Here is a 72,089-nt window from a genome sequence, read left to right as displayed (position 1 = left end):
TACTGAGGCTGGCATTCAGTACTGCATGTTGGTGCAGAACCAGTGTTTTGGGGCTCTAATAGGTCAGGATAAATAAGTTAGTACCTTGTGCATATCCTGCAAACCTTTCAGATTGTGTTAATGATCAGACAGTAATGAAAGACACTGTCAGTGCTCTGGTTGAGTATTTGCTGAGAAGAAAATTGAAAAATTCCACAGCTTTAGACCAAGGACATAGGAATTATTTGTACATAGGATGTCTGCTAAGAAAGAAACTTTGTAAATATGATACTGAGGTAATAAGCTAGCTGATATTGCAATAACTTCATTTTACAGAACTTTTTGTGCATATTCTATTGCCTCTCTGCTCATATTGCCTCATTCAAAATAGCCAGTTAGATTATGAAATATGAACTCTGAAACCCTGGTGTTAAAACTGCATCCCATTGCCAAACAAAGCAAAAATCTTTCCATTTTGGATTGAGCAACTTTCTGTGATCAACTAAATCTGTTTTCTGATGAGAATTAGTATAGAATTCAGATCAATGAAGCATATGTGTGAAAGGGAAAGTAGGTGACTGAAAATAAGAATGGGTAACCTTCAGTTTCCATCATAGTTAATAATTAAAAAAAATATAGCTTGTAGTATTTACAGCAGAAATGGAAAACTGTGACTGTACAGTCTACAGTGAGCTTGAATCATAAAAACCAAATGGAATATCCAGTTGATTTTCTACAGATCTGTTCTATGCAGACTTTCAAATTACCTTTAACAAAGGCAATGAATCGCTGCTGCTGTTGTAAAAGTCTCTATGTGCTGTACTAAAGTGATGCTAATGAAAAGTATCATAAAAAGCAGAAGTTCAGATTAAATGAACTTCAGTACAGAGATCTGGTTGTTCACCTCTATCATTTTACTGGGAAATTTTTTCTCATTGATTTTTAAAGAGAAGCAGGTGTGGGGTGGTAGTGAATTATTTACGTTGCAAAAACAAGAAGTTGTGTGGATTGCTGTTTCTGTGATCTCTCTTCCCCACCCCCTGAGCTCTGCCATAGTTTGGCAGAGATTCAGCTCCTATATGAGATAGCTAACATAGGTCTTATAGTAAAGAGATGATTAAGTAAGGTGAGAAAAAAGAGCAGGGGACACTAAAAGACAAAAAAGCAGGGACACCAACTTCCTGTGGAGCTCCATTACTGAACTGCTCCCAGGAACTCCATTAGCCTGGGAAGAAAAGAGCAAAAGAGTAATGACAGGCTGCTAAATGCCCAGTAAGTATTACCCACAAGGATGTCCAGGTAACTCATTGCTACATTATGTTCTGCCCATGAGGTACATCTTTTCCTCCTAATTCTCAGGTACATTAGGAGAAAAATGTTCTTGGAGTAGTTAAGGGAATGATTGATTTTGTTTCAGATTGTGGCATGCTTCCTCCAGCTTCTCCCAGCTGAGATGCATGTTGGCACCCTTTTAGGGAAATGTTAGAAGCTTGAGTAAGAACAAATGCAGATTATGCTTATCATGTTCTTGTCATGAGCTGATGTGTCCAAGCAAATGTGTATCAGAAGTACAGAATGCAGAACTTCCTTTAATAGCCTGTACATAAAAAGAAATGGCTCTTTTCTGACATTTTTTTTCTTGTCCTGGGGCAGAGGGGAGATTGGCATCCCATTAACCTGAGATTATGAAAACATGACCTGCAATCCCAATGGAGTCCTTTATTCATCAATTTTTTTTATGCAGCCATTGGTTTCCAGAACGTCTGAGGAAGGGTGAGGAAAAGCTATGATACAGAGGCTATGATGCTCGTAGTAGACAGGTCAGACATTTCTTTTCATGATCATACTTGGAGCTTGTGGCTTAGGCTTTCCAGACTGTTTGCTCTGGACTTTGTCCTGCAAATTTCCCAGAGAGTTTGCAAGGTCAATAGCAATGGCTGTTTCAAAACTCATATTTTTCTTACCTATGAGTGGGAAAGATGGCTGCAACCCCACTCCACAGCTGGTCTTTCTCTTTACAAAGCCAGCTACAATGCTGTCACTATGAGTGCCTATATAATATACCTGTCCTTTCTGTTGTCCAACATTTTCTTTTTCTTGAGAACATATTTCATCTTCCCACACCCATGCTGGCAATGCTAGTAAATCTGAAAGGGACATTGCCTTTCATATTTCAGAAGCTTTCCCTTTGTACAGACATTTAAAAGTCCTGAAAGTATTAAAGTTATATAAGGGAAATTCTAGTAACATTATTAATGCCTGTCATTTTAAAGATAAAAGCATTTCCTCAGTCTCCTTGTGATCTGATGGATTAACTGGCATATAAAATTAGTACCTTTCAGTCTTTGAAACCAAGTAACATCTTACTGACCTGATTCTTCCCAGATCAACATACAGCCCCATGAGGGTGTGAATATTTTACAGGGGCCTGATTCTGCCTCAGTAGGTCTTGGGACCTCTTGCATATATGGAGAAAAAAGAAAAAAAAGACTCTTGAGGATAATGTCTACGCTTTCAGTGTGATATAGAGAAAATGCTAATTGTCACTCTCTAACCTTAAGTGTTCACATAACTTGTATTACAAATGATATGGTATCTTTCCAGTGCTTTTCATTCTGAGATGTTTATTGTAATCATCAAGTGTATTTGAATGTCCTTGTCTAACTATGGGTGAGATACCCAGTATCACTAAAAGTATTACCACGAGGAAACCATTATTAATACACAATATCACTGTGCTACTATTGTTAGATTCTAAAATTTTTCAACCCCTATTTTCAGTGGCTTTCATAATAAAATTACCTTTAACAGTAAAAATCTGATGTTTATTCTTCTTAAACCAGCACATATAAACTGCTGAATAAAATCCACACACTCATTTCAGAACAATGAAATGAAATAAACATGATGCCTTTTCACCAAGTAAATGCATCTTTCTTCCTTTCTATTTTTTCTTTTTTTTTTTTTTTTTTTTTTCCATTACAGACTTTCAAACAGAGTTTGAATGTAAAGCTCTAAATTTGGCATCTGCAGTTTTCAATGAAGATCACATGCTTTTGGATTCTTGGAAAAAATGGTTAAGCAGCTCATTACATACACAGCATATATTATTTTTCCATGCTGCTTCATCCAGCTCAGTCCTATGGGACACAGAGACTGCCTGAGAAATGGGCAATGCCATTGATTCCCAATGAAACCATTATGAGCAGAGAAATACTAAGCCCCCAGGGATGTAGAAACTCAAACTTTACATCCCTCCCACCTTTACAATGGCTGCACAGCTTTAAACCTTTCTTCCATGTGAAAGCTTGGGCTTCTCTTCAGCTAAAGATACAGAAAACTGCTTAGACTGCCTTTAATAACACAGAGTAGGGTCTTAACTCAGCACTTCCCAAGATTTTTCTCTAGCTCTTTCTTCCCTCATGAACTCTGTCCCTCACTTTAATTAGGTCAGTCCAAACCCACAATATGTTGGTTATCCTACTTCCATACTTGGAGCCAGCTCATGTCCTCCCCTCACTGCTGTCCTGAGCTGGTTTTGCACCCCCCGCCCTGCACTCCTACAGCGTGGGAATAGCTGCCATAATTAAACTGTTTAAAACTGACAAGCCTGAGAAGTTTGATTTATTTGAAACTAAATATAGATTCTCTAAACAATGAATAAGTTAGGATTAATAGTTTTGCAGGAACAAATGGCATGCATGTTCACCAGAACAAAGAAAATTATTAAACAAGAATCTGGAGTAAGAAGTGAGTAGGAGAAACTAAGCTGGGGAAAAGCCTTGGCTGTAGCCCATGATCTTCTTTTTAAGCTGACCCTGGGCAAGAATTACTCACCCATTCCTTTTCTTGCACAAAGATCCCTACCTTCCTTTTTCCATATTTTTATGCATTTCTTAATGCCTCCAGCTCCTTTCCATCTCACTCCATTGTCCCTCCCCCTCCTCTGCACATTGCCTTTGGCTCAGCCAAGGTGACGGTGCTCCAACTGGATGATAGAGGCAAGGGTTGTGGAGCCACCTGTGCCTGCCTCCTCCACATGAGGAGTGTCATTCTCCAGAGAGACATTGGAGTGACTCTTCGGGCTCTCTCATGAGCTGGCAGCTGTCCTGGTGCTGGCTTCTCGATGGTCATTATAGGATGACAAATAAATAGTGTTCTGTTGAAAGATCTGGAAGGCTGGTGATTTCTTGAGGTAGGTGATGTGAGACCTAGTTTTACGAGTATTAAATGCCAGGGGGTTTTTTGTTTCCCTTGGTTTTGTTTTTTTTTTTCTTTATGGCCAATAAATTGCATTGTTTTAAAACAAGAAGTCTATGTTAAAAAGCTGTGTAAAACCAATATATTGTAGCCAATACTCCAGGCTTTTCTAATTAGGTCATTTGGAAAAAGATGACCTTTTACTTTCTGTGCTGCTTTTCTAGGGTCACATGTTTCTAATTATCATTTGTATTTTACTTTGCTAAAGCTGTTGACAAGCTGTTACTCTGTGTGCGTGTGTGCTCTTGTGTGTGTGTGTATGTCTCTGCCTGTCTGTGTTTTGGTTTATGTGAGAGAGAAAAAGAGGACAAAAAAGAGAAATGGTGCACATGCTATGTACGGTCCCTGTCTGCAAGAGTCCAGCAGTATAGAAGGATACATGCACTAATTTTAAATTGAGAGCAGCTGGATTTATGGGATGAAAAAACCCCAAATGAGTTTTCTAGTGTTTATGTCCTTTTCAGCCAGCTTCCCGTCAACTTGTCCAAAGACCCTTCATAAATATTTGTGCTTTCTCAGGCTGAACATTGTGTAAAAAAGACCATGAGCAAACAGTGAATGGTTCTTTGCCTTCCTAACAAATGCAAGTTGGAAAGTGACTCTTTGACTGGGGTCAATACTGAAAGAAAAATGTTTAAAAAACTCGCCAAAAATTTTTCTCTATATGTGATTTGAATATAGAAAATCTGCCATCAAAGCAGAGAGAAATTATAACTACTCTAAGAACTGCATAGCTGTTCTTACACTTAGTCCTGATAATGAGCACAAGTGTAGACCAACTTCTTGCACAACCATGTGAAAATTAATAACAGGTCTTGACTTCTGAGTGCTTTGGTCATTTTATGTCTAACAGCACAGAGAGATTGAGCAGCTGTGTGGTTATGGGCAATATGTGGTAAGGACAGAATACAAGGTCCTGAGAGCTGCTCCTGAATGGACATGAAATTCCAGGCAGGCATTTCTGGGTGCAAATGGCAGTGGGAGAAGATGAATGCTCTGCTTGGAGAATATGTGAGAGCCTGTCTGTAGGAACAGAGCTATGGCCACAACTTTCTGCTTCAGACACAAAGGTATCCCCATGCAGGGTTGGGTGTACTGGCTACTCTGTAAAGGAGTGTGTGCCCGCTGTCCAGAGTCACAGCAGTTCTGGGATGAAAAAGAGGGAAAAGGACATTTTCAAGATTTTGTTGAAGTAGATAATATGTACAATGAATACCTTAAGCAACAATACTGCAATCTCCTTGCACTAGAACTGTACTTGTGATTTCATCAATTGGTTCCACTTGAAGAAAAAAGGTGTTGATGCTTTGGGCAACAGACTCATACATGATCTTAGGAACTGGGCCACTATCTTGTGTAAAAGGGAATGTTTTCACTGTATCTGCTTCAGCTGAATGTTTAGTTCTTAATTAGCAGCTGATCTATTGTGCTTCCCTATGTAAATTCTGGTAGGTAGTCGTAAATTTAGTGGCGCAATGAACTGTTTAAAATTTAAAAAGTCCTTCTGACTTAGTGTGATTCATTGGGCATTCATAATTATTTCATTTGTACAGTAACAGGAAAATGAAAACAAGATCCTTGATATCTGACACAGCGTTTTACTCATTATTCCAGGAATGAATTTCATGTTATGATTTCTTACAGGAAAAATCTGTTTACAAAGAAGACAGGAAAGGGGAAAGAGAGAAAGAGCTGTCACCTGTTAGCACTGCTTAATAACAATAATGTTATGTGAAAGGGTGAGAGTGTATATTACTTTAGGAAGGTTCATGAGGCAATTCATAATGAAAATGCAATCTTACAAATTTTTATTGAGAGTGCATTTCATGGGTTAAAAATAGGCCGTGCAGCAACAGCACAGGCAACGGACAGTTATAATGAATGGCCCTGATTCAGAAAAGTACTGAATTTACTTACAGGTCCTGGATGTAAAACTTGATTTTTTGGATGTCAGCTTTGAAACAAGGTACCAATATTGCACAGCAGTCTGAAATGTTGCTATGACAGTTTTCCAGGATTCTTTACTTGTTGGCTATCTGTAGGTGGATTACAGAATGAGGCGCATACCAGCATTTGTAGAAAACCAAGTTACCTAAAAATTGGTGCTAAAATGGAGCTGGCATTAATTTTTTTATATGCACAAGTATCTCTCTGTACACACACATAGAGGCACAGACACAAGTAAGCATGAATCATTAACTTTCACTAGAATTTGGTGTCTCCTGGTGCAAGACCCACCATCAGCACAGTGTGGGTCTACGAAGGTATTTCATGCATGGCATGAACGTCTAGCACAGATGTGCAAATGCTGTGGCACTTACCTTGTGGTCATCATTTACAGCCCTTACCCTGCTGCATTCAGGTTCAGAGTGATCTAACATCTTGTGCTTGGCCGTTTGGGCAAATACCTTGTTTTCAAAATGGAAAAGAACAGACAGACCCTTATTTTCCTGAAAAGGCTGTACTTAATATAGCAGAATGGCAGAACCAAGCTGAAATCCAATCAATCATATCACAAATGCACACAAAAAAATTCTTGGTCTGAAAAACACTTTTCAAAATTGCTTCATAAGTAAGCCTCATTATAGATCTCCAGCCTGGAGGAATTAGTTCCATTTTGCTAAGTAAAACAAAATCTTTAGATAAATCACACATCATTCACTTGTTTGTCTTTGAGATTAACAGAAAAATTTTGTTGGTGATCAAGGGGATCAATCAGTGTTTTGGGGAACTTCTGTTACGAGCAAATTAACACACTGGTAATATGGTTCACCTGTGCTGTGTGTCAGACTGCAGAACTGTCATGTGCAATCCATTCAGAGAAATTTTCATCGGGATATTTGGAGGTAACTGAAATTCACCAGGGCCACCTGTATGCTTAAGGGGAATCACACCTTCAAACACTTCACTCAGTGTTGTGGTAACTCACATAAGGTCCCATTCAGACCCAAATCATATGTCTACCAAGCAAAGTAAGAGCAAGCCATCACCCTGCAAGTATAAGAGCACACCCTTGGTGCCTATATAAGCTGACCAGCTTTGAACCTGAGTTTCCTTCCAACCCAAGTTATTCTGTAATTATCTAGGTTTGTACCTTCATGCCCAAGCCAGATATGTGTGCTCCTGCACCCTTCCCCCTCTCCACACCAGCCCAGCAGCAGCTTATTATCACTCCTGTCATCTCAAGATGTACGTGAGTTACAATTAAACAAATATTTTTATAACCTGAAAGCAGTATGATCAATACTTCTGGTCCCTACTTTAATTCTTGGGTCAGAGCCTTTCTGTCAGTGTTACTTATATAATGCATTGCCATGCTGAAATATAGTAAGTAATAAGATGTTCCTGAATTTGTAGCAAGGTTTTCTGAATATCTTCCAAGTCTTCTCTGCTCTGTTTCCTAGAGGAAAGGAGCAACACATACCGTAACAGAAACCATAAGATTAAAAAAGCACTGGAAAATCTGGAAAGAAATTATTAAATTGCCCTACGTACTAGCAATTTTGCTGACCAGATTATTTAAAAAGCTAAAAGGCTGCAGATGTCAAATCCATATATTTATCAGTAAAAATGATCATGATAATCACAGCTTATGAGGTAGAGCTGAAATGCTTCATTAGGTACCGACAGCTTCTAAACCATGTTGTCACTTTCTGAAAATGTGTCACAGTGGCATTTATTATTATTTTCCTAGATATAGAGAGAAAGAAATAGAGAATTGCACTGTGAAGCATGGGTGAGCTGAAAGCAAGTCAAAAAGGTCTCTTTTTGTGCCAGTTGTGAGATCATCACTCCCTTTCAGCAAAGCAGGACAACGAATTAAATAAAACTGCTCTTAACCTGTTGGACACTTGAATCCCATGGGTTTCTTGTGCTTATTCTATTGAAAAGAAGGCTTAAGAAGTACAGATTTCAACAGCTTTTCAAATGCCTGTGTCTCCAAGTAATGAAAAGTAAAATTTAAAGGTAAAGTGAATTCACTACTACATTCGTATAACAGTAACTTCTCTTAGAAATTGTTTCTTTTAAAAATTGTTGGTTTGGCTTTTAAAATGTTTTTTAAAATTAGTTTTCTGAAGAGTTTTTTCTCCAATATGGTTTACCTTTTAAAGATACAGGATAATCTGTATTTCTTCCATGCAAAGACTCATTCCAACTTTACAGGGGTAATTCTTAGAAAGAGAGGAATATTTCACTCAGAAAAAAAGGCATGTGCTTGTGGGAAAAATATGGTTTTGTGTAGTCAAAAGAAATTATATGCACCTAAGAACCCTATTCAGAAAATATTTAAAGTGATATTTTGGTAATGAATGGGCCCACTTCTGTATAGCTTAATAATGCTGTCTTTCCTGGTAGCGCCTTAAAATTATTTATTATTCCCAGGCTGACTGTACAGATATGCAGTACACAAAGAAAATCCACCAAACTGACTTCTGAAGTCCCTTCAGCAGGGCATTTTCCAGCATGATCAACTTTTCAAGTAAGTGTAAAAGCCTGATGAAAGTGGTCTATGTAACAATAGAACCAGGAGGCAAGCAAAGAGTAAGATATAGAGGTTCCATACTGGGGTCTATATAATACTCCTTATTCAGATAAAGATGGTGGCAGGGAGATTTCAGTTATGTTTACACCAGAAATAATTAGACTGAGACCAATGCTAGCAGTGAGGATGAGAATAAAATTAATTGCCTGTGATGTGGCCAGAGGTCATGTAAGAGCCAGATGAGATCATCTTATATTTTAAGCTATTAAATGAAAAAGAATTTAAGTTTTACTTATTAAGTTAATTTTCTAATCATTCTTATAAGTTTTTAATGAGTGACAAACTGACTCTGGATACAAATTTATGATTTCCAAAAATAACAATTTGATTGGTGTGAGTGATGTCTTGCATCAAGTAATCAGCATTAATTTTTCTTTTGAAGCAATTTGACTTTGCCAGTCTATCACATCTTCCATGTGCACGGCTGTATTTCCATGGCTGTGTCCCTGTTCTTTGTCTAGTGTAACTCCCAGAGCCCAGAAAGAGTTTCTTCTCCAATTTTTCTTTCTGTCCTCTGTATGGACCACCTTACCTGTCTGTCCATTTGGCTATTTTCTTCTCTTTATCTGAGCTTCCTTGTGCTATAGCCAGTGACTTCCAGCCACATTGAAGCCTCAGTTTCTTCGCAGAAATGGAAAGTGGAGATAATTAAATTGAGAGCAGCTACAGGTGATGAGTGTGGGATGACTTTTGTCCTTACCACCATACCTATTAAATACCTAAACAGATCAGGACACTGTCCCTAGTCACTTTCTTGATGGCATGGATGATAGAGAAGAGAGAAAGAACAGATGGGCTGCTCCTGGCTGAGTGAGGCTAATCCAAAAAAGGGAGATAATCTACTTTTCTGCACTTCCATGTACAACCACATCTTTAGCAAAAAAATGGCTTCAACATCCATCTTGTTTTGTACGTGGAAGTACTGAAGTCACAGTTTTCCCCATTGATGCCAAACCCAGGCCTGCAAATCACTGTTACACACCTTAATAAATATGGTTGGCTTTGTCAAAAACAACCTTAAGAGGGGAAGCTGTCTAACATTTCAGACCAGGTACTTGCATCAAATTCTCCTATGCAAACCATTTCCTCTTAGTCACCCTGAGCCTGACTCTATGGATGCACGTGTGGATGAAGGCTACAGGGAGGCAAAGATGAAAGAGTGACAACAGTACTGTTGGAAAGAGGAATGAACCTATTACAAAGGAAAAGTGAAGTCATAAACCACTCTGTAACAATGGCAGAGGGCTGGCTTGGAAATGTGGATGTTGTTGGCTGGCTCACAGCACAAAACCAGGCAACTGCTGACCAGATGTGTTCAGCTGCATGCGTGATACCCCTGCTCTGTGCACAGCCTGTCGCATATCCCAACTGCATTGCTTGGAATGGCCTGTGAGAAGCAGAAGGGAAAGCCAGAGCACAGATGACTTTTTTTCCATTTTACTGTTTGTTTTATATCCTCATACTCCTCGTTTTCCTCACCCTACACCACTGTGCTGCATACTGATGAGAAAATTCTTGCTTCAGACCCAGGCAATTATTTTTGGTTATTAAGGTTGGTGCTGGCTGCCCAACCTACACTTTCTAACTCGCCAAAGTTGCAAAGGGCTGTTGGTTTTGCATTGTTAGCATTTAGGGGTACATTACAAAAAATATTCTAAAAATATGCACACATGGATACATATATGCATGCGTCTAGGTACAGACAAATGCACGTACAGAGCCTTCCATCCTGTGCATTGAATTAAGTAAAAGAATCTGCCTTTTGCCAGGTTTCACAGATCTTCTCTCCTTTACAAGTCTCATGAGCAATATGTGTAAAAAGAAAGGAAAATAGCAAAGGAAGGTACAAGATAATGAATTAAGAGACCATGCTGTTAGGAGAAGAGTGCGCAGCAGGAGGGACATGGAGATAAATTGTATTACAGGAGGATATATGTGTTTTGTTTCACTTGGAAAGTGAATCACAGAATAAATTAGGTTGGAAGAGAACTCTGTGATCAAGCCCAACCTATGACCAATCACCACAGTATCACACCATGGCCATAAGTGCCATGCCCATCTTTTCTCAAACACTTCCATCAATGGTGACTTCACTGCCTCCCTGAGTAGTCCATTCGAATGTCTATTCACCCTTTCTGTGAAGAATTTCTTGCTAATATACAACCTAAACCTCCTCACACTTTCTGAGAGGTCTTCTGTAAATTAATACAAAAAAAAAAATAGGGAAATAACCTGGGATAAAATTATCTGAACATGAGCTTTCTCCTAATTGTTTCTAGATAACAAAATTTCAAGAAAACTCCAGTCAGTAAATGGGGTTCTCAACTTCTGTGCTAGACAACATGCTCAACTTCCTTTCCTATAACCAAAAGCAAACCACTTTCTGGGCATAAATCTTCTCAACATCTTTGCATTCCTTAGGTGAGCTCTGACCAAGACACTCTCCCTACTGCCATCACAACAGGACTCATGCTCCACTGAGGGCTGGGTTTTAGGCTAATGCTTGTTGCTGTTCCTCCCTGATGGGTGGAGAAGGATGAAAAGCAGGTACATGATATTGACACACCATTTGACCATGGTAGTTTGGTCTTTCTTCCTCTCCAGATTTTTGCCGTAGGGGTTGGGTGGTTGTGACCAATGATGCAAGAAGCACAGCAAAGAGAGCTATGACCTCTTGTGACATTTTGCAGTAATTCCATTTACCAGTCTTCTGAACCTTGAGATGATATCCAAATAATTTTCCTGAAAAAAAAAAAAACTGGTCTAAAACCTACCAGATTGTTAGGTCCTTTCTTTTTATCGGACATAGTTGCTGCACCCACCCTGGGCTTGGAGGCAGAGCATGCAGCTGTGTTAGGAAGTTAACAAAGCTAGCTGGTAGTGAGCTTAAGCAAAAATATGTGCTAACCTCTTGCTTTAACTTGTGCAGTGGTTTGTTTTAGGTAAACTGTGTTAGGAAAACCTGGTTGAGAGCTCATCACTATTGCCAGCTGCCTTCTACAGTCAAGGAACAAATATAGGTTACTTCTAAAATTCCAGACTACCTTGCAAGCCTGGATGATGACAGGAATACTGTCTTTTAGATATCTTGCTTTAGGAAGCCCTGTGGTGACCAAGATGCTGATGCTGGTGTTTTCTGTGCCCCCAGATAAGAAGCGTGACAGGGATGCCTGTGTTGGCAGCTGAGCTTTAAGATTGCTGTGGTTTAGGCGTCTTGCTGGTCTCCTTTCAAAATTTTCCATGCTGCATACCCAAGAATCCTCTGCACTGGGGTGTGTCAGTCACTTCATATCACAGTACATGAAGCAAAAGGAATCTCCATTTGCCCAGGAGCTATAATGTGTGACAGCTGTGACAGCAGCTGAGATTCTGTCCTCTTGGCTGTAGGAAAAGGGCCTGAAAAAAGATCAGCAGATTTATATGGAGATGTCGTTGTGATACTCATCCCTTCATGTAGCAAATGAGGGATTTTTTTGGTCAGAATTTTGCTCCTCACTCTGAAGAAAGTCTGCTCTGGTGGTCAGTGTACCACAAGAGATACGTGAAGGTGAACAATTAGCCATTTGGAAATGACCACAACAATCCAGAAAGGCTGGGTCTGAGCTGGGAGCACACATGTGGATGATGGGGCCAGTGCAATTGGTTGGATGCCTAGAGTCCACAAAGTAGCAAAATACCAGACTCTAGAGTGGATGTCTCTGCCTGCAAAGGAATTCAATCCTTTCCCCATTTGTCTCCAACTGTAACAGCCTCTGACTGCCCAGAGCCATCCTGAAGACACCTTCATGCCTGTAAACACCAGCAAGTACACTAAATTCATGGCTATTTTTTGTAAGCTAAAGAAAAGCAGCTTGCGCTGGGAAAGCCTAGGAGTCTGCCAAGGCCACGATGTAAAGCTTTCCAAGTGAATGCTATGGCTGAATCAGTGAAAGCATATCTGAGTCAGGATCTGCTGTAAGACTTTACCTTCTGAAATTCAATCCCTCTTCCCTCACAGAGAGGTAATATTTCACACTGCCAAACCCTTTGTTCTTAGCAGAGGAGTGAGCATTATAGCTGCATCATTCAAAAACTTCATTTAATTTGGGAAGAAATGTTTTGTGTATTGTTCGACATTTGTCTGCTAACAGTGAAGCCAGAATCTACTAATGAAGCCAGAAATTCCCAAAGGAGAAACAATGAAAACCACTATTATTTTGCTGGGCTTTTTATTTTTAAATCATATCAGTGTATTCTTATACAACAGTCATATTAAAATAGATGCTAGCTCAGAAAACTCAACAGCTTTGAAAATTAGGTTTCCAGATTTCCCCTTCAAGTTTTCCTTTGTATCTATCCCCTTTCAACTAGGCTTGTGGTTAATTTTCTTCTTCTGTAAGGTGTAGATAGGGTTGTTAACAGGGCTACACCTAAAAAAAATGGGATTCAGCAACTTTTCCACATAACTGGAACAGAAATTATTTCCCTGGGCTTCTCCCTAATATCTCTGCAAAGAAGATGATATCAGGAACCTACCTGATTTTGGAACTTTTGGAAATTTTAGGGAACAAAAACAATATGAAAAATACAAAATCTCTTTCCTTAGTGAAAGTGATTTGCAGATTCCTAGTATCTCTCTGAGAGAAACTTTGTTAATGAAGGAATGGCTACTCTTAATAAACTGTTGGTCTGTTTAAGGAACATCAGGCTCTCATAATATTGAGAAAAATGCACAAGAGTATCATCTTCTCTACAAATAAAGAGAGATTTGGAGTTAATGCTAAAAAACCTCATCTCGTAAGTTTTATGTATCAGAACAACTCATCTGACCACATGCAATGTGTTTCATCAAATAAATGGTAACAAAAAATTTTTTGTAACAGTGATCTAGATAGGCTTCTTGATGCCAGTCCTGGTTGCTGATGACCTAAGAGCAAATTTATAATGTATTCAAAAAATATGAAATGCAAATATTAATTGTTGCAGAAAATTAGGAAGCTGATCAAAGTTTTTTCAGTCTTGCAGCAGAAAACTCATCTCTAAGCTGTCCACAGCTGTCCTCCAACTTCTGAGATGTTGTTGAAATGCACTTGCCTCAAAACTTCTGTGTACTCCTGTGGTTCCTGCATTGCAGGTAAGAATGAAATTGACTGTCCTATTTGCCCAGATAGAGACATGGACATGAACATGTATGAAAAACTTTTCCAGTCTTTGTGGAATGACATTTTTAGAGCAAGCTGATTAAAGATTGCAGGTTCCATTGATTTACCTCTTCAAATTACTGCTGTTGTTTCAGAACAGCTGTGATTATTTTGTCAGCAATATATGTGAGATTTTCTAGGCTAATTGAAAACCCTTTGGAACTCGGTCTTTTCAGGTACATCATGCCAGCTATCTGGGAGATCTCAGTGCTTCAAGCACTGGTTCTAGTTTGGAAGAAACTAGATAATGACAATAATTTAAAATACCATGAAACACAAAGGTACTGTAGGTGCTTGGACTTTTGGCGCTTCCAAAATTGTCGCCTGAAGTGCCTGTGTTCCTGTCCTTTCTGCACCCCTGCTTGCTGTAGAGGTAGATGGGACAGGAATGCCGTGCCTGCTCCCCGTCCATTTTCTCCTGCGATTTTCTGCTTATTTTTCCGACTGTCTTGCAGTACTTAAGCCAGGGAAGCGGTGTGGGTGTTGGTTTGCATTAAAGATGTACAGTGAAATAGAGTTGTGCTATAATGAGTTACTGCCTCCCATGACAACTGTTTGTTCTCTTCAGTGGTCTTTCTGACACTTCTGCAGAGGCCGCTTTAATCTTTGAGGTATTTTAACCATCTTTTACTTTCCTCAGCCACTGGAGAGTTCTCCTGTTGCTGCTAACCCTCCCGACTATTTTTGCATTTGAGGCCACACTTTTGAACCAAGCAGTTCATTGTTTGTTGCTCCTCCATGAATCTGCCTTATGGCTTTTCACTGGGGGACTGGCACTGACACATATTTCCTTCCAGCAGCATCCTGTTCAATTAGTGCTCTATGACAGGTTGCAGTCCCTACTCAGCAGCAGCTGGAGAGTCGAAACATAAGCCTGTTTTTTGTATGGTAGCCCTACAGAGGCTTCTCCATCAAGATCTGAACCTCTGGTGAATAACTGAATCCCATTCCCTGCTCATTTGCATTTTGTGTGTAGCATCTTTGCATTCATCTATATTTATGATACATCAGAGTGTACAGGCAATTCCTTTCAGAGCAATTTTCTTGATGTCATTAGCCTCACTGGCAACTTGCTAAATGAACAGCAAAAGGCTTTAGGAGGATTAAAATAACAATTAGACAATTATGTCTACAAGAATAACATGACATTTTGTAGCTAGACAAGGGAACAGAAAGTGGGGATAGTGATAATAGCAGAAGCATGTTTTAGGAGGATATGCAGAAGTTTAAGATATTCTCTAAACCAGCTGAAGTTCCATGAGGCCTCATAGACCCTTAATCTGCCCACAGGGTCTCATAATAAATTTTGTATTCCTTGCTCTCAATGTTTCTCAGTTTTCCAACAGTTCAAGGCCCTCCAGGACATGTCTACTACTACTCTGTCCTGAAGCTGCTTTCCTTTCCCAGCTAAACCCTCTGGGACACTTGGCTGTTTTTTCGAGAGATGTCAGAGGAGAGCTTGGCAGGATACCCAGCTCTGTGCCAAAAGCTCAAAGTGATCTTGAACATGTTGCCTTGTGCTTGTTACACACTGTGTGTGATAGTCATAACCAGATTGCCTAAAGAAAATTCAGTGGGAAACAGGACAAGAAATCAGAGCTAGGCACTCCTTTTCAGACTGAGTTTAAGTGACTTTACAAGAAGGGCAGAGCTGCTTGTAATGAAGAGTTAGTAGTCTCCAGTGGATTTGCACCTAAAAGACTGTTTGTGAAAAACTCCTTAGCAAAGCCATAGAATCATAGAACAATTTAGATTGGAAAAGACCTCTAATACCATCAAATCCAAACATTAACCCGGCACTTTCAAGCCCACCACTGAAGCATGTCCTTAAGCACTACATCTACACATAGTTTTGAAGACTTTCTGGGGATGGTGCCTCCACCATTGCCCTGTGCAGCCCATGCCAAGACTTGCCCACTGTTTTGGTGAGGAATTTTTTTCCTAATATCCAAACTAAACCTCCCTGGCTCAACTTGAGATTGTTTCTTTTTGTTCTATCACTTGCAACCTGGGAACAGAGACCGATCCCACCTGGCTACAGCCTCTTTTCGGGTGGTTGTAGAGAGTGAGAAGGCTTCCCCTGAACTTCTTTTGCTCCAGGCTGAGCACCAGCACCCCCAACTTCTTCAGCAGCTCCTCGTGGTACCTGTGCTCCAGACTCTTCTCCAGTTCCATGTCAGTCCTTGCCCATCTGCAGAATTTAGTCACTGGAGCTACTGATGGTTTTATTCAGAAGGAAACAGTTCATTCCTCAAGTGGATGGCTACTGCAAACCGTAGTTGTTTTTTAGAAACAGATAGATAAAAGATATGTGAATTCACAATAGAGACGTTCAGTCTTCATTACGTGAATATCTGATGTAAAATCCTGAGTGCACATCATATTTTGGTTAAAAAAATCCATGAAAATGTTTAATCTTAAGATGGTAAAATAGCTGGAAGATATTTTTAGATGGATAAACCTGCTCCCAAGCTCATGCGGACCCCTCAAGGAGACCCCCCTTTGCATCACCAACCTTGGAATTTAATTTGCATTAAATAATTGGGGCAATGATGGTACATACACTGTAATATATATGTATGCAATTGTGCAAGTAACATCACCAGGGTCACCATGAAAGGTCCATAATGCAGCTTTGTGGACAGGGACAACAGAATGAGGATCCAAACAGGATAAAGCATTCACCTTTGGCACTTTCCACTAGTGGAGATTAGGGACTGGATTTTTTTGTAAAAATATTTAATTAGCCAAGATAAGAATGATTTCACAGGCAGAATTTCAGAAACATTTGACAAAGAGCTCTTCAGTATCTCCTGAGATCTATGAATTAATATAAATACACATAAATATTTAAAAATATGGTATATACGATTTAAGAAGATGTCTCCCATTACAACAGTTTGTCTGGTTGGACCAGAATAATCAACAGGAGATGGTTCTTTAAAGGTGGTTGCTGGTTGCCCATCTGCTATAATCCATGCAACAGAAAAACTTGCCAAGTCAGCTTCTTCCCCATTTAAGGGTAATTTAGAAGCAAAGCTCTAAACTGTTTATATATGCTCAGGAAGGAAAAGGGGATGAAAATAACACCTCCTGAAATAATGTCTCCTCTATTGCTTTTCAGGAAAACACAAGTAGGGATCAGATCCTTCTCCAGCAGGTGGAATGAACCCAAATAAAATACATCTCTACTTATAATATGGAGCCATGGTCCTAAAGAGAGCTAGAAATATACCAGAAAAAAAATGCATAATTGATACAGGCTGGTCCTTCTGACCATCATATCACACTGCACTGATTACTGAAATAATGAAATAAAACTGGGGTTTTTTTCCTTTTGGAAGCTGTTAAAAATCTAATCAAATTTTCCGATAGTTTAATCTGACTGCTGCCATACTCACCTGGTTATAGAATTTCCTCTAGCAACAGGTGAGGACAGGTTTGTGACACAATAACTATGTCCTAACGATGTTCAGAGAAACAGCTCTTTTTGGGGTTATAGAGCAGAATCTCTTGCAGTTATTATGATACTTAGTAAGACTGACGGCATTCTGGAGGCTTTTCCAAAATAAAACTGATTAACAGGGATGATAAAACATTGTTTTACTTAATTTTTGGGCAGAGAAAAGGAAAGAAAATGAGAATAAAGGTGTTTGTAGCAGTATTGAGAATAAAATTATTTTTCTCATTCATGTTCTTTAATCATTCAAGTTTAATTTATTTTATGATCCTCTGTATAGATGTATAAAATTGTGCCAATGTATGTATGACTTCTCCACTGACTCTGAAATCTTATTGTGGTTCCTTGGCATAAAGTTCATATCTTCCACTACAATTTTGTGAAAAAGAGTGTCTTCCATCTTACTGTCCTGTACTGCTAAAGTCACAAATCAAGCAATATGCAAGGTGCTTCAAGGTTATTAAATAGTAACTACTGTAAGATGGAGAGAAAATATCTAGGCTGAGTTTCTTAAATGATTGATTTTAGCTTTGCCTGTTTATTTGGGACATTTTCTTGATTTCTTTGTTCTATGATGCGTGCTAAAAAAAACATTTGTACTTAAAAAGCTTAACCATAAATTCTGACATATTTTAAAAACTCCTGAAACTGCAGCCTTAAACAACACAGCAAACAGTTCACTATGAACATCTTGAAAGCTGCCAATGTTGCTAGTGATACCCAAACCTTAATAAAATATAACAGCATAGTTTGAAATTCAGAAAGTTTTTTGCATCTGAGCAATGTTATTTAAAGGTTAGACAGCTGTAAGTGTGATAAATGTATCTTTGTTATAGGCAGTTGCATCAAAGGAATCTAACACAAGACTGAACATCTGCAAGTGCTGTAGCAAATATCATTCATCTGACAGACCAACTAATTTGCTGCAGTTATTCCAGGAAGATTTTACATCCAGATAGCTGAAATTTCTGTATAAAATGTAATTTACTGCTGAAATACCCTAGGAGGAAACTTCACAATTCAGTTGCGCCTGTTGAGCCTTTGCCAAACATCTCAGGTCCTTAAATAATCGGGCCAAATCTCCATCTGGTGTAAATTAGCACACCTCCACTGGTGTCAGTGGAACGATTACGATTTACACCAGCAGAGACTATAAGCATCTGTGTTTATTCATGCAAAATAAATGATTTCATGAAATGATTATGAAACAATTAAGCCTGGCATTTACTGGCATCATGTAACTGCATGTCATCCTGTGTGCCTGCAAATACAGACAGTTACATACAAAGAGTACTCAAGCTGAATATTGGATTGCATTCACAGCCGATAACTAAAGCACCAGTGACACAATTCCCTGCTGAAATGAAATTTAATGAGGATGATGGAGAGAAATGATTCTGCAGTCTATCTTTCTCTTCTCTTAATTTAATACTTGGTGCAAAGTTACAGCAAATTAGTAGATTGTGTCTCTTTCCACCTTTTTTTTCCATTAATGATGAACATAGAACGAGTTAATTCTTACAGATAGGGCACTGTAGAACTGCTTTTAGACAATGGAGGCAGATGGACTATCTCTTCCCTGATGCCTTATTAAACTAATAATCTATAACATTAATGTTTTTAACTTTAAATAGCATTATATCAGCTACAGTCTCCTACTTTACACTTCAATTGTAAAGTATAGAATTATATGAAATTTGTGTACAGGACTCCTCCTTTGAAAATCTCAGTGGGCTTTGATTCTTCATCTGTGTGACTGTGATTCAGCATGGCAGGGGTTAGTTCTTAGATGCTGCTGCTCTCCAGGGAATTGGTAGTGATGATTAAGTTGAGAATCCCATCCCTGATAATTAGCTCAGAGATTCTGTATCTGGATATGTGCTCTGAAAAGAAAAAAAAAAAAAGGAGGAAAAAAAAAAAAAGAGAGAGAGGAAAGGAAAATAAGTGATTTTTAGAGCAGTTAGGCCTAAGGGGCTGGCTAACTAGCTGTCTCAGATTTTATACCTGACAGCAGCTGGTTGGACAAAATAATTATTTACTGTTTGGAATGGGCATGTTTATTGTCTCTCATTGATTTACTGGTTTAATAGGTTGCTTTTTGAAAGACAGAAAAAGAAGAAAGAGAGAGGGAGACAAATGGTGGGGGGAGAGAAAGAAAGGTAAGAAGAAAGAAAAGAAGAAAGAAAGGAAAGAATGAAAAAAGAAGAGAAGGAATGAAGGCAGAAAGAACAATAATTTTCAACTCTGTTAATAATTTCAGAATATGTTCCCCCCAAAATGATGAATAAAGCTCCTCTGAAAGAAAAGAGTCAATACCTTTTGTGCGATGTTTTTCTTCTATGTCTGAATCTGAAGGATAATTTTCTCAATGCAGGTCATTTTTCCACCTGTTTTTTTCATATACCACTACTCTTGTTGAATGGGGTAAGAAATTCAATTTATTATACTTATAGCATACTAGATTTGTACTGGAGCATTTTACATTTATTATAAACATAGAAAAAGTAACAATAATATCTTTCATTTTAGCAAGGCTAGAATTTTTTTACTACAAGTGAATAGGATTTACAGATGGGTTCTTTTATTTGGATACGGACTGCAGATTAAAGGTAATGAGTAAGGTTAACACCCTTTTAGCCGTGACAGGCATTCATTTTAAATGATCAGTGGAACCTTTTCTTAAACAACAGATATTGTGTTTCCATGCCAGCACAAGATGTACTCAAACGTATTATCTAATTTTTGAGATTTTTCAGTCTAGAAGGTATTATGAAAATCCAGTTAATGAATGTTGTTTTTAAAGAGGGCAACAGAACACTTTTGTCCTGTAATGTATTCCTCCAACATAATTATATATTTTCCCATTAAATCTGTTTGTGGATTCCTTCAAATCCCAAGGTTTATTCAAAGGTTTATTCAAAATTTGAATTTTATGGCTCAGGAGTCAATAGATTTGGGTCAATTATTCAGAAGAGCCTACAGAGGAAAAGTTTGGCTAATACATGGACCTTAACAAATCCTGACTGCCAATATCTGGATGTGCAATTATTTAAGTTTTGGTGGCCGAGACAAAGTATCAGGGAAAAAATGAGAATCTAACCTTTGGCCTTGCCTAGAAAAAAATTCTGTTTCAAATATCCACTATGAAATAGGATTCTGAAGTGTCCTCTTAAGATATGGCATCTTAAAGGTATCTTTTGGCCTCTTTTGTAGGTACTACAGAGGTCAAAGATGTAGAAGGGCTCTAGTACTTTAAAAACTGTTTGGGGCTTTTTACTGAATATTTTCTACAAATATGCTAGGGGCCCAGTTAAAGTGTATGCTTTTTTCTCTCTCTTCCAGACTTATTCCAAAACAATACAAGTGCTGATATACAACGACATTGTGACACCTGATTACAACATAAACTCTGATAGTGCTGATTGTAGAATTAGTGTGGGTATTTTTGTGTGTAGGACATCTGGCATAATTCTTAAAGAACCAGGTCAGTCTGACATTCATATTGCATAGCGTGTAAATAGTCAGGAGCTGCTGTTAATTTGCAAAAAACACACAAAACCCCACGCATAATAACCCCTAAACAAAAAGCCATATAGTGCAAGTAGACCACAAACTTCTTAGAAGCAAGACATATCATGCAGGTTGGAGGCACTCTGGGGTAAAATTTCAGATATGCCCCACCCCAAAACAAACCATGCTCAAGTCCCAAACATCATTGTAGTGGACTAAACTGGTCATGGGTCTATTTTTTACTTTGGTAGCTTTAAAGTCACAAAAGCACATTCACTTAAGCTAGCTATGGAAAAATCTGTTTATTCAGCAAGACACATGAAAAATGTGACTATTTCAACAAAATTCTAATAGTGGTGAATTATACGACTTGCAGAACAAAATCATGGAGGTTCATCTCGTTGTAAAAGTATGGAAGATCTAATAAAGTCCTGTTAAAGCCGCAAGTCAGAACAATCAGATTTAGTGTGTTGTACATTCTAAGAACCAAAGAATGACAGTGCCTTGTAATGCTCAGTTAGGTTCTGAGTCTTCTCCTTTACCCTGCCTGAATTGTGCAAGCAGAAAAACAATTGGTTCTGATTATGAAAACAGCATATATGTGGGACTTATATTCATTTCAGCAAGAATTAGTTTCATACAATGGAGACTATAATATGGTCTGTGATGTTTTAAAGGCAACAAGCCTTTAACTTTCCTTGCTAAAATCTGTGTTCTTTTAATATCAAATATATATCCATAGATTTTAATGAGGAAAGGCACCATATAAATTCTGAGAAATCATTTCAATACATTTAAATTAATTTCTGGAACAAAAGAGAGTTTTTCTGGATCAAGCTTCCACAATAATATGGATAATTAATCTTTCATTCCAAAATTTCTCTGAGGAGAGTGGCAAATGGTTTTCATTTGTTACTAAACATCAATCTTAAATGACTCTAAAGACTGCATTGTTTATGTCATGTAACATGTTGTATATTCTTAATCTGTTGAATGAGGACATATCTTAAAAGATCATACAAACATCTCCTTTCAAAACAAATAAATAAGTGAATTTTTTCTCAATTCTGATTCATCTTCTTAATACTAGATTCTTTATATTAATTTTAAATCAGTGCTGTATTACAAGAAAATTGTAACTCCAAATTCTTTCCGTCTAACTGTATTATCATACAGTTGTCTTTGTCCAGAGGGAAAGTTCTGAACCCTAATTTGATTTCTTTCTCCTATTTTCATTCAGCGGTGTAATTCAGATTTTATTCTGAATCCAATCACATTTGATTTGAAGAAAAGAGAGCTAATCTGCTACTGTTTATTTGGCTAATAACTGGTAAAATTAAAATTGAGTATCACCCAACATGCAGAAAAGATAAATAAGAAATACTTAAAATTGCAGCTTATTTTTTAATCTGTAGTCAGCACAAGTGAAACAGACAACGATGATTTTTTTTCTCTGTCCTGGGCTTGGTCTGGCTAGAAAAGTCTGGTTCTTTGAGTTTCAACAGAAACATGAAAATAACAGAAGAGATCTCAGATGGATTGTTCTGTTTAGACAAAAAGGTAAGTTACTTTTATGTTGTGGGAAATTTATCCAAACATGGACTGATCAATAGCACTAGTAGTTTTACATTAATAGAGATATGGAAGAGTTTGTAGGTATTTCCAAAAAGTATGCAGTAACTCTTCCATCTCTTTTATCTTTAAGTAAGTTAACTCAAAGTATAATTATTTTATGACATTTTTTACAGCTGTCACTGCTTTTCAGTGTTGGTACAGCTTTTTTTTTCTTTTTTCAGTTAATAGGTAGGGAAGTGATAATTCTCAGTCTCAGCCTTGGGAGTACTATGGTCCTTCACAGAGGACTCCACAGAGCACTGTCAGTGATCCAGAGACAAAAGATACCCCTTGTGTTCTCTAGTCTAATCTCAAAGTCCGAGGCTGTAATTCTCAGAAGTGTCAGGCTTGCATAAATTCTTGTCAAAATCAATATAAAGTGAATTGCAGAGAATTATGGTAGTTAAAATATTCTAGAAGTGATTAAGTAATCTTGACTTGTTCAGTCCTACACCTGACTGCACTCACGTTTCTTACAGAGGCTCAGTGTTACTGTCATAGGGCAGCATCCCTGATGATGCACACAGACTGACCTCTGCTCAGAGCTGCTGTTCCAACCTGCCAGTGTAATCAATGAAGGTAAGAGTATGATACTTAAACTGGGGATTAGAAGTGGAAGCTGTATATAGCCCATAAAGATTGTCCAATTTACTGACTATTTTGGAGACTACATCTGTGGGTTAGTTGCCAGTGTTGTGCTGCTGAATCTGAACATCCACCAAATACAGATCACGTACCCATGAAATAAAAAGACACGATGATGGCATTGGTTAGGTGGACATTATTGGAGAAATTTGAGGGGGAAAAACGGGAAAGAGGGACTGGAAAAAAAAGTGCTCCAAAACACCAACCTGTTTTTCTCTGCAGCTTCAGAATGTTGTGATATTTTGAACTCAATTGCAATCCTGAGGAAAAAAAACCTACAGAGCAGAGAAAGAAAGAAAAAGAAAAAGAAAAAGAAAAAGAAAAAGAAAAAGAAAAAGAAAAAGAAAAAATATATGTAATCTATTTAAAATGCAGGTAGAAAATAAAATAAAAGACGTGTTTGACATATGTGGAGGTACCATCAACAATGTGGATAGTTTCAAAATGAAACACCACCCCCTTTCCCCCCTGCTTCAAAACGTAGAGTACCTGAGATTTTGGAAATCCTGTCATACTAAAAGGCTAGGCAACCAAACTTTCCTGAGAAACAGTAATTTTCTGTGCAAGACTTTCCTGCATTCTTTTAAATTAAACATTGTGATACAGTAAAAAGGTCTGTTAGAAACTAGAGTACAGAAATATATTTCTGCATGTCAGTTAAGGCTGACAGATCAACAACTGATAGTGTCTCTGCTGGAAGGAGCATTGTTGCTGGAAGGAGTATTGTTGCTGCATCACGAGTGCTTCTCTCAGAGTCACAGACAATGGAGCATGAAGGTGATGAAGGTAAAGGAGAAGAGAAACAGTAAGCAGAAAAAGGTTTAGCAGAACATTTCCTGCAGAGGATTGGAGCTCATACATAAGTAGAAATGCTTCTGCATATTACTACAAAACCTCCCTTATTTTTCTTGACAGGTTTGTGCCCTAGCTGGCCCCTTTTTCCACCCCCCTCAAGTCTCAGTAACATGGGAGAGATGCTTTCTGACAGACAAAAGATAATCTTACACTTGACTTCCAATATCAAGGCATTTTAACTGGCACACTTTATACTGAATAATTCATGGCTATTCAAGCTTTACTTCACTTCACAAAGAAAGTGCTTTCTCTTTGCAGTGACTAGATATGAGCAGCTAATTCATTATTTAAAGAGATTAAGTATTAGCAACTGGTATGGGCTCTTCAGAGCTTTTTTATTCCCATTTTTCCCTTTGTTCATGTTATCCCTTGCCACTTCCCTGCCTGGTATAGATTTTAGATTGATTTTACCATATTCAAACCGTTTTCAAACAGATCTCTACCTTAAACCCTCACTATTTCCAGTACTGCACTGTCCCACTTTAAAATGTAAAATAATAGGTAAAAATTGCAATATACTAGTGAAATGTTTTAAATCACTGTGAACTCATGAGAACATGCACAAATAAAATGCTTTTACACTTTTTTAAAAAGCAGCAGGTAAAATTTGGGAAATGGTAATATGTATTTAGGACAGTCTCACATCTTGGACTGGGCAAAGAAGAATGGATGTTTGATTGAAACAACACAAATTCCTCATTGCTAAATTTTGAGGAGCTGTGGTTGCGTAGATCAGCTGCAGGCACTTGGGGACTTCTCTCCTCTAGGAGGCAGACCCTTAAATGCTGAAATGAGGTGGAATGATTTAAACACCAGAAGCTCTGCCATTAGATGTTACTTCACAAATTCATTCCTTCAGACCAGAGAGAATTAAGATTGTTCTGTTCTAACAAAGTTCTTATGAGCAAAATTTCTTGTAGCTTGAAATTAGAGACCTGTTTCATGGGACTCGATCAGACTTCAAAGCAGCTTTTAGTCTCTCATGCATTACTTTTGATGCAGATTTATTGGCACATAGTGATCTATTTTGGTAACAAAAAGTGCAAATTCAAGCAGAGTATAGCTGGGGAAGATTTTTCTTAGGATAGTCCCACCAAATGTGCCCATATCTGTGGCATAAGTGTCAACAATTTACGGTACTGCTGTTGGGTCCAATATTATGCTAGAGTCCCTTGCCCACAGCACGAGCATTGCAACTAGATGGTCTTTAAGGTCCCTTCCAACCCAAACCACTCTATAAGTTTGTGATTCTGTGATTCCATGCATGGCCAACTGTGCACGAGCACCTTTTATGAGAAAGAGATCCTCATTTGGTTTCTTTACATGATGCACCCGCATGCCAGAGGCAAAGGCGTGCACCGACAAGACAGCACATGCCTTCAATGCCTGCCGTCCCATGAAGCTCCTTTGCAGCTACACAATTAGTGCAATTTACAGAAAACAGACTTTTTAATGTCTTTCTTCTGCCACTGTTTTAAAAGTAACAGCCTTAGCAGTGGTATAACCTTACTCTGCAGAGGAAGAATACCTGTGTATACCTAAAAAGAAGAGTAAACCTAGAAGCCTCATACAGCAAAGCATTTGAATCCATTATCATGTCCACATGAGTAGCCAAAGTGAAATGCTGAGCTCTCCAGATCTAAAATGTAAAATTTTGCAGGTTTGTGTGCATCACTGCATAAAATCCGTGTCTCAACAGCATTTAAGATGTCTTTAGCTCACAGAGGTGAACTAAGACGACCTAGGTTTCTTTTGGTGAATGGGAAGGGTTTCTTCATCTGCTATTAGAGGCAGAACAAAGTTGATGTAATTGAAAAAACGTTAGAATGTAACTGTTCTATCAAAATGTAAGTTTCTTGCAATTTGGTAATATTGCTGTGAATACCCTGAATCCAGGCTTCAGGTACAAGGCACATTGTATTTATGTATACAAATAATAAAACAAAGTGAAACAATTTTCTTTCATTTCCGGCATGGGGACCTGGGGAAAGGCAGCCTGTGCTTTCTTCTGTGCAGCTGAGGAAGAGACAATGAAATCCCAGCACTTAACCTAGTGTTTGAACCCAGATTAGCTTTAGATACCCCACTTCTGCACAATGTTGATAGTGTTTGGGATATGTCCTGATGCTTTCTCTTTCATCAGTACAAGAGTCATAGGAAAATGAATTAAACCTATGTCATATGAACATAGTGCTTTAGCATGCAATTTCTTTACCTTATATATGAGTGTGCTCTCATTTGTGTGAAATAACTTGAAGAGAAAGAGCTGCTTCTCCTCATACCTCTCTTTGCTACTGCCTTTTACCTGGTTTCACTGTTTTGCCTGACTTCACACAACTAATTTTTTTATCTTGTACAAAAATATGAATTAGAGAATATGGTTAGTTCAAGCTTTGACTGATTTTTTAGCCAAATAGCTTGCAGCTCCCAGGATTTACAAGAAAAAACAGCAGTACCTGAGGTCACTACTCAAATTTAATTCGGAACGCTTGTTTTAAGTTCTATTTTAAACGCTTATAATTTTTTTATTAAAGGAAAAGGTATGTTTTTATTCCACTGTTTGGACTGAATTTAAAGAATTTTTATATGATTCTCACAACTTCAGCCAAGCTTAATCACTGTTTTCAACTCAAGCTTGTTGCTCACTGAATCAAAGCACTGTTACTGGAGAAAGTGCAGAGAGCACAGAATTCTTTTAACTTAAGGAAAATCACAGGTTGGACAAGCAAAAACATTTTCCAGAATAACTTCAGATACAGGATTGGAACTTTACCTTGGAAATGTTTTTTTTACTGTTGATACTGCTTACAACAGGAGAAATCAGGGTCAAGGAAGGAGATCACTGCTTTCCTTAACCCTAGGAGCTTCCTGCCCTGAGGAGCAATAAGGAGGAAACAGTTAATATGCAGAAATAAAACTGTAGGGTTTGCAATCTGGATATGCATGAAATTGTTGACTGCTTCTTCCCCTGGTGGTTCTGGTGAAGCCAGTGGAACTTCGAGCAGATGAACATATTACATCTGATTCTGACCCTAGAGAAGGTTTTATTCTGAGCTTTTTGGATAGGTGCAAATATTTGTCAACCATATTTTGTGCCCATTTTTGAAAAAGTCATAGAATCAGAAAACATCCTGAGTTTGAAGGGGCCCACAAAATCCAGTTCTGGTCTGACATAGGGTACCTCCAAGAATCACCATGAACAATCTTCAAATTATTAAGAAAATTTCTTCACTGAAAGAGTGGTCAAGTACCAGAACAGGCTACCCAGGGCAGTGTTAGAATTGCCTCATTACTGTAGGTGGTCAAAAAGCCTGTAGACTTAGTGCTACGGGACATGATTTAGTGGTGAGCTTGGCAGTGTTAGGTTAGTGGTTGGACTTGAGGATCTTAGAGGATTTTTCCATACTTTATGATTGTATGATTCACGAATAAAGTTTGTTAATGCTCTCTCCTTACCATCTAGGAAAAGAATCAAAGTCTCATTTGAATTCTGGCAAACTCTTCCCAGTGCCTTCAGGGGTTTTGGTTGAGAAACATTCTTGTCTGAGGAAAACTGGCCTTAAATTCAACTCCCAAGTTTCTATGTCCTTTCCCTGGGCACATGAATGGGGGTGGATGGTAGTTACCTTACACAGAACATGCCCTTTTTACCTCTCAACCATAAATTACATCCTGTGCAGTGCTGTGAGATTTTTCTTGCAGCAGTAATCTCTAAAATCTGTGATAAGTATGGTGAGGACAAGGTGCACAGTAATTCTCAATTTTAGGTAAAGAAAAAAAGACAGTTTCTAATAAGAAGCATTAAACATCCTTTTCTTTCATCCTTTACATCAAAGTGGATTTTTACTTGATATCAGGTAGTAAGATATACAGTCCTAAAAATAGATGACAATTTTTGCCTTCTAAATTGGAGGCCAGTTTTCAGAATATACTGGATTGTATATTTGTACTGAAAATTGATTTTATATTTGGAAAAATAATTACTATATCATATCCGGCTTCTTATAGCCCAGATGAATGAGCTCAAAAATTCTAAATCGTTCACAACCAGCTCAGTTTTTTTATTAGACAAAACAAGACATGTAGAAGGGCAAAAGCTTTTTTTTAGTGATTTAAACATATTTTGGCTTAAGAATATTGATTCCCCTAGCTTGCTGTGTGGGTGGTCTAAAGCTATGTCAAAAGATATTGCATTTCCCTCAGAATTTATGCACTCTTCTCTTCTATAAAAGATAATTATCTCTTCTAGACAAAGGTAACCTTGCCTAATTTTGTACAGAAATAAAGCACAGGGTATTAAAATATGTGTTTGGGGAGATAAAACATACATTCTGCAGTCCTTAGAATCTCTCTGATCCTGTCTCTGTCACCAGCAATCTATCATCCTAATTTATCTATCCAATATCAGGAATTTCTCAATTGCATTAAACAAAGGTGATTATCTATATGATGAAATAATGCTTTCCTTTGAGAATATCGCTCTTTTCCCTGTTCTGTCCTCTAATCATTGTAAAGAAGAAGTAAATTGCCTTTTCTTTTTAATGTGTAGAATGCAGCATTTCCTTCTGTAGGAAGACTTTTCATTTTTCAGGTGTTTTCCAATGAACCTTCTTTCAGATCTGATCTGTGATAGGCATTGAAGGCTATTCTAAACTCTGAATCTGGTGACAGAAGGGGTTTTCTACTATGCTGAGAAAGCAGCACAGTGATGCAAGTGTGCGAGTAAACTGAGAATTCCCTGAAAGATTTTTGAAGTAGAGCATTCATCCTCCCTTGATCATCCAGGTGCAATACACTAATTACGTTAAGGACCCTGAAAAACCATCTCCATGATTCAACCCATCTGCCAGGCAAACCAGCAAGTTGTCCATGATGCTGTCCAACTCAGTGATTTTGCAGATTGTTTTTCACTCACAAGTAAGAGCATTTCTCATGTTGCAGATTCTCCTGCTTTCCTTTCCTCAGCACTCAGCAGCGAGCCCAGCAGTGGTCAGTGGGAAACCTCCCCCCACCAGTGTGCAAACCAGCAGGGATTTGAAAATATCTAAGTGGGCCTTATCCCTGAAGGAGGGCAATTTCAATATTCTTGTGATATTTCAGTTCAAGTCCTTGCTGCTGTGGAAGTAGGATGCTACCTACAATTTTCCTGGTCAAAGTAGATTTCAGGGATTTTTTCTTTCCTTCTGAAACAAGTGCACAGTCATCAGCCACTTCTTAAAACCCATTATTCCATCTAACATCTGGAACAAAGTGCTGTTAGGGGAAAGCAGGCTTGAGACAATAACAGCATGAATGCTTCTTTATTCTCAAGTCCAGATAGGCTATGAATGGAATTTATTTTTTTTGAAAATACACTTAGGAAAACAAGGAGAAAATATAACCAAAGAAAATTTTTTCTGCCCTTTAGTATACTTTATTTTATGTATGTATGTATACATGTTAAAAAGTATAAAAGACAGGATCTTAGAAAAAGTGATGATTATTTAACCACAAACTGGGGCTTGATTAGGTTAATATTATTATCCTTAATTATTAACATACATATATACATGAATAAGTCATTGCCTGCTAAAATGTCTGAAATTATTAAGATTTTTTTTGTAAGACAGCTTTAGAAAATGTGATGCATTAAGTGAAATACTGTATTAGAGAATAAAAGATAAGGAGATAAAAGTCTTAAAACAATAGACCAATTGATCCTTAAAAAGGATCCTTACATAGGGAACTCTAAAACAAGTATATGGTAAGGGTAGTGCTAATGGAAACTTTCTGGATGTAATAATGGTTCTTAACATTTTATGCATGCTGTACCTAGTAGTTGTGGATTCTTTTTATTGTAGTCAAACAAATATATTTGGCTTTGAGCAATAAGATTAAGGAGAATTACCTAAAAAGTTACTATTCACACCAGGTGACTATTTTAATTGACTGATAGAAAAATTGTATTTCTTTTCTTTAGTATGTGATATTATATTAAAACAGGTTATTTTTTTCAGTCTATAAATGTGGATATTGGGGACTGGGGAGTGTGTTTGTGTGCTAATGAATAAATCAACCTATAATGTGCCTTGTACCAGTGGAATAATGAAACTTTTCATGCCAAATCTTGAGACTTTACTCATCAGTAAGGTCAAAGAGAGTGTTGCCCAAAAAGGAATTAGGAGATAAACCCACGGAAACTTACATTAGTAGAACTCAGAAGGCCACTTTCTCTATTGAAATGTTTGTAGAAAATGTTCTTCTATTTTCAAGCTTTGTCTGAAAATAGAATTTATTTGAAAAGAAGGCCATGACTTTGCCTTTTTAGCTGAGAAGGAATTTCCTTGTGAAAACAAATGTCTCATTGAGAAGAAGAATGATTCCTTTTAGCATAAGTCCTTTCTTTCACTTTTGGCATTATAGTGCTTTTTCTCTCAATTTCTGTTTCTTTAGAGCAGAGGTGGGATTCAGGGGCTGGAGAGTGGGAGCAAGTGGGAAATGGAGGAGTGAGGCAGGTGAAGGGCTATGAGTGAAGGTGAAACCTTTCCAAAGCCCTTGACCTTCCATCTGCTTATCCTTAAAACCATAAGTATGGCTTGCTAGCTGATTTAATGCTTCACGTTTTTTGGGATGGGGTGAGAAACTGACATGATAACTGGAAATGACTCAAAGAGTTGGCCATTTGCAAAGGCAGAGCGTGCTTTTCTGGGTGGAGGTTTGCACATCCCCAAACAAAAATGGAAGAGGAGAGGTTTTTGTTTGTGGTGATGAAACCTTTGATCTGTGTAAGACAGAGAGGGTGAGCACTGGAGGCTCTGGATTTTGAACCAGATAAAGGAGGAGACTGATAAGAAGCAGACCCTGCTGAAGTGAGGTAGTGCTTTTTATCTTGCCAATGTCCTCCCTTACACAACTGGCTCGATTGTAAAACTCTCCCCCTCACCCTCCAGCTCCAGAGAAGGTCACATTCACAGGAAGGCTGGAGGTTAATTCATCCCTTTTGATGGGGAATAACTGGCTCAACTACACTGATGACAGAGGTAGCTGACCTCTCTTAGAAAGACTCATAAATCATCAAATACCCCCAAAGTGCCCCCCAGACTTTCCCCCTGAGGTCTGCCACCAGAGGACTGCACAAGTGTTACAACAGAAACACAGTGCTGAAATAGACAGTGTAATACTTCTTCCTCCTGCCCAGGGGAGGTACATTCCACCTCAACCTAAATGTACATTAACCAATTGATCTTTGTGTTTCATAGGCTTTTTGCAGCCCTTGACAGATAAAGACTGTAGCCATCACCTCTACAAATGGACACTGAAATTGCAACAAATAAGTCTTGTCACTGAATCCACAGGTGGTGATATATTTCCTCTCCTCTATCTACTCTTCTAATATCCTTTCTTTCTTTTTCTTTCTTTTCCTAATATATTCTCTTAATTTTCTTACTTTTATACTGCTATATTACTATAGATGATAAAAATACCCAGAATGGTTACACACCTCCCTTCCATTGCAAACAAATTGTGCTAAAATAAACCTTACATATATGTATATGTTAGTACTGGTCATTCTGTGTTGTTTCATTCTAATCTACCCCAAGGGGTCTATTACAAAGAACCTCCCTAACCTCACCTTCAAGGCAGGTTGTGATATATGGTTGGGCCAGCCCTGCGGGATGGGCTGCAGATCCTTTAGCAGTAGCTCTGGAATTTCTTGCTCCAAGGACCGGGGCAGATTTCTCAGGTAGACACCTGAGAGCAGCAGTTTTGCTGCAGAAGATTTGTTTTTGAATGTGGACACTGATTTCTTGGAAAGGAGATTTAGGAAAAGGAAATGAAAAAGATTAATTTGTGCATTAACTCTCACTACAATAATGAGTAATTCAGAGTTGCCCTGCACAGGAGTCATCTACAGGAGATAAAAGACTCTGCACTACTAACATTGGTATTTCAGAAAAGTGCTGTATTTTTACTTGTATTGTTTAAATCTAAAATTCTCCTCTGCTGTTGCTGTAAATTTATAAATGTCTGTCTATTAATACACGAATATACCTATCCATCAGTCTTTATGAATTATATACATACAGAAACCATTCTCTAAATAATTTTCCACATTTCAAGTCAGACAATTTCTATTACTGGAATTTGAAGTAAATATCAGTTTGTTGTCTTTTTTTTTTTTTCCTTTCTCTAGTTCAATGTCTGTTTTGGAAAGTGATAGATACCTAAAGAAATAAAACTCCCTCTGATTCTATATTTTGATTGGAAGTATCTAGAAACAGCGTGATTTCACCAAAATTTCCATTTGTTTTTCTTCTCTATGCAGATAAATTAAACACCAGACAACTCTGCTCTATTGCTGTTTATTTTGACCGACGCAGAATGTTCCTTTAAAATTTCCTTTACTTTTTAATATATCAGCTACTGAGCTCTCATTTAAATTTCAAATGCCTTTTGATCCTCCAGTTTTTGAGTCACAATTTTTTTGCTTTATCCAGACAACCTTTGGTTCCACGTGTGCCAGATGTTTGCTTTTCTAGCATGTCACTTTGCATCTTTCTTCCCTAGTGCTCACTCCACAGCCTATTTTATGCATCTCCCTCCCTGTGTGCTTGCACTGCACTTTGATATATTGCTCAGTGTTTTTGTGAACTTAAATAAACCCATTTTCAGTGTCAGAACTTCTCCTATGATGTGACTGTGGTCCAGACCTTACCTTTGCATGTGAGTGCCTTCAGATTCTTCCGCTGTCAACAGGAGCTTAATATGTATCTTTAACCCATGCTTTTCTTCTTAGACTTCATGTAGTAAAAAATCTTGGTCTACCTACACTTTGCCACTATCTGCATGCAATAATCTAGAATATGCACGGCATTTGGATTTTCTGCAGGAGCACATCAGCACATGCCCACATGCTTTGTTTACAGCCTAATGAAGCTGAATAGGAAGTAAAAGCACATTTCCTGCCCATATCAAGAAGACTTTCTTCAGGTGGAGCACACAGAAAAGTAATTGCATCTTTTGCTGCAGAAGGATTCACTTACTTTGGCTGGTTCTATTTGCATAAATTATAAGATTCAGAGAATACAAGAGATTGGACTTGAGCATTACAGATTTATGTTATAAATCTCTTATGATGATTTCAGAACTCAAACATAGTAATGCTGAGGATTTGGCTTCAAGTGGTAAGATTTCAAGACTTTAGATGTAGTTTCCACCACAAGGAAACCCAACCCAACTCAACCAACAAAAATATCCACATGAATTAAGAAAGAGAAAGAAGTTATTTCTTGGTCTAAAAATCGTTTTGGCATGCAGTAGAAGCAAACACTATGGAAATTCCTTGCTCATAAATCTGAGTTTATCTTTGTGGGTCACTTTGTAAAAGTGACCTCTTCCCATGCATAACTGTTTCTTGTATCTTTCCCTGGCATGCTTTCCTTCTTGCAGTCTATTGTGTTTGCAGTTGATCCCTATTGAACTCTTGAACCCATATAACCCATATAACTTCACCCTACTATGAACACAACACCCTGGACAGGCCTCACAAGTTTTGGGCACATAGAGCAACTTTCTCACTCTTGCCATTTGTGCTCAAATGAAAAGTTCTCACTGATATTACCTTTACACCTCTCAATCACCTTCGAGATCTACATTCTTTTTCCTTTTATGAGATACTTTCCTGTGATTTAAGATCCCACAGAACAAATGGGGAAATCAGTAATATTTTCTCACTGAGAAAAAGTTCTCAAAAGTCTGCTACACAGCTTTAATTATTGTCAAGGAAAGGAGATTAGAAGAAAAACATATTCACATTCAGACAGGTTACAAAAGGCCTTTTAACATTAAATTATTACATTAGCCACATTGAAAGTTAAAATTGCTTTTTTGAGGCTCATGTAGCTGATGGTGCAAAAGATAATGAGACTGTGGAAGTAAATACTAAGAGAATTTCACTATTTGGAAGTTTGACTAACATAAGACAAACAGTGCAGATATTCTGGTCCTGCACAAGGTACATAATGTAATATTCAAGAATATCTGTACAATTTTATTTTGTGTTTTGGAGAGGTGCCAGAGAGGTTTTTAAACTATTGAAGTTTTGCCTCATTTCCTTTCTTTGCAATATACAATTTATTCCTGTGCTTTTTTGATCTTTAAAAAAAAAAAACAATATGAAAAATAGCATAGGGGCACAGAGTTGGGTACAAACCAACAATGTTTGCTAAAAATATACAAACATCCAAGGCCTGGTTATATATATATATATATATTATTGCTGTGGCTGTTTTCTTGCAGCTCTGGTTTGATGAGTTCAGTGAACAGTCTAGAAAGTTTGCAAGCTATTTAAGGGGAAGCTACTCTCTGCATATACACTGTACTGAGAAAAACAAACATCTGGGACTGTTATAGTTAAATGGGATTTTTCTCTCACACATGAACCATGTCTTTCTTATATTATCTATCTATGAGACTTGCATACACACAAACATGCACACACATGCATGTGCCTTATGCATACCCTGTTGAGGAGCATCAGAGGAACAGATTGTAGTCATGGCTATCTGAACTTTGTCTGATAAAATTCAAGATTTCCCAGAAATCCAGCTTTTCTTATCATCTCTCACTATGAGTAAAATACAATTGTCACCAAGATTACATCAATAAGATCACAAAGTTAGGCACTTGAAGATGAGAAAATAACATAAAAAGGTGTCCAAGCTTTATTACTTACTTTTAAATTTTATGATCACCTCCTGTTTTTTTCAAAGATGACTATCTCATTCGGTTACTGGAATCGTTGCTAATTAATTATGAGTTATCTGATATTTTGCTTTCTTTCCTGTCAGCCTTTGCTTTGTTTAAAGCTTTGTTCTAAACCACTGTAATTTATTCATTAACATTTTCTTCTGTGGATCTCATCACCACTTCATGAAAAAGAAGTGGTATAAAAAGCTGTAACTAATAATCCCACATAAACACATATTAAAATGAAGATGCCCAGGCAGATATGCTGTTTCCTGTTGTTTTAGTGCCTTTGGTTTTACGTAGCAGTACAAAGAGCTTTCACAGAATTTCTTTATGTTTCCTTTCTGGTCCCTTGAGCTGTGAAATAGGCTTATGATTTTATATAAATTTGGGTATAGTTTCCCAGAAACAGTCAAAGTCATACATGTGATTCAAATGCCAACTTTTGTCAAATTTCAATTACATTCCCTAGAAGCTGACAAATTCAAACTGTTCAGAGAAAATGCTGTGGTGACTTCTTTGTTAGAAAATGAAAAAAAAGCCATTTTTTTCATTAACCTTATCTCAGATATGACTAATTAAATATTCTGAAATATTCTGAAATATTCCCGAATTCCAACATAAGGTTTAGAAGAGTTTCACTCAGATGACTAAACTTTTAAAGATTTTAAACAGTTAAACTGACAGCTTGACAGTGGAAGATGTCAATAAACTAATGTAGAGCATCACTGTAGAATAGGTGGTTTTATAGTCGACCTGCAAAACTAAAAATTAGCCCTTAAAGGGATTTAATGTCTTAGAGAACAAATGTCTTAGATTTGATCATTTGCATCCTAAGACTTTTCCCTGAGCTCATTCCCATGCTCTTACTCTGCTGTTATAAGTCAAATGGCTGAGAAAAGACAGGACTTGACTCCAATCGTTGTTGCACATCTGTGGTTTATTATATGCTTTATAAGTCTACACTCAGAGTTGCACTGCATCAAAAGATTAATGGTTATGGTTTTAAGATTGCATACACTGAATTACTTTGTTCTGTAGTGCTGGTACAGCATCTCTGTCTGGCCACCTCAGAGTTTGTGTGTATCTCTTGGGAGTATTTCACAGTGTAAAAATAAAATAAGAAACCAGCACAGAAGGGAATAAATACTCTACATGATCATGAGTCCTTATGCATATTGTGCTACATCTCTAATTGCAACAAACTAGGAAAGAGCAAGGACTACTGATTGTCAAATCTGATTCCTCTGGCAGACTTTGTTTCCACAGCTTCCTGATTCTAAAATTAAGTGAAAAATGTAGGATAAATTTTCTTGCTCAAATTAACTTATCAGACTTTGGTTTTGAGTAGCTTTTTAATGATAGAGTGGCAAATAGCTTACACTTAACATGGAATATCGATGTGTCATTCAATAAAAAAGTGTTTCAAGTTTTAAGAAGATTAAGGGTGGCGCATGAAACCTTTGATTCCAGATAGAAAAACAGAGACGCAAAATCTTTTAATAGCAAAAATATGGAACAAGACTTCATTTCTTGGGAAAAAAAGAAAAAAATTAGGAAGGATGGTTTTATTTATACACATGTGAAAAACTTCATTTTTTCAGGTGAGGTTCTAGTGTTATATGAACACATATAGTGGTGTCCTTTGGTGGTTTGCAGAGCCATGAAGACTTTCAATTACTTCAAAGTGGATGTAAACTGTAGCTCTCAGGAGGCGTTTCAGCCCTAGAGAGCTCTGTTTCTTTCAGTTAATAAAATATAGTTGAAACATAGATGATAAGTCATTGTGGCTTTAAAGAAGGTAACATACAGATACTGAAATCACTGTGAGTATCTCTTGTGGTATAACTTAAAGAACCCAAACACCTGACTTCACTGTATTAATAGGATCTCAGGCCATTTACTGGACTAAGTGATTTGACCTACAAGAACAAGATTTCATCAGTTTACCTTAGTGGTTTTTTTATTCTGAGGTCTGAAATTTTGTTGCAGAACTTTAAATAACAAAATTAAGAAAATTTGCAGTTCACGTGTACATTCCAGTGACTTTTGAGATTCACCTACCTCCTAATTTACTGCTTTCATTAATCTGCATCCTGAAGTTTCCTTTCAGCTATTGAATATACAGAGGGTACAATTAACAAAGTGTTTTGTGGCAGATTGCCAAGGGAAAGGCATGTCTGCTGAGGAGCAGTTATTGAATTTACAGACATGAAATTGTTTTCTGCAACACATAAGCAGAAAAGCATAGATAACTTCACATTCTCCATCCAATTTCTTATATTCCCTAATTCCTTTCAGTTTTAATATTTCTTATTCAAAGCCTCATCCTAATGAGCCCTGCCACGTATACTGGCTTCTTAATTTAAGGTACAACAAATTTTTTAGAGGATGTTATGCTCACTTGACACCACAGAGAAAAACTTTTCTTTTTCAAGAAAAGTAAGACCTGGTTGCACATCTATTCACCTGGTTTTGTGTGACCATCATTGTTATATTGACCATAATTTGCAATACAGACATCTCAGAAAGGTTCCATTGAGGCATGAGTGGGATATTTGATGTGTGGTAGAAGAAGACATGGGGATGGTCATAAGTGAATGCCCTCTGTGGAAGTCAAATTTCCGCTCCTCACACTTTAGCAGACTAATTTCTCACTGCATTTACCAAGGCAGTGAAATTTGAGCTCAACAGAAGCATCTTACCTGTGGGACAGATGACATGGCAGTTAGAGCACTCGGCTGTGGTGCCTTGAGGACATTCACATCACAAAATGTCCCATCCAAATCCCTTCCAATTGCTAATGAGAGTGTGACCTGACATACTGTGTCCTGCTTGCTGGAAAGGGATGCTTTCCTGTGGACCATTCACTCAAAGATTAACTCAATCATCTTTGTGGATTCCTTCCAACTCAGAATATTCTGTGATTCTGTGACTGCATTTCGAATTTCTCCATCTTCTGTGTGACCTTTGGGCTGGGAGAGAGTGGTTCAATCCCTGGCTGTGTCAGAGCTCACCTGCGAGATCTGGGGAGTTGTGCTTTAACATCTGATATCTAAAATGGTGATAACAGCATTTTCCTCCCTCAGAGGAATTCAGTGATGATAAATCCATGAAAGATGTCAGAGGTTTTCTAGTACTGTAGAAGCAGATAAGTTTCAAAAATAGATTAAGAGATGAGAGGCTTTTTTTTTTTTTTTTGGTTGGTTGGTTTTTGTGGGTTTTTTTTTTTGTTTGGTTTTTACTTGTTTGGGGGTTTTTGGGTTTTTTTTGTAAGTTCCATAATGGCAAAGCATTCAAACCTAAACCTTCAGAATCTCAGTTTTCTTTCAGAAAATCAAAATAAAGTAGTAACACATTTTGCCTCTAATAAAACCTCACTTTTCCTCCACTTTAATTCCACTCTCCTTTCTTTTTCTGATATATATACTATAACATGATATGGAAAGAAGATTCAGAAACCAAATAATTTCAAATAAGAATATAATCTTTTTAAAGGAAGCGTTGATTTATAAAGCCAACTCCCTGAGGTACAGACAGGTTTATCATTCTGCTATAAATGTCTGAATGCATAATGGAATGCAGACTCTAATTTCTATAATGTGTTTGGATGATGCATTGCTCATTGAGAACTGCAGTGAAGCAAAAGAAAAATCTCAAACAAATTCTTCTGAAATTTTGGTCTTCTAATGCATTATTCAGGAATTCAGATAAGAGGCAAAAAATGCTGCCCAACTTTTGAAGTATAAAGAGGATTCATAAATTAATATTTTACTGTGGTTTAATCTGTAATAATAAAGTTGCCTTTGCCTTTAGGCATTTACAAGTACCAACAGAAATGCAGACCCCCAATTATTGATACTGGACTCAGCTTTTCATGATAAATCAAATTTATCATGAAATCCATAACTTTTCATGATAAATAGAATTTATTTATTATTATGATATTGTTATGTTTGACTTACAAAGTACATAGACACTAGACAGGTCCAACATAAAGATTAGAAAGGTTTGGTATGACACTTAATTGAATGCACATTTTGGAGGCTGTATTTTCCCACTGAAATTATGCATACAAATAAATCTTGGTTATGACTGGATTTACACCCACTATTAGAAGTTCATCCAGATAGCTTCTTCTATTTTTTTCCTTTCTTTTTAAGTGCTGAAATGTTTAAGCTTTTACAAACAAAAGAAAGTAACTGGTTTTAATTAAAGAACAGCTAGGAGATAAAATGTTTGTCTTATAAAAGTGTTTGGAAACACTATTGCAATGTATATACACTATTCTTTTGTTTCTAGCTCTTGTGATATTATCACAAGAGAGGTCGTATTTGATATTTTTCTTGAAAACGAAAGTTCTGCATATCATTTAGTAGTTTAAGATCAGTTTTGCTTATAAACAAAAAGTACATACTACTCATGTTAGATGAGAATTTGAAATTTTTTGACCTAATGTGTACCTTAAAAGATGAAAAAGCCAGAAGACTGAGGAATAAAAATAGCACTCAATTTTCTTTTTTTTTTTTTAATCATTATTTTGAGGCTATCTCATGATTTATGAGGCCTGATTCATGACTTTGGAATGTCTGGGTTTGGCCATACTGCCTTCATTTAAATGATCTCGTCATTCATGAGTAGGTCACTGTCTTTTAGTCTACTGCTGTCCTTAAAAGAAGTAGTTAACAACAACAACAAAACCAACAACCACAACAAAAATTTTAAATAAATACTCTTGCCCAAAGAAAAATTGAATCTCCAGGAAAATATTATTGTGATGGGGAAAATATCATCTTTATGCAGGCAAGAGGGTCTTGAATGTACTTGGCCACTGGTGAGTAGAGTGCAAAGACTACAGCCATGTTATGGGAGCTGGAGAAGCATGGACAGAGTAGCACTGTCCTGAGAGAAGCAGTTCTTCTTTGGACTGCTGCAAAATACCCCAGATGCAGAACAGACTTGACACAAGGGTCATGCTTGGCCTTCCTTAATAACAGAGTTAAAAAAAATTTCACATACTCCATCACACAATGCAATGTCCATATCTTGTCTCTTGGGAAAAAAACTATTTAATTAGGAAAGGCCAAAGTAAAATCTGGAAACTACACGATATTTCTTGCTTTGCTTCCTTCTGTATTTTGCCCTCCCATTCTTCTCTACCTCACCCCTGACCACTGACTAGGGATGATTGATGACACAGTTGACAGTTCTACCCTGAAAGTTAAACTGATATAAAACTGAAATAAATCTAATCTCCATTGATTTAGATGTCTGAATTTGGAAACAGTCTTAGAAATGAACTGTAACTACAACTATCCCCTCCATTGATTTTACTATTTTTCTGGTTTATTTTAAAGAATTAGCAGGACTCTTAGACATGACACATTATCTTATTCTTATGTGCCATCCTTTAAAATACTGTTGCTTGGCTCACACCTGTCATCAATGGAAAATCTCTCTATAGAAAAACAGACAGGTCTGTTGCACCCCAGAAAGAACAGAGCTCTCATGTCCATCACTGTGCAAGGAGATTTCCTTGCACATTCATGTGCAAATCAATTCTTTATCTGTGGTTTGGAAATTTTTTGATCTTGTTAGAGCCTGGACAAGAAAGGGGTAAGGAAAAACAAGAAAAAAAAGGAATGAACAGAAAAAAAGAAAAAAATTAAGAAATAGAAGAAAAAGACATAAAGAAAAAAAATAAAAATTATGGTGTTCTTCCTGGTTGAGCTAGCAATGTAGCTAGACAGCATTTTAAAGTTAAGTTAAAATAGAGAATCATGGATATGCATATCTATACTCAGATTAAATGATTCTCTAATATACTAGCCCAGAAGATTTTGTGAAAGCCATTCGTATTTATTGCTGTGATGTCATGAAAAACCTCACAACCTAGGAAATTATCCATAAATTGGAAAAAAGAAAAGGATAATTAATAGGTTGGAGAGAGCAGGCTGAACAACTCAGGCCTTCATGGTGTTGAAAAACCCTTGAGATTGTTGCCTCTTTGTCTTGTGCTGACGTAGAAGAGATGGATAACAGGCTCTCTCCTTTCACTCCAGAAACTGCTGGCTTTAAGCCATAAGTCCAAGAGAACACCCTAACCGCTGGGTAATATGGTTGCCATAAAGACATCTATATAAAGAAGCTTGCCTCTAGAAAGTGCTCAAGCATTATTTACTTTAAGATATGGCCATATATATTGTAATATCTCTCCCCTTAAAGTTAGACATAGAATTCTAGGACAATTAGCAGTAGAAAAACTGTGTATTAAAGTTGGGGGTTTTTTAAAATAATTTTATATTTGTGTTACTTATTTTTTGTCCTTTTAGAGCTTCGCACATCATCTGCCTTGTATTATCTGTTTTTGTTGCATGGAAACTGTAGTTACACTGAGCTGGTACAGAAATTATGCGATATTAGGATAGTAAGAATTGTTGTTTTTAACAGAAACAGGGAAATCTGAACAAACTTGGAGCTTTCAGCTAGTACCCCCTCTTCAACTTTCTGGTTTTAATCTCATTACTGAAAAAAAAATTAATATTTAATATGAAGTAAGTGGTTCTGGACTATAGCTAAGTGCTGATCTTCTGGTTTGCAGATGATGTATAATTGTTAGCTATTTCAAAAGAAAAAAAATTACCATTTTCCATATGAAGGTAATGCTTTGTGAGAGGAAGGTTTATTACTTCTAAATTTATTGTTACATTGATTTACTGGGTTTTGAGCATACATTTTCTCTTAATTGGTCGTTCTTGTCTTGAATGATGAACTTCTTAATCTAAGATAGGACTGAGGCGGTTCTTCTCACCTGTTCCATCTCACCCTTTCCTCCTGCTTACAGTGTGTAGGCTCCTGCAAGGCAAGGAAAAGCAGACCTATCCCAGATGTGCTTACTTTCAAATGATGCCACATCAAGAGATGGCCCCTGTTGGACCTTTGTTAGTGAAGCAGCATTGTTAGGCACACAGCTGAAAACTATCTCTGATTTGAGTGTGGCTTGGGTGGCAACTCATGCTACAACTGTTCTTGGATCCCAGTAGCAGCATCCATGCATACTTTGCTGAGCAAACCCTTAAATGGAAAAAAAAAGGAAGCAAAACCAGGTCCATATAGTCTGTTTATATAGCCCTAGAGATTCAGATAAAGAAAAACAAACATAACCTTTTCAGCTGTTCCTCACAAGGGAAAAAGAAAATGAAACATTTGATTATAATTGTTTTAATGAGCTTTGATTCAAAATTAAGTCATAATGGTCTAGTTAAAAAATATTCTGTTAATGAGCTTATATTTCTATCAAAGTGTGCAAGATGCAAAATTCTCTGAGGATAAAATTAAATAGCAAGAAATATTTATTTGCTGATTAATAAAATCCTGCTTATTCTTTGAAAAAAAAATTAGTAACAGTAGTAACAGTAGAAGCAATAGCGATGGCAGTAAGATTGGTAGGAACACAGTAATTATAATCTAACTGGATGGTCTATTTTTGGTTGCTTCTTGAAGTTAGAGAACTGATAACAAGCATACCTACTACGGCAGGCCTAAAATCTGATCTCAGCCATGTAAAACTCAGACTTGACTGTAGGTCACCTTTAAATATTGTAATTGTCTTTCCATTAATTTATTTTTTATTTTAAACTGCTGTTTTTAAGAAAGATGCATAGGACACCTACAGTAGTATATGTTGCAAAAAAGAAGAGAAAGAAAAAAAATAGAAAGAAAAGGAGACGCATAGAATGTGCTAACTAGGGGAAGCATAGTGTGCACTACAAGTGAAAAGCACTAGCTGATTACTGAACATTTAGAAGAAAGTGTTCCTGTGTACATTATGTTTTATGGCATTATACACTCTGGAATGTAGTTTTCCATGACACATACTCTAGTCAATAATAAAGCTGCCTCCATTATTGTTTCCCTGTTCCTGTGCTGCAGGGGCTAATAGAATATGAGGATGCAGGAATATATTTAATTCTGACTTAGACTGTTTTTATTCTGATTCAAATCTAGTTCTTTCAAAATCTGAATACATATGCCTCCCTTACATTTCCATGTCAAGAAATTTCTGAGCATTGTCTTGTGCATTACCTCTTCTCTTCAGAGCAACTACTTATTCTCGTGTCAGTTAATTTGATTAATCAGGCTCTGGTTAAACAATGCAACTTGTCTTATGCAAAGAGACAGCTAAAATCTGTTGTTTATGGTTTCTGTTTCAAAAGGAAAAAAAACCCCAACATTAGCAGAAAGGATTTCAAGACCAATTCTTAATTACATCACAAAACAAAAATTTAATTAGTGAAATGCAAGAAGAAAGCAAAATTATATGCAGGGCTATATGAACACAGTACTGTTACAGTGGTATTACCTGTAAATACATAAGGATGGCTGGATTATACAGATAGAAAAAACCTGCAAAACATTATGTAAGGGGAAAAAGTATTAAATTGACTTATTTTCATTAGATCCTGAGTCCCCATAATAAAAAAAAAAGAAGTTGCCATATTACCAGTGTGGGTGTGTAGATTTGGCACAGCCTGTTTTTCTGGCAGCAGTGGGGGGCCACAGAAGTTGCTTCTGTGAGAAGCTGCTAGAAGCTTCCTCCAAGTCCAACAGTGCCAATCTCTGATGGCTCTGAAGATGGACATGCTGCTGGCCCAGTTAGAGAGGTTGATAATGTCTCTGTGATGACATATTTACGAAGAAAATCAATGCTGTGCAGGCACAGTTTTTCCTAGGGGTGGAGAGGCGCCATTGCCAGGGCCATCCCAGCACAGCCCGTGGTGCTGCACCACTGTGGCCGCTGCCACCTCAGCCCGCAGTGAGCCTTGCCTGCCTGGCCACCCCTAGCCAGCTGTGCCATGGGCAGAAGGGCAGGGCCAGCGGCAGCTTCCCCTTCCCAGCACCCAGCTTGAAGAGAGCATTAAATAGCGCCAGTGCCGCAGCAGCCACCACTGCCCTCGCAACGGTGTTGGGGCTGCCTGGCTGGCGCTGGAAACATGGCAATTGATTCCCCAACACAGATCCTAGATGAGATCAACTTCTTGGTGCTGCAGGATCCTCCAAGAAGCTTTGAACTGGTAGAACTTGTTGGCAATGTTACCTACATGCAGCAGTTTTTCCTCTAATACGAGAAGAGGAGGAAGTGAGGACGTGTTAGGGAGAGCAACACAGTGGCACCAAGGTCAGTGGAGAAGGAGGGAGAAGAAGTGCTCCAAGGGTTGGAGTCAAGACTCCTCTGAAAGCTGTGGTGAGGACTCTGGTGAAGCAGCTGTCCCTCTGCAGACCACGAAGTCCACAGGGGATGCAGAGATCTATTTGCAGCCCATGTGAAAAGTGCTCATGCCAGGGTGAGGGGATGCTGTAGGAAGCTGTAATCTAGTATGAGAACCAAACAGAGAGAGAGAGAGAGCCCCTGCTTCCAGGGAGAGAGAGAGAAAGAGAGAGCCCCTGCTTTCAGAATAAAGCAGCCTATCTTTAGAGGAGTGCACGACGTGGTTGAGTGACCCACAAAGCAGCAGTTTTGGGAAGACTGTTTGCCCATGGCAAAGACTCACTTTGTATCAGTTTTGGCAAGACTGCTGCTCGTGAAATTAGAGCCATGCTAGAGAAGTTCATGTGGAACGGTCCTCTGTGGGAGGGGACCCCACAGCATAGCAGAGGAAGGACTCCTCTCCCTGAGCAAGCAGGAGATCTCGAGTGGCGAACTGACCAAAACCCCCATGCTGTGTGTACCTGCGCTATCGTTGGGAAGAAGGGACGGGCTAGGGGAAAAGGATGTTTTAAAGGCTTATTTTACTTTTCATTATCCTCCTCTGACTCTTAATAATAAATTTACTTTATACCATTACATTTGAACCTGTTTTGCTCTCTTAGAGTGTTTTCTCCCAGTTCTCCCAGTTCTCCTCAACTCATGAACGCTTCATTAATTTTTTTTCCCTCTCCTCTGCCCAGATGAGAGCAAGAAAGGGTGAGTAAATAGCTTTTGTGTGTGCCTGGTGTTTGGCCAGTGTCAAACAACTGTTGTTTTCTGGTCTCTTGCCTTAAATATCTTTCCAAAGATATATTTCTTTATTGATATAAGTGCATAAATTTACAATAAGAATTACCTTCAGGAAGGAAAGTAACACCAGACCTTAGGGCTGTTCCAGGTTTCTTAAGGCACTTGCAGGCAAGCTTTTTGCAACTTGCTGGGCTTAACTCTTCCCTAATTACCATCTTTTGCTTTGCAATGTCCGTTCCTGTTCATTCCTTGTTGGAGAGGAACTTTGGGATTTTTTTGTTTTGTTTTACTTTTTGTGTGTACATCCATATCACCTTCAATACTTCCCTCCACCCCAGAACATGTTGTCAAGACTATTTCTGCCCCCAGATTTAACCTTCATTTAAAATAAAGACCAAACTGCTTCTAGAGTGATAATTCTACTTAGGGATGGATAGACTGTGACAAGCTTAAATCCTGAAAGGTACATGAAATGGTCTTCTTTATACTTCATGTTGCCATGGTTACCTCCTTTTGCAGCTCAGATGAGGATGGGGGCCAATTATCAAGTTTTGTTTGCTTGATTTTAAGCAGTTTGTTACCTGGATACTCAATAAATAAGAAATCTGAAAAAAGACTTGTTTTCTTATCTCTTAACTGAGGGAAAGAGAAAACAGTCATACCCCACAAGTTAAAAAAAAAGCCAACAAAATTCAGCTTCTTAGTTATGGGGTGAAAGTACTTCTGAACAGTTTGTTTTAGGGAGGCTTGGTGGAAAGGCCTGCAAATAGATTTTGCATGAGCAGAAAAAATCAATTGGTCACATAATATAACTAATTCATGGACAGGTGGAGAGCTAGTGTTACAAGACACCGTTTTTCAAAATTATTTAGATGGTAAGAGTGTTTTTCTGTGGGGATCACTTGGTACTTAATGAAAGAAAAGATCCTTTCTTCTGGGTTGAGGCACAGAGATTCTTAAGCAGTATCACTGCTTCTTCTGCTTTTTAAAGATGTTCAGGGCATGTTGTGTAGGTAACGTGTTCCTGTGCTTAATCAGAAGCTTTGGCAACAAGCTGAAGATGGAAGAGTGAAGTGAGGTGGAGAAAGCAACTCAAAAGAGGACAAAGTTAAAATGCTATCCTGTCAGTATCCCTAATAGTTTATGTGGGCAATGACAAAACAGTGATTTAATTTTTATCTGGGTTCCTTTCTATTCATTTATTCAATCTCCTGCTTGTTATTGAAGTTTCAGATTAAGCTTAAAAATATGAATGCATTGCCATAATAAATTTATAAGAGGATATTTAAAAAGCAAAGATTTGAATGACACAAATGAACTCAGTGTAGCAGAGATGCTACACTGCTACAGCAGTCAAAAATGACTGCTAGAACCTCGTTAATTAAAAAAAAATCCAAAACAACCAAACCACGGGCCTGGAATGCAAGGAGCACAGAAGGTGTTTCATATAAATTTAGGCTTAACTTGAAACTATGAATACCATTTTAACCAATCTTTAAAAAGGTTAAGAACAACTCATTTAAAGAAGATTAAAATGTAACCCAGCCATTTGTAACATGGAAAAAACTTATATGTTAAAAGGGACACATATTTTTGAAATGCACCTAAAATTTGGACTGGTTTTCCTTCATCTCTATTTCACCAGATATTTCCCCAAATAGCATGAAAAAATATGTTTAGACTGCATGGCCTTCAGATTTGCAATTGTTTTTTTCCTAGTTAATAGGACACATCTGTCTTAACAAAGCAGAATCTGACATTTTAAGGCAAAATCCAGTGATTCTTCCTTTCTCAAATGGAAAATGTTCCTCTTTAAGAACAACTAGTTTGCAATTTTCCTAAATTACAAACAAGAATCAGATAACATAATTCTCCTTTGTAAATTGCATAAAGTTGATAGAGATCAAGAAGGCTACTAGTACAAGGTAAAATTCTGCATGTGCCAGGTAAGTCAGTGAAAATGTGATAAAAGACATATGCGAGTGGTAGGATTTGCAATTGTTATTTTTTCTATAATCCTGATAGGCAATTTATTATAAAAATAAAATTTAAAAAATATATCATCAGTCCTAGCCCTGTAATCTTCCTTTTGGGTAGGTAGAAAATGTCAGACAGAAAATCTGCTGAAGTGTTAATGCAAATAATTGTAGTTTCTATCAGTTCCTTTTTGGAAGCAGGCTATGGCACAAGAGCCTTGCTAAGACATTTGGGGAAGGTGAGAAGATAAAGGGTTCCTGAAGGGGAGGAACAGGTACTCAGGAAAGGGGAACAGCCTCACCAAACTTAAGGATACATCAAGTGTGTGGTCCCTTTAGGGAAATTCTCTGAGAGGAGCTTCTCTCCAAGGCATAAAATTTCCAGATGGGTTAAGTCTTTCCCACTTTTACTTTCAGCTGTCTTGTGGAGCAGAGAGGTTTCTCGTCTGCGGTGCATGTCCCTGCAGAACCCGTCTGAGTAAGCCCACTGCAGTTAGAAATGCTATTTTTTTCTTTTAGGCAACAGTGACAGAGGAAACAGAAACAGCTGATGAATCACTGACAAAACAAAGGGAAGAGGATGGGAATAGCCTACCCAAGAATGACATGAGAGCAGACACACAGGAAGGACAGGAAAAATCTTGAGCAGCACGTGGGGTTTCCGTGAGTCAGAGCACCACGGGCCATGACCCTGTCAGGCTGTCTGAGCTAATATTATGAGCCTTTCAGCTTTGTAACAGACCTGGAAAGAGAGGCAAACTATGTTATCAGGAGAATGGGGGAGGTATTAGAGAAAAAAACGGAAGTGGAATGCCAAAAGGGCATCTTGGTGGGATGTTAAAATCTTCCGTGGGGACAGCAAAATACAACACAAGTAATTTATGTGTATGCCTAGAGATATACTCACATCTGTATACATACACATACACAAGTAACTTGAGTGGGTGGCTGAAACTGGGAACCATAGGCATAATCATTCAATAAATTGATTCTTCCCACTACTTCAGTGTGTACTTTTTCCTGGTAAAAGTTTTCATTGTTTTTCTCAACTTTTCCTGCGTGTGATCTGCTTTTTGAAGAGAGGTGTAGGAAGAATATATGTTCAAATGCTACAGCTGTAGAAAGGAGATACAGAGATACAGAAGTAAGAGTCTTTCTTTCAATTACATGGCCATTTTTCATGGTGAATGTTCAATTGCCCCGGGATTCTTATCATGGGGCAAAGTAATATTTTCCGGTGAATACTGCTCTGCAGCTGTGACAACAAAGGGATATATATATATATATATATGTATAATTATTAAGTGTTTTTGTAAGGGATAAATATCTCTACTTGCTTTGTGCTCATGAAATCAGCTGCAAACTCTTTTGGGGTCAGATTTTTGCTTAGCAAGCTCAGATTCACCTCTAGTATTTGAGTTATCCTAGAGACAGTGAAATCACAAAGCACAAAGACAGACAAAAAATATAATAAAGAAATGAGTCAGAGTTATGGTTAGACACTTCATATCCACATAACCCCCTTCTGCCAACCCGGCTTTTACAATGTGGAAATACACATCTTACTCTTTCACTTACTAACAAACTAATAAGCAGACAAAATCATGCTGCCTGGTCAGGTGTTTAACTTTGCAAGGAGAAACACCTGTGGACCTGGGTTATTTTTGCAAAGAAGGAAGAGCAACTGTTTGCAGATCCTCAAACATCAGGAAGTTTGTCCATCCTCCTGCCTAAGTCTGCTGGGTGGTCATAAAAATCCACTGTGAGGTGAAGGGGAAAGGGGAGACAGCCAAATCCAACAACTGCTTGTGTTTTGGGGCTATCCTGGACAGGAATGGGAAGAAAGCCGTGCTTCAGCCATGGAGGCTGCAGCCAGGATCCAGCTGTAGAGCAATTGCAGCGCATTCCTGGGGATTGCTGTGCCGGGCTGTGGGCAGGAATCTCATGCCTAAATATTTTCTGTGGCTTGGCTGTTTCTTAGCTTATAGAATTTAGTCAGTTCTTTGGCTTACTCTGGATTAGCTTTACCTTTAAACTGGCTTGGACAGCACAAGTGGAGAAAAACAGATGTAATTTTAAATGGCATAAGTAATCTAGGAACTCTACAAATATGTGACTTGAAAAAATAAACAAACCCCATTTTTCTAAAACTAATTTTATAAAAGACTATTTACCTTTAAAAAGAAAAGTATTGATTTTCAGGGATGTAATTGGCATGTGATTAGCCACAGTGACCCCTGTGTGATATAATTTAAACTGGTTGTGTTTGTGCTATGGTTTAATTATTTAACCTAGAGTGAATGGTAGCTGGATGTGTATGGTAGTCATACTGCTCTCAAGGAAAAGAATGTGGCAATCAAATACACACTTAATTCTTTTTCATTGCTATCATTATCTCTTGTATATTATGTTTGCATATATATCAGACTGTTAGTTGACTGATGATGTTAACAAGAATGTGGTTAGATTTTATGTCTACTTATCATAGTCAGGTTTAAGCCCTAAAAATTAAACTAGAAGCCTAGACAACCTACTCATTCACTTGTGACTAAGAAATACACCAGCATTCCTGACAGCTCTGGTCAGTGACAGACACTTCAAGGCTTATTGTGAGTTCCTTACCTATTTCAGAAAGCAGTTAATCACTACAATTAATCCGTAGTGATTTTGTTTGCTCTTTGGGAAGTCTAATTCTTGCTTCTGATGTAAAATTTCTCAGATAAACAAGGTATAACTGAATGAATATAACATTTCAAAGCTAACTATCAAAGGCTTATGAAGTGGAGCAAAACATTGAAAACTAAGGAAGAAAAAAATACTTTATGCCCTCTGTTTGCATGTAGCCCCTTCCTTCTTGAACTGACAACTCCTTTCTTACCAAAGTTACGGTTGTTGTTTTAATCCATCTGCTATCCATATGCAAAGCTAAACTGAGCAAACCAGTTGCATGACTGCAAAATTAAATATGATAAAATATTTTCTAATACAAGTACATATTGTTATTTGTGTTAACAGAATTACTGACCCACAATACTACTACTTTTGATACTGAATTAGTGTACTTTCTTGCATGTCCTAGAAATGGGACAGAAGTTTATAAAAAGCTCTTTCAGAATGTATTTGTGACTTTGTGGCAGATACTCATATATTGGTGCCTGGTGTGAGGGAGGTGCTTTTAAATGTTGCTGGAGAGTGGTGGTAAAACAAGGCTTTTGAACATCTGCAAGTAGGGTGAGGCAGATAGATTTTTATTTAGGAGCCAAACTTAGTGGTTTTCCAAATTACTGCTGAGGTTCCCTGACATCTACTTTCTCATAACATCAACTCAGTCTGCTTTCACTATGTAAAAGCATCCAGTGTGTCACTTGGGAGGTGTATCCCTGAGCTGTAACTGCTAATCAATGATGTGTTTTCATGGCAAGTTGGTTTTTTTATAGGGAACTATCTACATCCCACCATAGTAGAAGTCCCGAGTCAGCATGATGGGAAAAATGGAATCACCTCCAAACAGACAAGAAATGGGGATATTGGTATTCTTAGATATCTCTGTCAGAAGCAGAAAAACAGCAAATATGCCCAAGAAGTAGGTCTAGTGGCTCTGAATTATTCTTAAGATCTGGCATACATCTCTTGTTCTAATGATGTGATACTAATCCTCAATTTCTCATCCTGGTATTGCATCAAGTAGCAGAAGAACTCTTCATGGTTTCCTGTTACCATCACATCAAAGACAATTGCATCTATGATTGATAGGATTTTCTAGGGAAATGAGGGAAACTCATTGACTGTCCTTGTCTCAAAGATAAATATAACATTCAACAAATCTTGACTGTATAATGCTGCTTTATATTTTCTAACATCCCTCAACCCAGCCAAACATGTATTTCAATGGAGAGTTAATTGAATTGTTTTAAAGTATGAAAGATATTTAACAGACATCAGTGTATAGCCTCTGGTTAGTGAAACAGGCTGAGCAGGGAGCCTTTTTCAGCATTGTTTTTGAGATATGGATCACTTGAGCATCTTTTCTAACAGCTACATTTCTTACTGCTGTTCTAGTATGTCTCTCTCCTTGTTGCTGTGACTTCAGAGCATGCATGATGTGGAGGTGAGCCAGCTGAGGGGCGCATAAACTGAGGGCTACTCTTGATCTCAGAGTAAATTACCCTCCTAAGCACATCTCTCTTTGCTATTGCTGTGAACTGCAATAATTTTTCTCTATACCCTTCCAGCGCCATCCATAGATCTTAGAGGTGGGAAATGCATTTACCTTTCCATCTGCCCCAGATCAGATCTTCTGATTGCCCTGGACTCCAGAAGTGGAGTGTTTCAAGCTTTAGGAGGATAAAATTACTTCTGCAGCTGCAGACAAATGGGATTGTTTGTCACAATTCACAACCACATTCAGTTCTAAAGATGTAATACACATTGTTTACTACCAGTAAAAAATTGATATCAGAGAGACTGATACATAGATCAAGGCACTATGGCATTAAGCATTTTCCTTTCTTGAATAACAAGGCAAACAGTTGTGTTTGTCGTCCTGAGGATCTGGTTACAGAAGGTGCACGTTGCATAACCCACAATTAGGGCTTATAGTGTTGGTACAAGTCCCTTTCAGCATAGGACAAGAAAAAGCTGATGATTATGGGGCAGTATTTCCAAAATTTTCTGGGGAATATATCAATTTTTCAGAAGAATTTATTTTTTTCTTCACTTAGATGAAGGGTCATAAGTGATTTGGTTACTTCTGAGAACCCCATTCTGTCTTTGTGCATTTTAAAGAATTCTAAATGAGTCACTGTTATCAAATGACCTGTAGCTTCGTCTGTTCTCAAATGTAACAGCACTTCCTGATTGTCACAGCATGAACTTCAGCCCAGCTGGGTAGCACTCCTTCAAGCAACACAAATCCCTGGATGTCAGAGGTAACTTCAAATAATAAACTCTGTGCCTTTAATGAACTCTGTGGTTCATTTGGCATGAAAAAGACTTTTCAGCTAATAAATTTCTTGTATTACAAGAATAATGGCCTTTTTAATCTTAGCAAGAGTAATTAAACAGACATTTGTTATTAATGATGTTGTTAATGCCATTAGATATTGAATTTTCACTGTAGATAGAGATTTGTACGGTGGTTTTTGAAGGATTTTATTAACTTGATTGGACAGTGAAGCTAAAACCATATATTTTTTTCCTTCTTCTTCTGAAAGTGTTGATTTTCTCCCTGTTGAGAAGAAATTTCTTAGCTTTCTGTTAGTTCATACTGGAGATTCTTGCCTTCATCTTCTTTTGTTGGCCAGTATGATAGCAAAGGGATCAAAATCTGTTTACTTTCACTCTTGAGTTGCCTGGAAGGAGTTTTGCCAAAGGGTTGCAGCAGCGTCTACTTCTGCAGTGCTTTTTCAATGCTTGCTGAGGGATCCCATCTGTGTTTCATGCAAGGGAAGTATGAAGTTTGTTACATGTCCAGATAAAAATCCTGGCTTTCCAGCTCAGATTAAAGAAACACTTTTTGACTGTTGAATCCAGAATCAGCCAAGACAGCAGACATAATGCCTTCTCCCTGTTTGTCTTTTTTTTTGCTATCGTGTTATGCTCTCTTCCTGATCTTCCTAGTGCCACGCAAGGGAGCAACAGTAAGTTAAAATCCGAAGCTCGTATCTCAAATGTCGGACCATTAATGAAGTCTTGCTTTGGAGCATTGCTCTGAACTGCGGACAATGCCAGCTTGTTCTCTCCTCTGAGTCAATTCAAGCCCTCTCAGAAGGGATTTGATACACATTTTCCATGAAACACTTGCTCAACTTTGATCGGTATTGTGGAACAGTTCATAACTGCGAAGAAGATTCCTCCATTCTAATTGTTGTTTTGCACATAAATTTTTAGAATTATGGCTTCAGATCACCCTGCTTCAGACTTCCTGCTCCATGCCTTACACAACTTTCACTTGATTATTAGAGATCACCAATAGATAACTGAAATCACAACATCTCATGTGTTTTCTTACCATCATTTACCAGGACCAATGTTGTGTGTGGGATTCTGAGCCCTTCCAGAGAAAACACAGCATAATAACTTTTCCATGAAATGGACGACTTTTCTGACGAGGCTTAGAAAGAACTTTTAGAGTGGTATGGGACCGTGTTTCATTCCTTGCATCTTCCATGTCTTAATTTCACATGAGAAAAATGCTTGACAAAAAGCATTAAAAAAATTCCGCTGAACCCTAGAGACCAGAATTTTTCTATCTTTGAATTGTGTCTGTCAGGGGATACTTTTCAAGCTCTCATATTTTTGTGAATTTCAGTTTACAACTTTTAAAAACACTACTTCTTCCTTGGTTTTTTGTCCTCCAGGGCTTGGTCTCAGCTTAGAATCTATTTCAAATCACAAGCTTAACCTGCCTTTGCTGACTCTTCCAAGTATTACTTTACACTAAGACAGGAAAAAAACCCAAACAAAACAAAAAAAAGCCCTGGTATCAGCTGCTAATTTCCCTTTCTCTGTCAAGATTATGCTAGTAGCTCTGAGTAATTTGGTGTCATTGTCTCAAGGGAGTAGTACTGAAATAATCTAGTGTTTATTTTTATACAAATTCTCTCAGGGCTGCAATGTTTTGGAGACTTCCTGGGATGATTCTAGTTTTTTCACAGGCCAAAAGGGCATTCTCAGAGGTAGGTCCTTCATGTAAACCTAAAAATGGCACTTTCCCACAATATAGTTTATTGCGAAGTTTAAAGTTCAATAGCCCTTTCTTGCCATCTCTCCCCATCTCACACACATGAAAGTAAAAAATAAACTAAGGGGCTGTTCCAGTTCTGCTGAGAGTTGTGTTTCAATCGGTTCATTTTGGTGTGCAGCCTGATTGTGATAATGGAATGGGGTCAGTGATGATCTGAGGAGAGAAGCAAGGCAAATTAGTAGGAAAAAAGAGCAGCTTTTATTCAATAAATTTTGTCTCATCCATGTAGTAGGTGGTGAGGCAAAATTAGATGGTCTCAACTTTCCTCATGCTTTGGATTATGAAAATACTCCTCTATGCGCATAGGCACAAGATTAATTCCATACCAAGGCATTAAAATTGGATTGGTTTGATTCTGCTGTATCTAAAATGCATAGTAGTGTAAATTTTGTACTCTGAGAATGTGATTTCCAAAACTGATTTGGATTTAATCTCATAGTGCTTGTCAATTAAACTGTTGAATTTGGGGACAACCAGGTTAGAGGCAGGCATATTTATGCAAAGACTTTGTTCTTCTGTCCTTCATTTCTCATGTTAAGGAATGTGTCTACTTTTGTGGCATGATCCTGATTTCAGGATCACAGAAAGAAAAGCCAGTTTCCCACAGTGCTTTGTGTGAGGTCTCATTGCACTGTAGATACATAGGAAAGAGGTGGCTTCTCAAAGTTTCATCCTTGTTTTTGTTGATTACTTATTTCCATCCCAGGGACCCTTGCTGTAAAGACTGTTCTTAAACAAAATTATCTTGCTGGCATTGTATTCTGATAAACACTTTACACCTCTGTAAACTGATTAATGCAGTGTTTTTTGTTGTAAAAGCAAAATCTTGTTTTACATTTTAAAGAACAGCTAAGGAGAACTTTTCCTGTGGCCAAAGAAACAGATCTGTCTGGTGAGACTAAGGAAGCTGGAACATCAATCATCTAAAATAAAAAAGGTTTGTGTATGCAATCCTTTCAAACATCTAAAGGCCTGCAGACCCTCTAAGTCTGGAAACAAATTTTCTTATTATGAATATTCCTTGTAAAAGAAGTGGCAGAATGAAAACAGAATTCCAGGGGTTTTTTTTCTCCTAATAGATTACACCACCCTACAAATCATTTAGAAGTGGGGAGAGAAACCACACGGGTACTTTAGAGGTTGTGTACAATGAATGTCATAGAAAGGGCCTGTGAAAACAATGAAGAATTTTAAACCTCTGACAGCCACTTTCCAGCACCAAAATGAGCAGCTTCTGTCACAAATCTGTTGTTGCAATAGCCAAAACTGGGAAGTTACATCTCTTATTCACATTCACATTCAATATCCTGCAGTATTCCCTTTTCCCACAGAAAAGGGAATACGGCAGGATAACTTGCTACAATAGGAATAGGAGGGGAAAGTCATAAAAAGCTTCAGGATAAAGGTGAGACAATAAACACAAGAGAAAGGTAGCAAGTGGTGCTAAATAGACATTTAATAAAGGTGGGAACCATACCTAGATGAGCTTGAAAATAGCTGCCATTTTGGTACACTAAAAAGCAAAGAAAATGGAGTAATATCTTCAGACACTAGGAAAAAACCTAAATTTAGGACACAAACTCTCATGTTTACCAATTCTGCTTTGTAGTATTCTGAATACAAAGTATCAAACTAGGCAACTGAATAGAAATAAGGAATAGATTATGTCTTCCAGTTAGAGTAGGCAGCATGCTTAATCTGTTCTAAATTCAGAGGATTTCAATGTTTATGAATAGGATTTATCTTTCTGAGCTGTATCTGTCTTAAATTTCTCCATGAGTCTAGTTTCAGTTAGCCATGCAGGTCCTACCACAGACAGCAAATGACAAAGGCATCTCCACAGGTCAGTTCTTTCACAGAGCCAACTTGTCTGAGGAGAAAGCCACCAGCGCTGGTGCAATTTTTTTGATCAGTTGAAATGGCTTTGCAATGGTAACTGAAGCCAAAGAAATACACTCTGCTGTCAGGCACTCAGTGGAAAAATTAAAAATAAAGTAAAAAAATCAAGCAAAAAATAAACTTTCCAAATGTCTTCCTAAATATGTCCACAGCTCTGCTTAACAAAAATAAAAATTATATTTTTTTGTCAATAATTTCAAAATATTTCTACCTGAACTTTTCCAGGCCTTGGCAAATTACCAAGGTGACATCTTGAGTATCTGTGCTTCCAGGTCTGGCTAGTCCATGGCCTGGGACTTGAGGGAGCTTTGTTTCTTTAGCAGTGTATCAGGCAAACAGGCAGAAAGTCACATGGTATTATTTTAGAAACCTTCCTAAGAATGATTTTCAAAAATGGCATAGCTCCAGTTTTCTTGGCTTCAGCAAGAACTTCATTAAAATGGTCTGTTCCCACGGATCACCTACACTTTGAGAAGTCAGCATTTTTCAGAGGGAAAAAGAAATACAAATACATTCAGTTGGAACAACTGGAGTAATTTCTAGTAACAATCAAATGTGAGTTAAACTGTAGAACAGCTTTAGCACTGGACATCCATGATAGCACTAGGCTGAGCACAATGGTCTACCATATCAGGTAGAGTTTGCTCAAATCTTGTGTTGCTCCTTGCCTGGTTTTTCTGCCTATATCCTTTCAGGAAATAATCTCTTGCTTCTTCTTGGCCTTTGTTTCCATGTCTTCTACGTAGATTTCAAAAAATTATATAAGCCTGTAGGTTAAAGGGTGAGGCTTCTTTATCTTCCTCTTCATCTCTTTCTTAGTATTATTTTGTGCAGTAAAATGTCAGAGCATTTTTTGTTGCTGTTATAACATACAAAATGCCTAACTAGAGTTGCTCCATAGATTTAGCATCCTAGTGCTTTACTTGATGAAAAAAAACCTCTCATCAAGGCAACATGAATTTCTAAAAGATATTTTTTTGGGATATAGGAGTAGGTGCTTTGTGCATTATTGGACTCTGACAAAGAGGAGGTGAAGTAGATATTGTTCCTTAGAAAGTTGCACAAGAAGCCATTTCCAGCTGTTCTCTGAGGTGAGGCTCTTGATCAGTAATCCTGATAAAGGTAATTATGAACACACTCAAAGGCAATTATAGCAGAAACCTATTTCGTGTGTGTGTATTTATGATAGTATAAGTAACATTGGATAGGTTACTGGAGAAATAAACATCTATACTTGATTTCAAGCTGCTGTTACTCTAAAAGGAAAACAACTTGCTATCATATAAGACCCCTGGCATCTGCAGGTGTTCTCACCACTTGCAAATTTTTAATTTTCTAATTTTCTGTAGCTGAGAAAGTAGCCTTTCTTTGGGAACAAAACCAAAGGATTTGGCTGAATTTGCAGCTAAATTCTCATCCATCACTCTCTGCTGTCAGCTCAGTCGGGGACGATATTGCCTTCCTTCTTACCATATTCGGGAGAAAGAAAGAGGAAATTTTCCTTTTCTGGAAGTCTGGATGCAAAATGGTATTTTAAGAACACTGTTTTAGAAATTATTCTTGACCTGAAATTTGACTCCTTTTCTCTCCTGCAAGGATACCTCCAAGGTCTCAAAGTCAAATTCTAAGTGCCTACATAGGAAGGATTTGCTTCCTGCATTCTTCCCCATCTCCCCCGCTACCTCCCCATAACTTAAAAGAACAACCAGATTAGCAATTATTCATATTATGGTAGCATATTTGATACTTCCTCATAATATTGGAAGACAACTCTGTAAGAGAAGGAGTTAATCACAAAAAAATCTGGGTGAGGGGTGTATTGCATATTATCTTATTGTGATTTCAGATAGGGAGTTGAGGCATAAAGAGAAGAAATAATTTGACTTAAACCACACAGGAAAGCTGTGTGGAAAGTGATAGATGTGTGAATCAAACACAAATCTCCCAACCTTCAGTCTGGTTCTCCATTCGTTAAGCTAAGTCGTTCCACTCTCCCTTGCCTCCTAATTAGATCCATATGGACCTTTTGTCACCTTTTGGACTTGTGCTAAGTATTGCGCCTGTAGGGAAATACCCCTTACACTTATTTCTTCAGTTCTGGCAGTAAACTTTAATAACTAGGACATCCTTCCACTTCTTTTTTTCTGATGCCTGACAATAATGGCTCAGTTGTGTTTTTTTTTTACTGAACTAATTACTGAACTAATATCATCAATTTCAACAGATATCATATTTAATACCAGAAAATTCTATGTGCTGTTCATCAGTTAGCAATGTGTATAATTGAAACACTAAAATGAAGTCTGTATGAATACACGTGATTCATCATGAATTCTGCATGCCCTACACTAACTCTTCTCTTAATTAAGTTGTCAAATAGAAAACTTACATTGCTACAGCATATTTTGTAGAAGTTCTTTCCTACCCTCATATAAAGTTCAGCTCTGTAAAAATATCACAAGGATTGCATGTGTGGATTGTGCACACTTGTCTTATTAAACAAAGATTTTTCTGTCCTACATGACTGTTTTTAACCTGTTTCGCAGGATCTTCTATGAAAACTGAACATGAGATTGAGACTCATTCCTTTTTTTTCTGTTCCTTCCTACATGCAAATAATAATTCACTTTCTACCAGAAACTCATATTACAGACCTACTAGATTTATTTAGCCTAGTAAATCAAGACTGTGGTGATAGAAACACAGGACCAGCACTATTTAACTGCCCTGTTAGGTGCAGTTTGATTTCTAGCTTGGATCTAGACTGGTGCTCACAGCCCAGTGTACCTATGAACTGAGGACTTTTGCACTCAGAATACTCAGGTGTTTGGGAACTGGTTTTAAAATACCTAGACCTCCTCAAACCAGAGGTTCAGGCAGTACTGGATTTGGCTGCACTCTTCATTCTTGTGTGAGAGATAAAATGAGCACTGTGTTTTTCAGTTTCATGCCTTCCCAAGGTGGGATCAGAGCCACCAAAGTGAAGACCCATATGCTCTGCATGCGCAGTAAAAATAACACAGCCCTTTCTCTGATTGGTTCCCACACTGCATTTCACTGGTCCTCTCTTGCAGGCAGTTTGAGAAGCACCTTGCTGTGCTCATCCCCATGCTATTCATAAAAGATACCGCTTTAAAAGGATACTCTTTGGCTGTTTATGCAAGAGTCTGAGTAGTTTAGAATATTTACATTTTCCACAATAAAGCAACAACCTCCAGTGGGCCATTATCCTGTCAGGAAATGCACAGAACTGTTTAGGAAGAGACCTCAACCTCCTAAGCCAAGCCAGGCAGCTCTGGCTGCAGGTGTGATGAGCTTTCAGAAAGGGGTGCTGTGGTCAGCCCTGCCTTTGCTTTTGTCTTCTCCATCACCAATCATATCTTGGAAATTTATTCTCTGGTTGTGGTTATTTTGCTTGTAATTTCTTATATTAAGATAACTTATATGCAGATGTTTTGGAGTTTTCTATACTTTACATCTGATTATAACTGTTTTCACTTTAGTGCCAAAAGACAACATGTAGAACAGTGTCAAAGAAGAAGACAAAGGAATTTGTGGGCACTGGCAACTGCCAAATAGAGCAGCTGTATTACTGCGGGTGTTTGGGAAACCAATTAGAAACACCTGGAGTGACAAAAAATGAATGTAATTTGATATTAAAACAGCGAATGCAACCATACTGTGTGAAGCTTGGGCAATATAGGGCTGGCACCCAGCATCAGGAAAAGTAAAGTGCAGTTAGGATGTCTCAAAGAGAAATTAAGTATCAGTCCTGGGAAAAACAGAAATTTTTTGATGGTAGTTTAACTACAAGGATATATCAATGTCAAGAAAATTGTTTTTAAAAGTTAAGTTCATTAAAAGCAACTCTAGTGTTCAAAACTGGATTCTCTGGGAAAACTATTACCTTAAATGATACCCTAACTTCCTGAGTGGTGTGGGGCAGAAGCCATGATCTCAGGCAGAAACTCTTCCTTTTAACCTGAGAAATGGACCAGAAAAGACGAAGGAAGGTGTCATGGAAAAGATAGGACAGGTCTTCTAACATAAAAAATATAAAATTGAGATTTGAGGAATCCTATATATTCATTATATGGCAGTATATTTACAGGCATTCAGAATTTTTTTAATACATCAGAAATGGCCAAGTCAGATATCAGTTTATCCACTTACGGAGTGTTGCAGAGAAAAGTTGTGCTTTCTACTGTTCTTTATGACCAATAAGGAACTTTATGCAGAAGTTTTCATTCTTCACATATGTGTTGGTGAATTTTTGCAAGATTTTTGCTTCAAGAATAAAATTCTGAAGATGGCACGACACTTTTTTTTTTTTTTTTTTTTTTTTTTTTTTTTTTTTTTTGCCAAAGGAGTAGAGTGGAAAATGTTTTCTGACAGTGTTGATATGCCCAAAACTTTCAAGGCAAATATTACGAGGACTGAATGCCAGCACATATTTTCAATGCATTTACTTGGTGAGAGAACAGAAATACAGGTTACAGAAAACTGATTACACAAAGGAATAACCAGAATGATAGGAACAAGGACTCCTGGCTGGAAGCACAGATGACATTCTTCCAGCAAGCAGGGTGAATTTATTTTTGTGAAGAAAAATGATACAGAAGAAATGTTGTGGAATTTGCCTTACTTATTTTGTTGAATTTGCAATACTCTGTAGTTGGGTTGTTATTAGTGTTTATTGTTGTTTGTTTGGTTTTCAGTTTGTGTGGTTTTGAAGGTTTTTGTTTGGTTGGTTGGTTTGAATTCTTTGTTTGTTTGGTTATTTTGTTTTTGTTTGTTTTGTTTTATGTGTGTGCGTGTTCTGTGGACAGTTTAATTTTTCCCCTCAGAGAAACAAGTCCAGTGAAGACACACAACTTCTTTGTGCAACTAAAATGGCCAAGTATGGTATATATCCTTTACCAGCACCCAAACTTCATTATTCCCTGGTGAGTGAAAGGCATTATATATTCTTGGTGAACCAGTTGAAACTCCTTATTTATTATGCCAACTGTTTAAGCTTTGTCTTTGTCCTCCACCCTGTATGTTCATGAGAAATGGTTTAAGTATGTAGGACACTTACTGCTGCTAGCAGAAAATGAGCAGGGAGAACAGGCTGCATTTAATCTTTGCCAATTGCAGAATAATAATTATTAAGGAATGAAACTTACAAGATTTTCACAGACTTGAAAATTATCTCCACCTCTACTGCCAGCAGAAAGCTTGCTGCATTCAAGAATGACAAGAAAGTGTGAGAGCTTTACTGAGCAGAATACTTACAGATTTCAGTAATTTGCCTGTTCTGGGAAACAGAAGAGATAGAAGAAGGAAAGAGACAGCACTATGGCCCATCTGTGCAAACCAAAAATGCTGCTAGAAGGTCAGAACGAGTTGTACAACTGCCCCTGTTAATTAAATCTATGGCCTCCATAAAGCTTCTTAATGAGATCGCTTTACTGTCTTGGCCTTATATTGCTGGTAACAATTAATTTGCATTTTAGAATGTTTCTATTTATCTACTGTTTGCAATTTTAATATTTGTCTTTACGGAATGAGGTGCAAAAGTCTGATTTGTTTGCCCAGGATTTACTTGTCTCATTTTGACTACCCAGATGGAATAGCAACACTTTGAATGAGAACTTCAGTGATATTTCAAAATGGACAAAAAATTTTTCTTTGTATAAATTAAAATGGTATTTGAATATGCAGCTACACAGAACTATGAAAAACATGCTGGTTTTCTGATAGCCATCTTTGAATAGCTTATCCTTAGCTGTTTCTATTGTGATGAAAAAATAGCCCTTGGATTTCAAATCTATTCTGCACAGAACATGCCGGAGACATGCTCCTGACACAGTGACTAAATTCCAGCCAGATCCAAAGCAAGAATTCTTTTTTTGAGTCACTGAAATCACTTCTAAATGGCACACTACAAGAGCTAATACTCATAATTCTTTGAAACAACAAAACCAAAAAAAATTAGAATACCAGATGCGGATGTTTGCTCAGACATTTGTAGAAGTGAGAATGCGTCTGGCTGTTTGGAGCATTATTTCTGCATCGTGATGTCTTTTGTGCCATGGAACCTGCTGTGAAACCTGCTCTCTGTGTAACAGCTCATATGGAAAGATCAAGGGTGCACTGCTTTGCTGGCATGGCTGCAGGATAAACAGCTCTTAACCAGACTATCACACACGGCTAGAGTTTCTGAGCAAAAAGTTATGAAGTTAAAGACATTGGGTTTTGCCCTCATTTAAAAATAAAACACTGTTTGGAAAAGCTGAGATAGGGGAGAGAAAAGAAGGGGTTTGAAATCCACATCTGAATCTGGAATCCGTTTCTCCTATTAGTCCCTTTGTCTCTACCTAAGTGAAAAACCGACAGGGGCCAAGCATCACCCTATTTTGCAAGAACAAGCAACCATCAGAGCAACATTAGGGTTTTGATAGTCCCTTTCTGGTCAGAATTTCACACTGATTTTACTTTCAGCTAGGGCTGAACAGGGAAGCTCCATTTCACTTGTTAAGCATTGAAGGGTTCTTGGTGGAGGGAATATTGCTTATCTGGTGCAGATTTTTTTTTTTCACATGAGCTATAATGGATTGAGCAGTAAACACAGGAATGTGTCCTGGCTTTAAGGATCATTTTTAAACATGATCCTTTAAACACTAAGACCAAGTTCTTAGTGTTATTTGCATTGTACTGGAGTGATAAGGAAAATAATAGAAAATGTTAAATCTGCAATGGATTTACTCAGAGATGTGTTGATTAACTGCCAAAGATTTGAGAAATGACACCTGAATAATTCCTGGTTAGCTTTTACAGCACTTTACTGGTTCCATGCCAGCAGATACTCTTTGATACAGATATTTCTTATGAGTTCTAAGGTGGGCAGTATAGAAGTCACAAACCTGAAATAGATTTAGCAGAATATCCAGGTTTAGAAATGCCCAAAGCTTCTTTGAACCCATTGTTTCAGACAGAGTTCCTCCATGTTTTGCATGAAGTTCCACCATTATTCGACCTCCACTGAAGAAAGATGGTAATAAGATAAATGCCTTGGTCATCTCCCAGAATATACACAAACCTGCATTTTTCTACTACCCACAGCCTTGTGAAGTAGGCTCTAGACTATGAGTTATGAGGAAAAGGCATCTTCTGATGGTAAGGTTGGGTGATAAATGTCCAAAGCAGCATGGGACGCTTCAGAGGAAGTGCCATAAATGTATCACTGAATCAGCTCTAAGGAAGAGAACTGGGGCTAAAGAATCACAGCTGTCATTTCGCTGTGGGAAACAGTTCAGAGATCATTAGTATTGGTCATTCCCATGAACTTGAGGTTCACAGTGGGGAATGCTGGGAGGTGACACTGCAATACATGCAGATCTTGAATCAAAAAAATGAAAGATTGTCTGTTGTTAAACAGGTTACATTTCATATCCACAATCAAATGCATTTCTAAGTTTTTATTTTTGCTCTATGTCTTTCAGAAAGAGTAGAATTTTAAAAAGTTGATTGGTAAAATTAAGTGCCAGGGAGAAGTATAATTGTAGGAGTTTTCACCTTAAAATCAGTTTAGCACAATTGTGTTTTGTGTAACATTTCCTGCTAGTTGGAAAATGCTGAAACACAGTCAGGGTTTTAGTATTTTATATTACATATCAAGATAAGTCAGAGGTTTTTGGTCAAATGACTTTTAAGAGAAATCCGTTTCACAGTACTCCTCTTCCCCGTTATGTGCTGGATGATATTACAGACAGAAGCTTGGAGACACACAAGCATCATCTTGCTGGAATGTTGCAGCTTCTACCTTTAAGTACCATTGGCATTTTGACTTTGAATTTAAAATGAACAGTTTAGTCTTCAGTAGTTATTGATTGCAATGATATTATTTCCAGATTTTACCCTAGTTGTGTCTCAAAACAGAATGGACAATGCTGTGAGTAACTAGGACAGATCTATCAAGTACCAGGGTTGATGAGCTGCCACAATGCTTTAATGGGACAGAGCTGTCCTAGGGAACTACATGGGTCTAACTGGGGCAGAGGGATAAACCCTTTGGGTGCTTCATTTCTGCTGTCACCCCAGCAGGACAGCCCATAGGAAAGCAGCCTCCTAGGGGAAGGAAAGTAAATCATTTCAGTCTTGTCAGTACAGGTGATGGACTGCTATTATTACTATGTTATAATAAAAAGAGAAAGAGACAAAAGAGGAGAGAAGAACAGCATGAAAGACAAAGCCAGTAATCACTAGCACCAGAATGATATTTTGGTCTCACTGTGTCTGCAATTCAGTTTTTTTTGTTGAATTTTTTCTTAATGTGGAAAAGTCTTTCCCCTTTGTACAACAAAAATGTAGAAACCATGTTCAGAATAACACATGCTTCCTGGTAAAAAACTGAGGCAAATCACAGGAGAAGGTTAGGATCTCAGCCCCACATGTGATTTTCCCACATGTGATTTTCCCAGTAATCCTATTGCGGTTTTAGCATTGTGAGCTAAATTACATCAGTAATGTAATGTAGGCTCAGAGGCACTGACAGCCAAGTTATTTAAACATGTATATTTTATTAAATACATCTGAGAGTCAGAATCTGAATGACCTGCTTTCACTTTCAAAAGTAGCACAGGCATGGTACATTTGAGAGTCTCTTTGAAAGTAAACAGCACCTGGTTTTCTGGGTGTTGCAATCACTTCTCATTCTACTTACAACTTTCTGGCTTTCCTGAATAAAACTAGAATGAGGCCTTCAGCAAAAGAACTGACTCAAAAGCACAGAAGAGACTGTGTAACTGCTGGTTGTAACGTCTTTATTTTAATGAAGGCTTCTGCATGTCACAGTACAGGCTGGCTTGTACTGGACAATTAATTTGGCTATAAACAAGAAACCCGGCTCGGTTCCATAAACAAGTCTGAGTGATGATAGGATATATTTTAATACAGAAAGAGACTTTACCCAACTACATTCCTTCCTAAACTGCAGACATATCATTGGTCTGGGAGCTGGCCAGTGCTAAGAGCAGTAAGTGTTTTAGATCGAGACATTAAAAACCCCCTATATATGGCTGGGTTCATACAATAAAACACTCTCATTTTGCACTGCCACATGGACATCTGGGTGTGTGTCACCCCTGTCTCCACAAAACATGTGCCCCCCCACGTAATATCTGCATAGAAAGGGATTTCATGCTACCTGTGAAATTAATCTGAATAATGTAATTAATCCCTACCCATTGAGACAATAAACTGGATAAAAGACTGGATGGAGTCCTGGTTTGGAGTTACTTCAAAAATAAAACCACCTTATATTGAGCTAAGACAAACGAAGTAAATTTTTTCTGTTTTCTTCTTCATGGCGCCAATGAAAAATACGATATCTGCCTTTCAGCCGCCTCTTTTTTTTCACACCTGTTTTACTATTTGGTCGAGAAGTTAAAATATTTAAACTGGCTTCAAGTAGCAATGCTTTCCAAAAGGATTTTTATGTTTTGGGGGGAGGTTTGTTGTTGTGTTTTGGTGGGTTTTGCATTTGGTTGTTTGGTTGAGTTTTTGTGGGTTTTTTGGTTTTGTTTCATTCACAGTCCATTGATGCCCACCATTTGTGCTATTTCCAGTTTAACAGTTTAGTTGGAGAATGGAACACCTCCAGCGGATTAGAGGAAGATAGGCCTGGACATTCATTTTATCCAAACTTTGATGGGGATCCTCAAAATTTGCTGAACTAATGGACTTCAAGGCAGAAGTAGCTTTAAGGGTCAAGAAACCAGGGTTACTGCTTCAGGCAATAGTTCAGAACAAACTTGCTATGTCCTAGCTTCCTAGGGATACATACAAGCATTTGTTAAGGGATTGCAGAGGAAAGGATGCAGTGCTTTAACCCTGCCAGGCCAGGGGAATCTTTACTATCTTTGCCTGGGTCACCATGTATAAGAAATTTAAATATTGCTTCTGTGTTCTATACAGCAGAAGGGGGAAGGACATCAATGGCAAAACCTGTCTGCAATTACAAAACAGGCATTTTACAAAATGAAAAAATCCACCCTCAAATGTTTGTTTCTACCTAAGCTAATATTACTAAAATTTATTTACAAATAATTTTCTGTGCTAAATTATTTTGAACTCTATTATTTATTAAACATTTGTGATTTGCTTTAAGACAAACAGTCTAAGTACCAGCACATCAAACAAATGCAAAACTTCTGTGCATCAGAAAAGAGCTGGGTATTCAAAAAATGCCATAATATCAGCACACAAGTTGTTAGGCATCTAACGGAATAAGCTAGCAAACAAATTACAGAAAAAAGAAAAATTTGAGAAATTCAAGTCAACAGGTAAAAAAGAAACATTAAACAAAAAAAGACAGGGACTGAGATGGAAGGAAGATTTAGGTTGCTCCTGTCCTTAATCCTCTCTTCTTTCAGGCAAGGTTATCCTGCCAGTTCTGAAAAAAAATCCCAATGGAATAATTTTTCCTGTGCTTTTCTACATTTTTGTGTGTCATCCTTCCCTTTGAAGAAAAACATGTTCTGTCTTGGAGTGGATGCTAAAAGATGACACGCTGTTTTCCCCGTGCATGAGGAGCATTCTTTTGTCCAAAAGAATAGCTCTTTTGATATTCCCCTTTGGTACAATGATGGTCTGCAATTCTTGGGTGTTTAATTCTCCATTAAAACAACTGTTTCAAAATTCTATAGATTTTCTAGAATTAATTTTTCTTTTAAATATATTTAAAATACTAATTTAAGGTTCAAGTTCAGCTGCAAAGTTTGTTTTTCTCCCTTTAACTCCTATATCATTCATATTGAACAAAATTTTAATTTTGGCAAACCTGTTTCTGTGCTTTGCTACCCGAAGTTGTTACACTTTTCCTGAATAAAACCTAGCCACATCCAAGATGTGATAATTATTGCTAATATTATCTTATTGCTAATATTATATTATTGCTAATATAATATTATATTATATTGCTAATATATTATTATAATATATTGCTAATTATAGCTGCAGCTATAACCCTACTTAGATAGGAGAAAAATAGTCATATTACTTACAGGGATCTCTCCCTGGTCTCTTTTTAACTTCTGGATATGTTTTCTTTGCTTGCTGTTTTTCAGGTATACATGGAACAAAAACGGATTTGTCAAATTAGGGTTTAGACTAATTTAGTCCTTGCCGAATGAAGGGCAATGGACAATCCTGCATATGATTGCAAGGAAGCTGTAAGAAAAGTCAGAATTCCTCTTCCATGAGCTCAGTTTACCAGGCACTTCCTTAGCCTGACATCTGAGTCTGCCTTAGCAGACGAAGAGGATTTTGTTTTCTAATCTAAGGTGCTGCCTTCATTGTATTGCCTGACAGCCTCACAGTGGTTATGTGATGATGATCACGGATATATGCTCCCTAATCTTACCCAGCACAGTGCTCCCGATAGTCGATGAACTCCTGGGGCTTCAGAAGTCAGCCAAGGTTCTGGTGGCTAAGATAGGTTCATTTCCCTCCCTTTCCTCAAAGCTGTCAGTGGAGTCCTTTTCTGGTTGAGGACACAGTCCTTCCGATAGCTTCTGTAAAGATATTATCCACCTGTGCAAACATTACTGACAAAAAAAACAACTAAAAACTCAATTTCTGGGGAGAGATGAGTATGTGACAATAAGAGATGGTGCCCAGCTTGAATATTGCTGTTGAATGAAATCCCAAAGTGCCCTATTCTGGAGCTGTATACTACCACCTTCCTCAGAATAATCTCAACCCAGGCACCTGCTGAAAAAATGCAGAATGATAACTTTCTGGAACTTTTTTGAGCTGAATTTGCTCAGATAAAGGCTCAGGTCAGAAAAAAGAGAGGCAGGGCAGTGATAATGGGGGCAGAGAGGGTCTCAGAAGATCCTTTTTTTTAAGAATAGACTGAGCTCTGTTGCTTGGAAGATGGTATAACCAACCTGAATTTTATGGAACCTGTGGAATTACTGTTTGTGGTATTTTTCTGTACTTCTCTTCCTGCCATCTCCTCCCCTCCCTCAAAAAAAAAAAACCCAAAAAAACAAGTGATACTCTACGTAAGAAATATAATCAGAATGAAAATATGGGGGTTTTGCTATGGATAAGCTAGTTTTGATGGGGAAAAACTCTGATTAACTTTAATCTTCATCTAATTTTGACTCTTTGGGGAAAAACTGTGTCAATGCTATCAAGAAAGCAAGATCCTGATTTGACCTCAGTGTACTATCCATGGCTGTATGACCATGAACATGGCAGCACAGTAGAAAAGAGCTGCTGTTCAGAATTTGCTACATTATTTAATCTAAATTTTAAGTGCTGTGACCTTAGGCAATGGTAAGTAACTATCTTCTCCAGTCCTTGGCAGGTTACTCACCCTGCAAGACAGCAGTTCAAAATATTACCTAGTGACTCCTTAATTGTGCCTCTCTTATCCTTTCACCCTTAAAATCTGTCTGCCTAACCTGCAGCTGGAAAGATGAAGAGATTTCTCCAAGGCTGTGCTAAAGATACAGGTAGCCTTTTCCATGCAAGCTGATGCTATGAGCTCTTATGTCCACATTTAGAGGAAAACATAGTATTTGTGACATTCTAAAGAAGTAAGATTTTGGTGGGGTTTTTTTTCTTTCTGCTCTTGAAAAATCAAAAGCACTTTATATTTTGGGAAAGTTTTCATTAAAACTGAATTTAGTGACCAAAAATCAAGTTTTGCACAAGAATTCAGCTACGTATACGTTTGCTGAATTTGCATGGTAAACAAGACACAAGATTGCTGGAGAAGGATATGTGGTGGGGGTATAGCAGAGTGAGCACAAGAATATCAATATGGGCAGTATACACTCCTGTTATTTTGACTTCTAAGTCACATATTCAGAATGAGCATTGCATAGAACTGTGTTTATTAATACAATTATTCCATTTGGCTGTCCCTGTAGCAAAACCACTATGCCACTGCAGAAGAGATGGGCCCAAAGATGCTCACTTCAGGTGCTGTTCCAGACATTATAAGCCTTTCTTCCCCGAATGAAAAGCCAAAAACTGTTGTTGTTTGCATAGCCTAAAAACAGATTGTGCCTTAGGAAAATAGCCAGAGGAAAAAGCTACATCACAAATACTGAGAAAAGGCTAAAAGATGTTTTGTAACCCCCAGTTATGCACTTCTTGCAGACAAGATATGTGCATAGATATAGTATGTTTACAGAGCTGTTATTATTTAAAATATAATTCTCCTGTGCACGTTATTATGTGTGTGAACTTTATTTTACAGAGGTTATGGCTACTACATCCTGCTGTAAGTAGCAGGATGTTGATATTGGAATTATGGCTAGTTTTGCAGCAATTCAGTAGCAATTCAATAGACTGCAACGCTGCTTAGGCATGCTGAGAGGATTAAGAGACAAATGTCATGGATTATCTGTTACAAGAAGGCTGTTTTGAAAAACACATGGAATGGCAGTATTTTAACTGCAGAATTATTTCTGAGAACTTCTTTTATGTGTGTGTTCATCTCCATTTCAACCCCTCCTCCTCTACTTCATTTCAGCTGCATAATTACTCCTTTTATTTCACCAACTCTCCTTTTTTTCCTCCTTGCATCCTGTGCTTAATTTTCATAGGTAGGATGCTGAACAACAGCTAGGAAATTCTTGGAGGGCTGCTTCAGGACTTTGCTCCAGAGGTAGGTACCTCATCTTTGTGTTCATCCATCAAGTAGATGACTTCAGAGGAGCAACATCAATAAAGTCATGGCGGACTGCACACTAAAAGTAGCCTGGCATGTTAGGAGGTTAGGTATATGGCTCCATCTTCATAGGGACAGTGTGTTTGATTGTGGAAAAAATGCTTAAGGTGGGTTAGTCCCATACCCAGTAATAGAGACTTGATTCTACAACTCTGTATGCACGTAACAGTGCTGCAGACTGTGGTTCAGCTAATCTGAATGCAGTTCAGAAGATTTTGACTGTGAGGCCTTGAAATGTCACTGCTTATCAAATATGTCTACTGTTGAAACATATTTCTGCATTTTAAAATATTTTTTTCACAGCATGTTATACTCCCCTTTCTGCCTGCCATTCTAATAGTAAATAAGTTGTTTTCCTAAAATGTTTTTTTCCATTGCAGAAGAAATTCTCATGGAAAATACATTAGCAGCCTTGGAACAAAAGGTGCAGGATGGGGAATTTCCCAGTGCATTCCACCACCCAATTGCTCTGTTCTGTGTTGAGAACCAGTTGGTGTGCTCATTTATAACTACATGTTTTTGTAGAGAGTCATTGTGCAGTGATTTCCACTGCTAAGTGAAAAACACAGGAGTTTGTACGAGCAAAGAGGAGAGTGGAGGAGTTAGATTGCACACTTGCATAGTAGTGCCTATGGATATTCAATACATCCCAATGCTCGTAGCTGGGATACATGCCCCTGCAGCAGGTATTTTGTTGTTACAACCCAGGACAGGCACAGGGGAAGTGTATGTTTTCTCAGACACAGAAATTCTGTGTTTATTAGGTTATTTGACCAAGATGCCACACAGTACATGACTTTCAAGAGTTCACTTTACTGATGGGAAGAAAGAAAGAATTCAGGATTTATTTGGAAACAGATGGAGAGAGAGTGAGATGAGCAGTCCCTTTCTGGTTGCTGTGATAGGAGCTCCCAGCTTAGTGTTTAGGAAGGGAACTTCAACTACTTTTTCCAAGTCAGAAAGACATCCAATGGTTAGGTGGCTGAGAGGTATTGTCTCTCCTGTCCTTGCAGGCAGGGTTTTTTAGCTTGGAGAAAAGAAGGCTCAGAGGAGACCTTATTGCCCTCTACAACTACCTTAAAGGAGGTTGTGGCAAGGTGGGGTTCAGTATTTTTTCCTACACAACTACCAACAGGACAAGTTGCACTGGAAGAGGCTGAGGTTGTATATCGGGAAAAACTTCTTCACTGAAATGGTGGTCAGCTTTGGAACAGGGTCCCCAGGGGTAGAGTTACCATCCTTGGTGAACAGATGTGGCACTTTATGGTATAGTTCAGTGGGCATGGTGGTATTTGTTCAAAGGCTGGACTTGATGATTTTGGAACTCTTTTCCAATCTTAATGGTTCTATGATTCTTGTGGCAATTTTTTTTCACTATGGTGTCTTTGGCCCTTTGTGGAAGAGGACATTATATGGTGGAAGCAGAGATGTAAGAGTCAGCACAACTGCTGAATGAATAAGGTTACAGACCTTGCAATCTTCTGGGCTCTTATTCTGTGGGGTCAGTTGTAAGGAATTTATTTAACAGGCATTTAGATCAGTATATTTAGAGTCTCAGTGATGTGAATGTTATCATGCATGCTATCATCTCTGCAAGTTTATGTAGAAAATAATGCAATTTCTCCTCTTAAATATCTGCTTAGGCTATCTCTTATATTGGTTTCAGGTGGGGTAGGGTTAATATTCTTCACAGTGGCTGTGTTTTGGATTTGTGCTGAACACAGGGTTGATAATATAGAGATGTTTTCGTTATTGCTGAGCAGGGCTTCCACAGAACTAAGGCCTTTTCTGCTTCTCATACACTTGCCATGCTGGTGAAGAGATTGGAAGTGCCTGGGAGGCTGAGATCAGACATGACAGGGACAGGTGACTTCAACTGACCAAAGGGATATTCCAAATCATGTAGCATCATGCTCAATATATAAAGTGAGGTAAGGAAGGAAGCACTGTGGGGGGCATTTGGAGTGATGATGCTTTTCTTCCCAAGTAACCACTACATGTAATGGGGCCCGCTCTCCTGGAGATGGCTGAACACCTTCCTTCCTCTCGGAAGCAGGGAATTAATTCCTGGTTTTACTTTGTTTGCATGGGTTTTGCTTTCCCTATTGAACAGTCTTCATCTCAACCCAGGAGTTTTCTGGCTTTTACCCTTCCAGTTTTTATCCCTGATCCTGCTGGTGAAACAGTGAATGAGCAGCTGTGTAGGACTTGATTACTGTCTGGGGTTAAACCATGACACTCTGTTGATTCCTATGGAGAGCTTTCTGCACCCTGTATCCTCTGGAAGCATCACCTCTTAGAAAAGGAAAGCATGAGCTACAGTCCTTTTATTCATCTCCTTTTTTAACATGACTGGTATATGAATTCTTCCCTGTTTGTTATCTTGTCCATATGATCTTGTGTATGTTCAGCGACGTGATGCTCCAAAACATTGCAATTGTCTTCCCATCCTGGCAATGTGTGATGTTTGTCACCTCCCTGAGACTGGGAGCATCTGCCTGCAAATATGTCCCTGAAGCTATAGGAGTCAACTTCTGGCAATAATTCCTGAGGCAGAGGTGGGAGTTTGAAGGAGCGTGACTGACTTCTGATGCCCTCTATCAGGACTGTATGCAGTCGTTTCACACATCTGTGTGAGTGCAAGGGGTGTGCATTGTCCAGAAGTTCATCTTTGAGGATGCACTGAGAGGAGCAGAGTCATAGAGTCACTTACACCTCCATTGCAGAATATACACATTCAGAAGGGTGGTGAATGAGCAAAACAACTGAATTCTGTAACTTGGAAAATGGCTACCCTTCCCTTTCAGTAATTAATTTTCTTTTACAACCTATACCAAGTTCCCAAACACAAGGAGACCCTTTGATCACTGCAGGTTGTGCTGCAGATTCCTTGGCCAGGTAGTACCCAGTAAAGAAATTGCTCCTAGCAGTTCAGCAGAGCCTTCTGCACAGCGAGTATAGTG

This window comes from Melozone crissalis, unplaced genomic scaffold (genome assembly GCF_028551555.1).
Source record: "Melozone crissalis strain CALT ecotype California unplaced genomic scaffold, PUWL_Pcris_2 ptg000036l_1, whole genome shotgun sequence".
NCBI classification, from domain to species: Eukaryota; Metazoa; Chordata; class Aves; order Passeriformes; family Passerellidae; genus Melozone; species Melozone crissalis.
Note: the sequence above shows the minus strand (reverse complement) of the source record.